The 72,089-nt window shown below is 40.1% G+C and overlaps 5 protein-coding genes across 10 annotated transcripts in view; 2 read left to right on the forward strand and 3 right to left on the reverse strand.

Annotated features, from left to right (window-relative positions):
* Positions 1–1,504: 1,504 nt before the first annotated feature.
* Positions 1,505–19,526, forward strand: kcnk6 (potassium channel, subfamily K, member 6). Its single transcript, XM_028573366.1, is given in 4 exon segments — positions 1,505–1,992; positions 7,115–7,389; positions 7,391–7,508; positions 17,881–19,526. Coding segments are annotated over 4 exon segments (945 nt in total). The 5' UTR covers positions 1,505–1,676; the 3' UTR covers positions 18,117–19,526.
* A 2,247-nt stretch (positions 19,527–21,773) lies between these two features.
* sertad3 (SERTA domain containing 3) lies at positions 21,774–27,541 on the reverse strand. 3 transcript variants are annotated; one of them, XM_028573330.1, is made up of 2 exons: positions 27,401–27,541; positions 21,774–24,767 (listed from the first exon to the last, which is right to left on the reverse strand). In XM_028573330.1, the coding sequence occupies exon 2, from the start codon at positions 24,758–24,760 to the stop codon at positions 23,705–23,707; it is 1,056 nt and encodes a 351-aa protein (XP_028429131.1). In that variant the 5' UTR covers positions 24,761–24,767; positions 27,401–27,541; the 3' UTR covers positions 21,774–23,704. The 3 variants fall into 3 exon arrangements, with proteins under 3 accessions (XP_028429131.1, XP_028429132.1, XP_028429133.1); XM_028573331.1 differs by lacking the exon at positions 27,401–27,541 and adding an exon at positions 26,425–26,677; XM_028573332.1 differs by lacking the exon at positions 27,401–27,541 and adding an exon at positions 26,004–26,029.
* A 1,061-nt stretch (positions 27,542–28,602) lies between these two features.
* Positions 28,603–33,549, reverse strand: blvrb (biliverdin reductase B). Its single transcript, XM_028573537.1, has 5 exons — positions 33,310–33,549; positions 31,618–31,779; positions 30,513–30,602; positions 30,154–30,285; positions 28,603–29,147 (listed from the first exon to the last, which is right to left on the reverse strand). The coding sequence occupies exons 1-5, from the start codon at positions 33,392–33,394 to the stop codon at positions 28,993–28,995; spliced, it is 624 nt and encodes a 207-aa protein (XP_028429338.1). The 5' UTR covers positions 33,395–33,549; the 3' UTR covers positions 28,603–28,992.
* Positions 33,550–36,699: 3,150 nt separating this feature from the next.
* Positions 36,700–72,089, forward strand: part of sptbn4b (spectrin, beta, non-erythrocytic 4b) — a 109,550-nt gene continuing 74,160 nt past the window's right edge. For 3 of the 4 annotated variants that reach the window (XM_028573908.1, XM_028573910.1, XM_028573911.1), the window contains exons 1-12: positions 36,700–36,911; positions 37,568–37,962; positions 57,687–57,844; positions 58,529–58,680; positions 59,265–59,438; positions 66,990–67,081; positions 67,226–67,306; positions 67,654–67,769; positions 67,952–68,064; positions 69,012–69,199; positions 70,399–70,516; positions 71,842–72,000. In XM_028573908.1, the coding sequence (XP_028429709.1) occupies positions 57,700–57,844; positions 58,529–58,680; positions 59,265–59,438; positions 66,990–67,081; positions 67,226–67,306; positions 67,654–67,769; positions 67,952–68,064; positions 69,012–69,199; positions 70,399–70,516; positions 71,842–72,000 (1,338 nt within the window). In that variant the 5' untranslated portion in view covers positions 36,700–36,911; positions 37,568–37,962; positions 57,687–57,699. The remainder of the gene's footprint in view (positions 36,912–37,567; positions 37,963–57,686; positions 57,845–58,528; positions 58,681–59,264; positions 59,439–66,989; positions 67,082–67,225; positions 67,307–67,653; positions 67,770–67,951; positions 68,065–69,011; positions 69,200–70,398; positions 70,517–71,841; positions 72,001–72,089) is intronic. The other variant, XM_028573909.1, reaches the window with a different exon arrangement.
* Positions 54,773–56,171, reverse strand: LOC114552926 (trichohyalin-like). The gene has a single exon (XM_028574022.1). The coding sequence runs from the start codon at positions 56,042–56,044 to the stop codon at positions 54,773–54,775; it is 1,272 nt and encodes a 423-aa protein (XP_028429823.1). The 5' UTR covers positions 56,045–56,171.

Consider the following 72,089-nt stretch of genomic DNA (forward strand, 5'->3'; position numbering starts at 1 on the left):
ATATTTTCCAAAATGTCTAAGAAAATTGCATTTAGTGTTCCTCATGTGGAAATGTGTTCCCTAAAAAATGTTCTGTGTACAGCCCCCAGGAACCTGCTCCAGCTCCGAGGATAGTGCTTTACTCAAGATGAATGGCAGGAGTATTATATTCTACATTATGATATGCATGAAACCCATCACATGCTATATTCATACCCTAGACTGTATAAAAATCCACACCAAAACAACCAGGACAGAGATCCAAACCCAGGACCTTCCTCCCACGACTCAAACCGTTGATAGTTGAAAGCCCGGCCCACACAAACATATTCATTCTGGAGCTGCCCGTACTTAATACTTTGAACTTATAAATCTTGCCATGTTCATACCAAATTTTGCAACCGCTCTGTGTTTGTGCTATTGTTTTCTTGTCAGTGGCATAAATGGACGTGGAAAATCATTTAGGACATCATGGACGTCATGGGAACTGTCCACGGACCTGCAGGGTTCTTTAAGGTCAATGTGTGGCTCAGTTATGGGAGAAACTCTGGCAGACACTGAGACTTAACTTACAAAAACACCACTGAACAATTACACGATCAAGTGAAATGATTTAGCAGGTTTTATCAACAGTTTTCATGTAGTCGGGTTCAGAATATACAGACGTGGATTTACAAGGAACACAGACAGCATGTGACTGCAGCCCACATCTTCCACTCCCTTCAGGCCCAGATACTGTGCAGAATCATGACTCAACCAGCTTGTGGCCAGCACAGAACTCGGCCAAGACACGACAGAGCCAGATGAGGACCACATCACAGAAAGGGTGTGGGCCACATCTGGATCACAAAACATGGAGGAGAAAACCTGAAAACTCCTGTAAGGGCTAAAAGCAGTAATCGTAGTATTACAACATACAGATACACAGATATATGCACTAATTTACCACACACACACCACATATCTGTTACAGTTGAACTAAACAAACATGGCAGCCGGAAGTGACACATCTCCCTTGTTGTTTTGGATGATGCTGAGGAAATAAGAGCTTAATTGAAATATAAAATACATTTTAAAGTAGATTCATATTTTGGTAAAATAACCTGATAATAACAATGGGTCTTACAAGACAAGCAAGGAGATACAGTAGGCTACGTCTCTTCCTGGTTATATCTCTGGCCCCAAAAAAAACGCAATAATAATTTAGAATTTGGGGAATATGTTAAAGAAATCTTCTTTATTGAGCGGCAGAAGAGGGTTATTTTTCATTTCAGTGGGATTGAAAATGACTTTAAAACAGGGGCAAGTTCTGTCAAAGAAGTCACAACTTTATTAAAGTTTTGCCTCGGATTTATAATTGAGAAAAGACTAGATTAAAAGTGCAATAACCCAACAATCTTGGTCGACAGAAGCTTGCGATCCCTGTAGGAGAGACTTTTCCAGGATCCAGGATCCAGGATCCACTTCCCTTCCGAGTTGAACACACCCTGCTGTGATGTCTCTTACTGTGGGAGGAGGATGCGTTGAAAAGGAGGGGTTCAAGTTCAATTAGGACAGCCCCCAAAAACACAGTTCTCACACACACAGAGAGAGCGCAAAAAGAAAGAAAGGAGAGCAGTCACACAGACAGGCAGAGAGAGGGAAGCCCCGTGTTTAGAACCGCTCCGGCTGATGTTAATCCCGGAGTGAAACAAGCCATGAATTCTGTAGGCAGGTCGTGGCTGCTGCTTACAGGCTTCGTGCTGTTCTATGTCATCTACCTGCTGTTCGGAGCCCTGATGTTCTCCAGCATCGAGCGGCCGGTGGAGGACAAGCTGCGACAAGACATGGAAGCCCTGAAGCAAGAGTTTCTGAACCAGAGCTGCGTCAACTCCACGTCGCTCGAACTCTTCCTGGTCAAAGTGCTGACGGCCAACAAGTACGGCGTCTCCGTGCTCGGAAACAGCTCCGTTACCTCCAACTGGGACCTCACATCCTCCATGTTCTTCGCCAACACTCTGGTCACCACCGTCGGTGAGTTCAGGCAAAAGTTGTTAGCGACCAAAGTTTTTTTTTTTTTTTTTTTCCTTACCCAGGACGTGACTGAAACTAACTGAAAATAACCTATACCTTTTTTTAAATTCCATGAAGATGTCCCCAGTATACACATAAAGATGACCTAACTCCATGAATTATTAACAAAACAAAAGCACCACCAGTCCCAATATGCCTATAAGGACTTATCAAATGTCTGTAGCGGAGCGCTTCCAGGACTCAAAAAGTTAGCTTGAGGTGCTCATCATAATCATCAATCATAATGTAGAAACCAAAACGGAAACTCCAAGGCTCTCTCTTTTAGAAAAATACAAAGCCTTTATTTATGGCTTGGTCATAACAAGCCTTCGTCAGGGAGTCAATCGATGCCTATAAGGACTTTATTTTTTGGAGATAAAACGCCACAAAAGTCTAATATAGGCCTTACTGGTAATAACTTTATTTTGCCACGTGTCGTTGATGTGACGGGTCAAGTTTCAGCTCTGTGAGTGACTTTCAGCTTTTAGTCAGTTAAGAGATCAAAATACAAACCTATCCTCCTAACAGAGAACCACACACAGCCCCCAGAGGTGAAATAGGTTTCCTCAGTACTTAATAAATAAACACATCATTTCCTGTTTGCTCAAATGTGGGAAACTCTTTTTAGCATACGAGTTATTTCCCTTGATCTGAGAGAATGTCCAGTTGTTTTATTCAGTTCTGTTCAGTACTATAATGCCATGTCAACACCGTGGCTAGGAATTTGCCTTAGTGCAGCTCTTAAACACACACACACACACACACACACACACACACACACACACACACACACACGCACACAAAAGTTACTGAAAATATGTAAAATAAGAGCAGCAAAAACAGTTCTCTCAACATTCAAATATACATAATGTGATTAAATGCCTAAAATGGGACTTTTATTGTGGAATTATAAGGCAGAAGGCAGATAAATGTGACGATAGTAAGTCCACTGACAGTTAGCCAGTTGCCAGAAAACTGCACAGTCTGATTCAGTTATATTTTACGTGACACTGTGGTCTGAACACCCACTGTATATAGACACCTGAGCTGAATGTTACAGGAAGTAAACAGTGCAGCTGGGTTTTCATACAGAGGTTTTTGTGGCACCAGCCAGTTCATCTACACCAGGAACTTTGTGGTGTCCCTGTACTATTCACACACTTGCACAACCACGTATTATACACCCACATCATAACCAGCTGAGACAGCGGTGTTGTTTTTCACCTTGTGAATCTGTGTGTCTGTGCTTGTGTGTGTCATTATTGCAAAATATGTTCCTGGAGACACCTAGTGTAGCGGGAACTACCACAGAAGTGGATTTGAGTACTTTGCCAGATGTTTATATGTCTGTCTGTGGAGAGATTTTCTCCACACACAAGATGCAGTGATAAAACTTTACAGGCGTGTAGTTGAGGTCAGACCGAAGGCCTAGTTCGAAGATGGGTGTGGTCCAGGCAATGGAATAGTTGATGTTTTGACAAATTGCATCAATGGCTTTATTTTTCATCTCAAAAGTCACAATGACCTGATACCCTGTGCCCTTGATTTTATGCATTTCCTGTCAGGATATTATGGGGGGGGGGGGGGGAGAGTCTGGCTAGTCCACACAGCATTCTGGGATGGGAGAAAAACGTGCTCTGGTTTATTGGCATTTCTTTAAACCAATCAGATTCGCCATGGGTGGTGCTAAACTCTGCACAGAGCTGCTGCAAAATAGTCTCTGATTGGACAGATAGTCTAGCTAGCTGTCTGGATTTACCCTGCAGAGATCTGAGGAGCAGTTAACCATAGTCCTCAGAAATCCACTGGATTTAAAATTCCAACACAAAGAAAGCGGAAGGAAATGAAAATGAAAAGAAAAATCTGTAAGAATTTTATTATTAACATAAAATTAAGGATTTTGGATTTGAAACTAAATTGAAGTCAAAGGGAAAAAAATAATATGGCCAATTCAGACCATGGTGCAAATTACATTTTATGTTTAGAGGGAAGAAAATAGGTTAGTTTTTCATGTTAGAAGAAAGTGTATTGGACTTTGTATTTGGTATCATTTTAATGGTCAGTATTCAAAACCTGAAAAGACATGGCCTGCAATTGGCTTACAGGGTTTCCCCCAGTGTATAGCAAACTTGGTGGCCCACCATGCCTAAGTTTCCCCCCACCCGGACTAAGCCACTGTTTAATTATTTGTTTTTTTATGTATGTTAAGACAATTACAGTGGGGCGGCTCGGTTAGAAACTAAGACATAGTCATTTTCAAATCTCCAGTTAGCTTTAGCACTGACTTAAAATGTGGCCCTATGGAATCTGGGTTTAGCTTTTTTAAATTCTCAATTTTGCGATTCCGTCCATGATTATGTTGTCACAGAAGTTTTCGGGCTTTACATTAATGCTGCCATCAGTCTGTGACGAAAAAAAGACACTTGCCGCCGGGCTAAACAACTTTTCTGGGGGAAACCCTAGCTTATGAAGTTTGTGAATTGACAGAAGTTTTGACAGGCACTGCCAGTGTCAACGCTACCAGGACTCACTACCGGAATACTGCAGTAAAATCATCGCTGTAACATCACACAGATATGCTCCTGGGGGCTTCATTGCAAGCTTCTGTGCTATTTAAGCAAACTAATATGAAAATAAAAACAGTCACATTCCACACTGCTGCTCACATGGCACATGCAAAGTCAAATGTATGGAGCAGAACAGAAATCTCCTTTGTTTCCAGGAGCAGTTTGTTTGCTCTGCTGTGTGGGATAAAGGAACTTCTTTCACAATACTGCATGTGTTTTTACGTATGTGACACTTCCTTAAATGTTATCTTTATATGTTTGGTTGCCAACACAAGCAGTCAGATGATCATGCAGGTTGTGAACAAACCACCAGTTCATTATCTTGACTTTTTTTTAATTTTTTTATCTGGAGGCAAAAACAGAAGTAGTCTCTCATTGCCAGACCTTCCTCCACAGAATTCCGGGATGGGAGAAAAACGTTTTTTGGTTTATTGGCATTTCTTTAAACCGATCACATTCGTCTTGGGCGGTGCTAAGCGCCGTATGGAGCCACGGTGCTTCTGCAAAATCGCCTCGGGAAGGAACTTGTTTTGCTGGAACATGTGTACGTTCAAAAGTTGTTTTTAGTAGTGCAACAGAAAACTCTGATTGGACAGATAGTCTAGCTAGCTGTCTGGATTTACCCTGCAGAGATCTGAGGAGCAGTTAACCATCCTCAGAAATCCACCGGAGTTTAAAGGAATACGCCACCGTTTGTTGAAATAGTTTTTATCCTGGTCTACCCTGGCTGTAGATAGGTGGGCCAACGCATTTTTTGTCTCATTTTTTGTCTCAGTGCAAGTAATTCGTTTTTTTTTTTTTTTTTTGTCTTTTGTTGGCTCACTTTTACTCACAACATGCTAACCGGCAACATAGGATTCCATTCACTACGCTAAGCTAACTAGCGGCGGCGCTGCCGGTGTTGCACCGGATTAAAACAATGCATGCGCAAAATGTGTTGGCCCACCTATCTACAGCTAGGGGAGACCGTGATGAGCCCTATTTCAACTAACGGGGCGTATATCCCTTTTTTAAAATGTCAACACAAAGACAGCGCAAGGTACTGGACATCCGACCTAAATTAATTTCCGTCTGTAACTGAGCAATCCCGGGAAGTGGAACGTCGTGGATATAGACTAAACCAGAAGTGAACAAACGCACAGAATGTCCTTTGTTGTTTTTATAACTCCTCATTGTATGAAATAATTGTGTGCACAACTACACAAAGAGGAACCATAGAGTTCTGCGAAATCAGATTGTGGAAGTTTACTATGAATAGATTGGAAAGTTAGTTTTAACATTTTGCCTGCTTTCATTTTTTGGTGAAACTGAGTTTGTTCACAACCTCTCTGATCATATCACGGGTGGCAGGTGAGACGCAAAACGACCACAAAGAGACATGTCTGCGTCGTTCATAGTTGTTTTGTGCCTCTTCAGTCTGGGAGTCAATGCATTTTCTTCCTTTTTTATAAAACCTTTGAAAAGCTGGTTTTATTTTTGAATATTTTAAAGCTTGCATTGTTTACATCCATGTTTGCTAGCTAGCAGTCTTCTTTTTCTCTGCCCCCATGCTCGTGCGCATGCAAGAGATGCTCCATAATTCTACTATTGGTCAAAAATCTTTTAAGCTTGGTTCATTCATTGGGTCATTGTAAAGACCTATGAGGAATTATTTTATTAACATTCTTTTAATGTTTTAATTGCCTATTGTTCATGTATTGTTTGGAAGTTTTTAACTTCTGACTGCTGTTATGTGGTGGTTGTGTTGCTGAGTATGTGAACTGCACACGCAAACTGCGTGAAATGTGTGATGAAAACTGGTGTTGTTGGGTATATGAATTATACAAGCACTGATGTTCTGCACAAAGGAAGTTCCTAACGGACTGATAAAGTAGAGTGCGGATACCCGAGCGGGACTGGACGGGCCAGGCCGGGTCCAGACAGAGGTTTAGAAATGAGGTTCGGGTCGGGCTCAGTCAGATCAGCACTCTATTATAAAGTTAATTGAAGTGAATATTTTCTCCACAGAGCTGCAAACATCGGCAAAAAAATTAATTAACTAATTAAAAAAATTAGATAATTGTGGCCAGGTTAGCTCAGTTGGTAGAGCAGGGGCACATATATAGAGGTGTATGCCTCGACGCAGAAGGTCAAGGGTTCGAGTCCGACCTGGACGATCTTCCTGCATGTCTACCCCCTCTCTCTCCACTTTCATATCTGGCTGTCCTTTTCCATTAAAGGCTGAAATGCCTATTTCATATCTGGCTGTCCTTTTCCATTAAAGGCTGAAATGCCTATTAACTGATGCTTATTAACCATGAATTACGAAAAAAGGTGTAAAAACTAGGGTTAATTAGTTGGTTCTACTGGTGGTAATGGGGAAAGAAAATGCCAAAAAGCGGCATAAATTTAAAAACGGTGTCTAAAAAAAAAGTGTTAATTTTGACCCTGGAGGACAACACAAGGGTTAAGAAGAAATATTCTAAATGTACATACAAATGCAACAACATATCTGCCCTCTTTCTTTTTATCTCCAGGGTATGGTCAATCCACTCCGCTGTCTGACACTGGGAAAGCTTTCTCCATCCTCTATGCCTTGATAGGAGTCCCTTTCACCATGCTGGTGCTCACCGCCTGCGTCCAGAGGATCATGTGTCCTCTGGTCCTCGTTCCCGTCAGGCTCCTTCAGCGGTCGGGCATGGAGCCTCGGCCGGCCACGGTTGTCCACTTCCTGTTGCTGCTGCTTGTGGTGGTGGTGTGCTTCTTCGTGGTGCCGGCGGCCGTGTTCAGCTCAGTGGAGTTGTCCTGGTCGCTTTTTGGATGGCATCTACTTCTGCTTCATCTCGCTGTGCACCATCGGACTGGGAGATTTTGTTCCGGGGACGCAGCCTGGGCAGAAGTACAGGCAGCTGTACCAGGTCACCGTCATGGGTGAGTGCCGTTGTTATTACGTCCCTCGTAGATCAGTAATGCGTTTGTCCAGTAGGGCTGCACAATTTTATCGAAATCGCAATATGGACTAGTGCAATATCCAAATTGCAGGGGGGGTATTTGTTAAAGGCAAAATATGTGTCAAACCATTCTAAAATAAAGTATTGTGGTGCTGCAGGGCCATCCTTGCCTACAAATTGTATCCTACACACTAAAAAAAAAATCTGCACATATATAAAGCGCAGAACATCCACATTTTTTTGGTCAAGGTTTTTTTTTTATTTGTTGTCACTCTTATAACCAAACCCCCCACCCCCCCAATACCAGACATAAACATAAAGACACTATACATAACCAGATGTCCGCAAGGAAAAAATAAATAGCATGAAGTTAAAGTAAAGAATACAAGATGCATACTTTTTTTTTTTTTTTTTACATTACCATGTTGTCTGCTTCCATTACCTCGACAAAAGTCAAGAAGGGCTGCCAGATATTTAAAAATTTCCCAGTAGACCCTTTGACTGTATGTCTAATTTTCTCCAACTTAAGACGGCACATGACTTCCCTTATCCAGTGGCTATGTGTCCATTCAAACAGTACCAGTCTCCTAGCCAGAACAGAACAGAAGGCCAACATGTTAATTTCCCTTTTAATAAAGAGGAGTGTTTTCCAGGGCCACACCAAACAATGCAATAAATGGGGACGGCTCTACTAACTTTCCAAATACCCCAGAGAAGGTCTCAAAGATATTAAGCCAGAACATGTAAAGTCTTGGACACGTCCACAACATGGGCAGCAGAGTGGTGGGAGCCTGCCCACATCGATCACATGTGGGGTCTATGTCAGCTTTAATCCTAGAAAGTCTGACTTTAGACCAGTGAATATCATGCATGTCTAAGGCATATGGATAATGAGAAAATTCACTCTAGATCCGTCTCCCAATTTTTTTAAGTAGAACATCCACGTTTCAGTATCAGTATCCTGATACTTGTCTTTTTACTAGTGTCTATTGTGTCTTTTTTTATGTATTTTAAACTTGTTTACAAAAACTGCAACCAGTTTTTCTGATCATACAAGTGTCCTGCATCCTTTTGTTAAGCAAACAGATATTCTGCTTCAGGTACTTTTTGTTTTTGTCACGTCTGATGTTTAACTCGTTCTAAGGTTAGTCTGAATGTTTCAACAGTCGCACAGTAACAAGCTCACACACTTCCACTTTTTTTGAGGCCGGGCCGTCTGCAGGATATTTGATAAGAAGGTGTGGTCTCATCGTGATTCGGGCCACAATGTTTGACATATCAGCACCTGTTCACTCAGCAAACAAATTAGTTTTATATATGTTTTAGTTGCGGTGCAAATTAATTGTTACTCGCCTGTGGAATTTATCATAGACGTGTTGTAAAATACTGACAGATGCCAGACGTTACTCACTTCCACTGCCTTGCTAAGTATGATACAGTACACCCTTGGAATTGAATTAGAAATTATAATAATTATAAAGTGTTGTGAAAACAAACCGTTGAGGTCTGATATCGTATGTAATACACAGTGTATATAGCTGCAGGTGAAGCGTACGATCAGTCCTGGCGTGCTCCTCTTTGGTTGGTCTGGTTACATCCAAACGTCTGTCAATTATTTTGGTCATCTAGCCTGATGCTGCATCATTCTGATAATGAATAATCAGCTGTTAAATCAGATCTACTAGGGCGGCTGTGGGCCGTCTATTGATCACAGGGTTCTTTGTTTGATCCCCGGCACCTTCTGTTGACGTGCCGCTGGCCTCGCATGTCAGTTTTGCCGCTGCTTCATGAGAACGCTTGTTAGGCCTCAGGGATGAAAGCAATGCATTTTGGTGAGCAACATCGAACGTAAACATAACTTTTACTCGTTTACAAGAAGCCTGTAACGAAACTGAACCATCTGTAACCTAAAATAAAACGGCAGATAAGCAATTCAGGTTGTTGTTGTTTTTTTCAATTGCTAAATGGAGCCACATGTGCAAAACTCTAACCACAGTCTGCACAGCAGCAGTTCATGTGGACCAAACTCTAGTTCGCATTTCATTACTGCCAATTTCAAAAGTCTACACCCTTATCCCATGGCTGTAACCACAACCTGCACAACACTGGATTTACAGCACACTGCTGTCAAAAAAGTTAACCACACATTAAAAACAGAATGGATTTCAGCCTTTTGCATTTCAAACACTGCTGATTGCAATTTCAGTTGAAAGACTAAGCCGGTGTTTTGTTTTAGACTTGTTAGTGAACACATACACACTGTATGTAAGACTTTCTCCTGAAATGGACCAAGGAAGACAGGTTGCCGGAGGGAAAAGAGTGTCAGGAAGAGTGCTGGCCCGTGGAGGAAGACCTAGAAGAAGACAAAAAGCTGTAATTCCCCATGAAAACAGGGCTACACTTACAGACCGTGTTGTGAATCATTGAATTGAATCATTAAGAGAGGCAGGGTTGAGGGTGCAACCCAATCTGCAAAGATCTACAGTTGCATCTGTAATGTAAAATTTTCCACAAACGGGTGAGAATTGCATGCTTACAGTAAATGATAACAGTAATTCTCTGCCTGGAGGTGGAAAGTGTATGATCAACACCCACTTAACCAAATGTCGCTATTCAGTGTTTCCTCTATGTATGATTCAGTAGTGGCGGCCCACCATGGCAAAATTTCTGCCACCAGGGGGTGTTGTTGTTCGGACAGACCTGCCCCCAGTGCTAAAAAAAAAATCCTAAAGGAAACCCTGCTATTGGAGGCTATGAGTGCCAGATGTGGGGATAGGAGTCCAGAGGACTGCCACAGATGGATAAGACATTCCAGAAGGTTCTTCCCCAGGTGCATGGCAAGAGAGGACATCCCATGTGATGTTGATGAAAACTCGTGGCCTGATGCTGGAGAGAGGCAGGATTAGCCCCACATTTTTTTTGTTTTGTTACTATTATGTACCTTTTTTTTAGTTTGTAACTTTTTTTTTCAGTAATATCTATTGAAGCAAACTGCTGATCTTCATTCCTTCTTGTTTACCTAAAAAAAAAAACTGGTTAAAAAAAATGTCATGTGAAAGAATTTCACTATTTTCTTTAAAGAAAACCGTAAAGATTAGTGTTTTCTAATTTCTGTATTGGTGTTTGATGCTATTGTTTTTAGTGTGTTCTGAGTGACGGTGTGTGTTGTGTGCGGATTTTAGAAGTGTTATGCTACACTAAGCCTGTTTTGAGACGTGTGAAGAGCTGTGTTGCTTAGAATGAGTTCTTGCAGGTGATGTGAACGGTTTAGCTCAGGTGACTGTTTGTAATGCAGACTGTGGTTAGAGTTTAGCAATAAAAACAAACCGTATTCAGATCAAGCCTGTAACTAAACGGAACCATCTGTAACCTAAAATAAAACTGCAGATAAGCAACTTTACCTATTGTGGTGCAATAAGTGACTTTTCTGCATGAAAATGATAAAAACCGGCTAGATATTGCAGTTTGTTTGAACCTGGCCGAGGTGGAAAAGTTGGCAGCCACCGTTTCGTCCTGTAGGAATGATTATTTATTCAGAGAGAGTTTAGCAATATAAATCGAATCTCCTAATCCTCATTTTGATAAGCATGAATTTTTACACCCACAGTGTTTCTACACTCTCAAACATCCTAACATAATTTGGTTACACTTTACTTTTAAGGTATCTACATAAGTGTTACATGACCCGGTCATGAACCTCATAAACGTTTATAAACAAGTCATAAACGTTTATGACATTACGCTTTTTTTAGTGTCATTCGGTTGTTGTCATGACAAGTTATGGTCAGGGTTAGGGTTAGAATTAGGGTTCATGTGTCATGCCACTCTTATGTAGATACCTTCAAGTAAAGTGTTACCCATGTTGTTATTTCACTTCAATGATGTCTAAGAATATTAAACCCACTGCGCTTTTGGCTATGTTAATATGAAAACTAGTGTATATCCACGACGTTCCACTTCCGGGATTGCTCCGGTGCCGCCGGAAATTCGGCCGGATGTCCCCCATTTCGGCCGGGTGTCCGTTACCTTCTGCTTTTTATGGGTTGTAATTTTAAACTCCGGTGGATTTATGAGGACTATGGTTAACTGCTCCTCAGATCTCTGCAGGGCTTAGCACCGCCCAAGACGATTGTGATTGGTTTAAAGAAAACCAAACCAGAGCATGTTTTCCTCCCATCCCGGAATGCTGTGTGGAGTAGTCAGACCCTCCTCCGCAGCGGTGTGGGGGAAGGTCTGGCAATGCACTATATGAAAACTAACAGGGCTCACGTTGAGTCTGGTGTGGTTTTGACACAGAGCAGCTAGCAGCTACATGTCTGCGGAGCTGTAGATGAGAGATGAGAGCAGGTACACCAGAAGATCTGTCGGAAGTGTGGTGGCCTGCAGAGGCACGGAGAACACGTCTCTGCTGCAGAAACAAAAGCTTTTTGTTGTTACGCAAGTAAAGCAGGCGAGATGCAATGTCCTGAAAAGGACTTAATAGGACTTCATAGCATGACATGGAAAACGTTGGCAGGGTTATGACTGGTCAGTGCAGATTATATTATGCTGATGAATAAAAAAATTTAAAGAAAAAGAAAAAAGGAAGAACTCTTTTTTTTTTTTTTTTTTTTTTTTTAATTTATTTATTTTTTAAAGTATGTCTTGAGAGAATTTAAAAAGGTTTTAAAAAGTCCTATTTCCAGGATGATTGTTTTGTCACCCTGCTCTGAAGGGAGAATCTGACCTAGGCAGTCTCCATTCTCCCCTTTGATGTGAGAAGTAGCACCTTTCAGTTCTTCTCCTTTCTTGGTAGCAGGTCAGGGGTTGAGAAGTGGGTTCCTCACAAATGAAACTGCTCTCCGAGCTATCTGTTAGCGGTCTGGAAATTTGGAGCACACTCTTCTGTGTCGCTTATTTTAAGTTTATCCGACTTTACAGAGAATTTCATGGAACAGCAGGGAAATTATCCGGAAGCATTTGTGGCTCTTTTTTTTTTTTTTTTTTTTTTTTTATGAATTTTAGAGTCCATGCAACAGCACTGGCTCTACGGGTGGCTCTGTCGGACTGTTAGTTGCTGTAAGTTGGTCGCTCCTTCACATTGGTCCAGACTGAAATATCTCAAAATATGTGAAATCAACTACTGTACGGCTGCAGCTAACGGTTATTTCCATTGTTGATTTAATCTGATAATCTGCGACTATAAAGTGTCAAAAGTAAAGTGTAAAAATAGCCAAAGTGACCAAGTTCATGTGTTCAGATGTCTGCTTTTGTTCAACTAACTGTCCAAAACTCAAGGAGATTCAGTTTCAAACGATATAGAACAAAGAAAAGCAGCTGATAATCCACACACACACACACACACACACACACACACACACACACACACACACACACACACACACACACACACACACACACACACACACACCTTCCCCCACACTCGCAGAAGAAAGAGAAAGGTCATCCTCCCCCCTCATATTGCACTTAATTTTACCCAGATTGCACATTTCCTATTAAATCATGCTGGGTCAATAACTTGTATTGCACAATGCACAACTGCACAATACCATATCGAATTAAAAAATATTGCACCAGTGCCCTACCAGATATTGCACATCCTACAACCATAATTGTGAGTACAACAAATATTACCTATTCTTAAACTCAGCACATTCAACCCCCCCCCCCCCCCACCACACACACACACACACACACACACACACACACACACACACACACACATACATACATACATACATACATACATACATACATACATACATGGAAGCTCTTATTATTCAGTAGTTGCTGATTTATCTTTTTAGTTTGACTAATGTCAGCATCCTGGCATTTGTCTTAAACATGTTGTTTAGGAGCAAGTTACAGAATACATGTGTTGTGGTATTTGAAAGAACATTGCACCTGTATTTTGATAGTTTTGGTACAAAGCCTCTTTCAGAAGTGTGTTGGCTTGACCGTATGGACAGGAAAATATAATCCTTACCGTCACATGATGGATGTTGTTTTCATAGGCGTGCTCTTGTTACTCAGCTTCTGTGCGGGTGTTTTTTTTTCTGTAATTGAATCACGGTTGGAATGACCTTCGTTTTTTTTTTTTTTTTTTTTTTTTTTTTTGTCCAAATGCAGCCATGCTGTTGTTTTTTTCCATCTGTGGTCTCAGTCAGAGAGCTCTACAGTAAATAACATCTGACACTAAATGCTCAGAACAACCTGTTGAGGTGAATGTGGTCTGCCGAAATTAAGGAAATGAGTTCTGCATTTCACATATTTTTGTGTTCAGTTTTGTTCATTCCCCCACAATACTTTGACCAACTGCTTGTTTTACTATAGAAACCGTTGTATGTGATTAACATTTGGTTTTTGTGGCCATTTGGGACATGTACATTTAGTTTGACTGAGTGTTGATAGACACTTTCTCGCCCCTGTTGACTTTAAAGCTGGTATGGGCAGTTTGGGTTTTTCCTGCGCCGTTGGGCAAAACTTCCAGAATAACCTTTCAGCATATTGCAATTCAAGTGGTCTGAGAGAAAACAGTACTTCAGCACCTCCTCTTGGCTCGGTCTTTAACCCTTGTGTTGTCTTCCCCGGATAAAAATCCCGGAAATCAACCCTTTTTTAGTCCCTTTTTCCAACACTCTATTATTTTTATTTTTTTATTTTTTTTAAGTTTCTGTTGCTTTTTTCAAAGCTTTTGTTTGTTTCTGCACTTTTTTTTTTCTTCCCCACCAGATTCACCATTAATACCAACTTATTAGTTTTGCACTTTTTTTTTTTTTTTTTTTGGCTCTCATGACCAATAAACCTCAGTTATATGAAATTATACCTATTGTTTCAATTAAAAAAAGCTGACATTATGAATTATTTTGACTAAAAGTTCAAATTAGAGGAACATATGTTGAGAGAATCCCAGATTGGTATGTTTCAAACTTTAAGTCAGAATACCGTTTTGAAACCATTTCATTTTTTCCCTCCAAATGCTATGAAATTGAATAAAACACCCAAAATTATATTGAACTTATTAATCTCGAAGAGCATTTCTATGGAACCATCGGTGTCATTTTATTTTTTTTTATTTATTTTTTTTTAGCAATCCGCTTGAAAGAAACCCAAATGTGTTCATGTTGCATGTTGTATGTTTTGTATGTTGAAAAATAAAAAATAGTTAATCACAAAAAAAAACTGGAATCTAAAACGGCTTTACAGGCCCACAATCTGGGAAAGAAAACAGGATTGTAATACGTAGAGTTTTTCGCCACACAATCACGGGATGCATTACAATGAATGAATAGCACTCGTTACTACTTTTCCAGAAAATGGTCTACCCTAGATTAGATTTTTATGGTAGAGGGACCCAGGTGGACACAGTCGAATTGCTGTCTTTTATACTGTGTGTCCTGTCCTCGCAACGGGATATCATGACTTTGCGTAAACATACACGCCACTTTCTTAAAGCCAAGTTATCTGTACGCATTCTGAGCTATCCGCGTGTATGTCTACGCCGTATACAGCGGACGGCAGTCTGCAACATCCCAGCGTAAACGTACATGCCACTTTCTAAAGCCACGTGGCGTGTTATCGCGAGGCTATGTGTTATCACGCGGGTTGGGTTTAGAGAAAGAAGAACCAGCTGGGTTTAGCAAACGCGGGATACAAACGTAATGTAAGTCAATGGAGGCAAAACGGCGTTGATAAACACGCTAAAAAGCGAGTATGCATCTTGATAACATGCCAATAATGGCATACAAATTGGCGTGTCATACATAGACCACTTCATGAGATCAGTCTGGTCCTCGGCTAATCCCTTGACCTCAGTTTGGAAGGAGCCCCAGTAGTTGACACGTGTTTCCTCATCAGGCAGTATTCTACAGTGATGATGTAGGTCGAGTCAGATTAACCCACGCAGTCCCTGCAGGTTTCTGAGGAAAAGGATTTAGGGACCGGCTGCAAGAGGTTTCCCGGAACTGCTGGGGTTTCCCCAGAATCTGAAACTGAAACTGATCATATGTAAATGTGTTCTTGTAAATACACATTCCCTGCTGTAGTAGTATATCTAAATGAGGGCCAGTGGTTTTTAACATTTTCATCATTAACATTATCATTATAATTTTACAATCCATCCTTTTGTGAGGAGGCAGTGGAGGTTTCAGATCTTATTTAGCAATGAAACTCTAAATTTCTTATTATTAAAATTATTATTATTATTATTATTATTATTTGTCTTACTTGTCGCCCTATAAAAGATTCTGATTTTGAAGTTATGCAACGCAAAGGCCCCAAAAATGTTATTGAATCTGCAACGTTCAAAACTGCTATTTTCAAGGCTTTTCCCCTGAGAGCAAAGAATTTCTGGTGTTGCTGAAGAGCAAATATTTAGAATATTTAGAGTTTGGACAGTCAAAGTCCTTTGACTCATTGTGTTCGCCCCCCCGATGCTGTTTAACATTAGAAGATTGAAAGCTGGCAGGATCAAACAGTTGACTCTAGTACAGCTATTCATTAAAAGTGTTAATAAGGAGCTATTGTTCTTATCTGTTCTTCTTTAAATCTAATTCCAGGTAGGTTTAATTAAGGTTTTTGTCGTTCAATTCCTAAATGTGGCTTCCCGAAACCTGCAGATAGGAAAGCATCTAGGAATAAAGCTGACTTTATATTTCCCCCTGGGATTTCCACTGCACCACTTACTGCACACTTCCCACAGTAAGTGTACAGTTGTGGAGCTGAGGCCTCTGTAATCCTATACCGAGTTGGCCTCCTGGCATAGTGCGAGACCATTGTCCAGGACCTGTGGTTATGTGGGGCAGTTCAGTGCTTCCATGTGACAGAAGAAACCCACATGGCTTTTCTTTTTCAAGGCAAACAACCAGAGCAGAAATAACAAATGTTGAGCAGATTTAGTTTTCACCTATGCCCACCCACTTGAGGGCACTTTTGTCCTACTTTTTGGTGAAATGGATTTACTAAAATAGTTTTCTCAGTCCACGGCCCAGTGTATGCCAGACTTTGACATTAATTCCTTGACCCTTTACTAGCCACGTTTTCCGAGTTAAAGCAGTCAGGAATGGAGCGGACTGTTGAATGCAAATGGCAGTACACTAGTAGATTTACAGTTAGATCGGATTTAGAGTTTGGCCTGATAACATGGTAGTTTCCTCTGTCTTTTCTCTATGATCGTTACAATAAAACAGCCATTTATAAAGAATAGTATTTTACATTTGTTCATAATTCTGTTTAAGTCACATGAAAAGGCACTAAGCTGAAACCTTCACATCACTGCTGGGTGTGAATGGACGGCTCTTTGTTGCACGTAAAGGAAATACCACACATTTACACTAAACTAGAGGGGCACTTTATTTTTATAACTACTCCATGAATGCAGCTAGGGCTGAACAATTAATCGAGATTTGAAAGAATGGATTCACTAATTGTGAAGACCATGATTAATCGAATGTGAATATTTAGTTGAATGTTTGGTGTTTGGTTGAACATTTTTTTTATTCCTCTATTTATTATTACATTTACTGTTTTTTTTTTCATAAGATGAATGCTGGAATAATGTTACATATCACAGACTGTTTACAGAAATGTCCAATTTTCAGTGGATTTATTTATTTATTTTGTATTACTTTATTTAACGTGGTGATCGTAGAAGGTGCAACATGTACAATATGTAAATGCTGCTGTTGAACTGAGGCATATTAGAAATGTCAGTTTACAGAAAAGTACTGAGATTTGTTATTCAAAATGTTGTTTAATTATTAGAACTATAGCTTTTGTCATAATATTCGGTTTGTCTGTTTAATGTTCCCCGCTTATTAAAAGGAAAAATGCTTATTGCAGGCGATAAATATCTATTTTCATGTTACACAATGAATATTGAACTTTAGCTAAATTGAATTGAATCGTAATCATAATATCTGGCAGAAAAATCGCAATTAGATTTTTTTTTTTTCCCAAATGGCTCAGCCCTGCATGCAGCACAAATATCCTATCTCGCATTATTATCGAAAGTGAAAAATAGAATGTATCCGCCCCATGATTTAGGTCCGCTCCAACATCGAATGCCAGATCTTATAAAACTTTCTGGTTGATGTTTAGCTATTTGAGTTTGAGGTGTGTGCCATCACATCCAGCAGCCACATTTCTCATTTTATGGGATGGATGGTGGAGCAGTCTTATTCCATATGAAGCAAACCTTCTGATGCATACCATTTTCTCAGAAACGGTAGAAAGTTAAAGTCACAACAGTCAGCTTCAGGTAAAGACTTTATTTTGCGAGAATACATTTGCACATTGTTCTGTTAAATAAATGATCTCCTGTGACATTTGTCTCTCTTCTCCCTCCCCCCTAGTCTACCTGTTCCTGGGCCTGATGATGATGTACCTCCTGCTGCGCACCTTCCACAAAATGGCCGACCTGCACGGCCTGACCACCTTCCTGCAGCTGCCACACTGTGACGAGTCGGACCTGGACGACCGGGAGCCCATCGTGGAGGATCAGGCGCCCCCGTGCCAGACAGAGAAAAGGGCCAGCAAGCACCTGAAGCCAGGATCCCAGCCCACTTACAACACCATCAACTCAGGCTGAGCTGTGGGAGAGGAGGGGGTGGGGGGGGGAGAAGAAGCAGCTCTACCTCTGGCGCTCACACTAGTGGGCTGGATCTGAATTCTTCTCTTAATTTGTTTCTTTTTTTGTAAGTCTCTTTGTTGAACGCATCCAGAGGCGTAATGAGGAATTGAGATGAGTTTAAAGATTCAGCCTTTTGTGAGAGGACCGGCAATAAGTGGTTACTACACACCGCTTTCTGCACATACGAAAGGACTACGCTACCTTGACTACAGCAACCCGCCTGGGCTAAATGATGCCATAACCGATATCGATACAGCCGCGTTTGTTTACAGCCTCGGGATAACCCGTGAAGGGCTCGATGCAAAAACTTTTGATACTCGGTTGGTTTTTAGATCACTTTTGTCTTGCGTGCATTTCTGTCATGTTGCTTTATGTGTCACCGGTCTTGGTTGCTTCTTTAGGACTGAAAAAAAAAAAAAAAAACTGTTATTTTAATTATAATTAATTGTGCCTAACACAATCGAGGAAGCACTTGCCAACTTTCAACTGAATTTTGTTTTTAATTTGGGTGCATTGTCCAGCTCTTCCGCTTTACAGTATTTGGGTGCATAGTTCAGCTCCTTCACTTTATATTTCACATATGCACAAACATCATGGCCAAACCTCCTGTAAACCGTTGACCAGACCGTCCAATCCTATTTTTAGAGACAGGCTTGACCTCCACTCACTTTTGCACCACTTGAATGCAACCACGTAAGCATGACTTAACAACTACTGCAGTGAAACGACATGTGAAACTGAAAAAAGCTTTAGATCACTTCCTCAAATAAAGGTCAAATGTCGAACTACGCTGAGCATTTAAAACACTGGGGATGTTTACTGCAACGTGTTCAGTCAGATTTCCTGTGTGAAAGTACTGACTTTTCTGCATCAGTCTAGTCAGCCTTGAAGAGTACAGAAACCATAGATCTATACATACATACATATATCTATGTACAGAAACCACAGAGCAGCACGGTTTGCCTCAGGACATGAGCTGTCCTCCTTTTATGGTGCTGCCCCCTTGTGTCTACATGTATGTTACTACATCTCCAGAGCACAGGCTGTAAAAAGCTCCAGAGCAGTAATAAATAGGTTTAAAGGGTTGGAATAGAGGGATAATGGAGGAAAAGAAAAAGAAAAAATTGGCGGTAAATAAAAAGTGATTTCATTTCCAAAATGTTATTGTTCTGTGTGATTTTTACATGTCACAAACACTTGAAATGCACTTTAGTATTTTACTATCAAAGTTGTAATTGTATAAGAGGCTAATTATATCCTGATACTGTAAAATAAGTTGTCTCTGTCCATGTTGGTTGTATATGTTTGTAGTTTAATACCAGTTCAACATTTATTTACGTTGGACAACAATAAATGAAAAATATATTATTTTTTTTTCTTCCTGTACATTAGTTTGTTCTCATAATGCATGTCATCCTCTACTTCTATGAGATAGGTTTGTACCATAAACTTGAAATGTGGGTGACCTGTGCAGTTTGAAGTGTCTGTCGAGCGGTGTGACAGACGTACCGCTATGTGTTTTAACCCTTGTGTCGTCTTACCGTCATCCGTGCAACTTTTTGTTTTTCTGGGGATTTTTTTTTTTTTAAAACATTTTGGTCCTTTTTTTTTTTTTTTTTTTTTTTTTCACCCTTTTTTCAATGTTTGTCTTTTTTTTCTGCGCTTTTATTGATGTTTTTTCCCCAAAAAATGTCATTTCTTTTCAACGTTCTTTGATTTTTTTTTTTTTTTAAAGATATACAATTGAATAAAACAATGGAAAGCTCAATGCAAGTAGTGGAGTGATCATTTATTTTACTTGTATGGAATATCCATGTTCTTTCTTTTTTCTTTGGTTGAAAGAAACACAAATTTTTGACACAAACCTTTTGAAAATGGGTCAAATTTTGACCCGAGGACAACAGGAGGGTTAAAGACATTAGGAACTTGAAACTGTCCATACGTAAAGCCCAGCAAGAAAAGGTTCCCTTGTTTTGTTAGAGGCTACGTGCTCTGAGAGCAGAATCCAACACTGGGTCAATTTCCAAGTCCCTTTATGAAATGAGGTATGTATAGTATGACGTGGATATTTGGCTCAAGTGTCTTGAGAGCATTAAAGTAGGGCTTTCAAGAATGACGGGAGAAAAAAGCTGATGAGACAAAGTGATTGCTTTCTCATTTCTAGAGTGGAGTGACTGTAGGCGAAGCTGTCTCCAAGAATCCACGCGTTACCGGTCACAAAGGTACAGTATATGTGTAGTCCTCGTCTATTAGACCTCTGGCTGGAATAAGAGTGCTAGATTAAAAGTATTTTGTTCAGATTTGTCACCAATAACTTACTGACATCCTGGATAGTCTTCGAGTGCTTAAATTTACATCTTATTTGTAAGTTTCTGAAGCAGGTGTGATCGTGAAGTCTTTAACAAGGTAGCGTGTTGGCCTGGAGGAGGAGAAACCTCTCTGGTTGGAGAGTTTCAGTCTGTTACAAATTGTAATGCTCTTGCACTTTCATAATTCTCTAAATCCACTACTGCAGCTTTTCTTCAGGGTCAGGAATGAAAATACACAAACGGCATCCGATGGTAGGGGTGTGCAAAAAACAAAAAAAAAAAAAAAGATTCCTATTCAAATCGCGATTCAAGCTCCGACTCAAAATCGATTCATAGAATTCCAAAAATGTATTTTTTTTTTTATTGTATGTCTACTGCAGTCACATGGGACAAGTAACTACATTTACATACTATTTGTTTTTTTAAAATAGAGAATCGATTTTGAATCGAATCGTGAGCCTAAAAATCAATATCGTATCGTGACATTTTCTGAATTGTGCGCCCCTATCAGATGGGAGTTAAAACCACACACACAAAATGCAAGTCTCTGCATCCATTTCCAAAACTGTCAAATACCTGCTACAACATGAACTGTATGCATTATAATGAATAAATCGTGTTGAACAAAGAAAAATGCAGCATGATTTAATTTTCACATTTTATTCAAAACATTATGGTGAAACACATTTGCCTTCTATATATATATATATATATATATATATATATATATATATATATATATATATATATATATATAAAGTCTAAATACATAGTGTCCAGGCATTCTGCCCTCAATTTCAAAACTTAACCATTAAAAATATTTGTAGAGAAAATACAAGTAAATAAAATAACTGCCATGAAGGTACATTAATATAACATTAGATAATTTTCAAATGTGGTATGAAATTAAATAATTACTCCTCGTTAACAAAATATGCCATTTAACAATAGTTTCAGACTGCAGCCCGGCTATTCACAAAGGACCTTCGCACAGAAAGCAACTTTGAGCCATAAACGGGGTAAACACCTGACAAACAGGCATCATGTGCTTTCTCAAACTACGTATCTCAGCGTTTCCCCTGTCACACATTTCAGCAGTGTTGGTTTAAATGCTGGACCAACAGAATAACTGGTTAAGTTACAGTCAAAACACCTTCCTTAAGTGTTTTTTTCTTTAAAACAATATACATTACCAGAACATGTTATAGGACTCCACTTTATTATTTATAGGCAAATCTTACCTGTAACCACTGCTTAATAAATACAGAGTAAAAGACTAACCACACACATGACTTAGGGTTGTAAACCAGACCAAACATGTGACCCCCCCCACTAAAAAACGAGCAGAACCTGACCTACTGGTGAGTGAACAACTGTTCACAGGGTGGAAGTCGGCACCGTCTGGACTCCGTCAGCCAACGTGGCCTCGCAGCGTGATGCTAATCGCCCACCACGACTGATCAATGTCATTACATCTGTACAACAGAAGCTGTTGCGTAGTGGTTGGGACTTGAGCTAAATGGGACACCTACAGTGGCTCCACGGGGTCCCATTAAAACCCATGACGATGGGTTGTATCCAATCACAGTACTGCTAAAAGGCTCTTGGAATAAAAGCATCTATTAAAAGACATGAAATACTCTTTTTGAGCCGGACTGTGCATGTAGGAATTCCGGTAACACGCCACGTGTTACTGTGCAATCGTCCGACTACTAGTTACTGAAATATAACTGATGGATACAAAGAAGAATAGCCCAGCTAACGATAATCTTCAACAATAATACACACTGAGACCTACATTTTCTTCTTTGTTTGTATCTGAATAAAAAACAGTGGATTTCTTCTGACTAGAAAGCACCTTTTCCTGTGTGCTCCTAACTGAAATCCTGACCTGATCTCTTAAGGCGCTGACACACCAACCCCATTACCCAAAATCTGACGAAAATCTTTTAAAATGAAGACCGAGTCGGCAACTGAACGGCCTATTTCTCGCTTAAAATGTTTTCGGAAAGACGTTTCGGTGAACTATTTTCCTAAAATACGAGGTCGTATTCCAAACGAGCCGCCATTATGGTCGGTTTTGAAATTCGGGAGAAGCCAGACCCACGTGACGCATTCGTCCAATCAGCTGTGAGTTTTCAATACAGACAATCTGACAATACAGATTAGCGCCGCATTACGTCTCACGCAGAACGTAGGCTCAAGTGGGCGTCGCTTCGGTGTGTTTTCCGAGGCACTTTTTTTTTTGACCAACTCGGGGAGGCGGTCCTTTTCTGCCGACGGTCGGCCGTCGGGTTGGTGTGTCAGAGCCTTGAGCACCCGATGCCACGCCGCTGCTGGAACTGATTGATAAATATGAGGTTAAAAGATTTCTTCACAGAAGTTTGACCAATAAGTATATTGGTTCAACCGTTGTCCTTCAAACACCAGCCAAACCACATTCTCTCAGAACGCAGGTTGACCGGTTACGCTGGCGTTTTAAAAAGGATTTATCTCACGAGTCGCCCAACGTTCAGTCCACTGCATGAATCAGCACCAGTACGTGACTGGCTGCTTTTTTTTTTTTTTTCTTCTTCTTCTTCTTTTCTTACTTCAGATAAACTGGGATGTTCAATGTGAACGCAGGATTACTTGAAACTGTGATGCATTTGACAAATTTTAGGGCAACACTGCCGAAGTAATTTTCTCTCCGTAGACCGTGATCACCCGTTCTTCTTCTCATTTGCTGAATAAATCCGTTTTTTCCTAAATCAGACACCTCCCTTCCCTAGTTCCAACTAGCTGAGTCACACTCGAAGCCCTAGTAAAGCCGCTTTTTCACCAGTTCATTATGCACTGACTCATTGCTTAGCCATTGTGAGGAGAAAAAAAAAAAAAAAAAAGACACAGCTTTATCTGGCTTACACGTAGTTTTACTCCCTTTCTGCTGGGAAACAAACACTTCATGTTGCACAAAAAGCTGCCACGTGCATCACAGCTACTCCACCTGCACACCCACCTATGGAGCATTTCCTGTCTTACCATTTCTACATTTCTAGAGCATTCTTACTACTTTCTAAAGCCCATAATACACTATTTCTTCTGCAATATAAAAAACAAAAACAAAGTGAATATTCAACGTGTTTTGACAACCCAGCCGTTTGCCGTGAGAATTCCGTTTTTTGTCCACTAACTTAAGTTAAGTTGTGTGTGTTAATGTTCAGGTTACTTCCTTACAGTATGAGGACGTTGAAACAATCAGGACTCAACCAGGATCTCCATCAGATGCTCCAGCTCGAGTCCTTCTCTCACAAGATTCGGACTAGAGAAGGCTGGCAAAGAAGAGGATGAGGAAGACAATGGGCAGAATGAGGAGAACGAAGGCAGGCACTTCAGATTCTGGTTGAGAGAGACAGAGAAGGGGTTTGAGGGGGGGAAGGAGGAGGAGAAAGGCTGCAGATACCGTAACAGATCGTCCCCAGCCTGGTATCCCCCTCCACTGCCTCGGAGCCCAAGCACTCCCATGTCCCTCTCCAGCAGGGACGTGTCTATATCCTGGAACAGATCCTCCACAGTGAGCTCACTGAGGAAGCTGGACCTCATCACTTCCACGCTGCTCTCCGGCACCCTCCACTCTTCCTGCTGCTCCCAGCTTCCCCCGTTACCTCGGACTGCCTGTTTCCCCCATGCCACGCCGCCATCAGAGGGCCCCGACAGGTTCTCCAGGGACCTGAGAGGTGTCCGTGGAGCTGCCTGTGGGCTCCCGTCGATGGTAGAGTCCAGTGCGGTGAGAATGGAGGAGATAGCAGCCGAAAGTGAGAAATCAGAATCCGTGGACATCGATCCCCAGTCCTCATCTTCGTCTTTTACAGACAGAGGGACATTTAACGCACTTAGGTGGCAAGTTGCAGGAGACCTACTTGTATCACAATTTGACAAGTTATTCAAAGAAACCACAGGGCAGCTGACAAGAGCCGAGTGGCTGTTAGAAAACATCACTGCAGAGGGAGGTTTTGCTGGAGCGACTCCAGTCAAAGTACTCTCCTGGAGTTCAGATGAAGAGCTACAAAGTGGTGGGGGCACCTCCACGTCTACAGAGGGCACCCTACGAGCCTCACGGCTGACCTGCCGCAGCGTGTTGGCTATCAGAACAGACCGGCGCAGGCTGGGTTCAGGTAGCTCCTGGCCACGCTGATACTTGTTCAGGGAAACGGAGAACACAAACTGGCGCTGGCTCTCCCAGGTAGGGCTGCTTGGGTCCGAAACCTCCACGTCCTCTGGTGGGTGTTTACGCTTCTGCCCCTTCATGATCATCTTTAAACTGCGGAGGAAGGGTAAAACCGTTAAATTGACTTGTATTGCTGCTAAAAAATAAATAAAATAAAAAAAACATTACTGTTAACAAGTAGATAAAAGTATTAAAACTCTCATAACATAAAAATGGAATAAGATAAAACTATTGTCTGTTCACACAGAACATTTTCTTGCATCATCTGCAGTCAACATTAAAACACAAACATAAAAACAAGCATCTGTACTGTATGTTCACCCAGCAATGTCTGACACACCTTCAATTGTGTACACACACACACACACACACACACACACACAGTAAATAAAGAATAATATTAAAATGCTGATAAGTAAGCATCCATGAAAATTCAATCTGGTACAAGTAGTTTTTTTTATCATTTTTTTTCGTTTACTTTTCCTATTCTTAGACATTAATTTGGGCTCTTCCAGCCTGTGGTTAACATTTGTTATTTTCTAATCGTATGGCCTATAATCAGTAGTAAAAAATAGACTGAGACAGTGGCTAGTCAGGGCAGCAGTAAGCATGTTAAAAACAAGGTAAACTGCTTGTGGTAGTATATGAACAGCAAGTTCTTTAAATCAGTGATTCTCAATGTGGGGTCCTGGCCCTCTGCCAGGGGGGTGCGTGAGAAAGTTTTCAGATTCATTCATTTAAATAAATGGATGGACTTTGCTTTGTGTATATTCAAATTCGGCAGAATGATGTGGAAAATAATTGTATTAAACGTTAGTTAATAGATAGCTACGTTTGGATTAACTAGCTGTTGAAAACACGAAGATGATACCTTCAAAATAAATAACTCCGTTACCTTTAAGTGATGTAAAGTAGTGCGTTTTTTTAAAACACTAGCTAGCTTACTCATCCAGTGTTAAGTTAACGTCAGCTAAATGTGGGTTTGGGGGTTGTAACGTTAGCTTCATCGTGTAGGACTGCGTTTCTGTAACGTTTAAAGACATAGTTATGGCTAATATAACGTCATTGATATGATATAACGTTAGCTAGCTAAACACGGTGGTCCGACCTATCTGGCGTAACGTTAGTTATTTTCGGTAACGTTAGCTACATTCCTTGCTAGTGTTAAGAACAGCAACATTTCACCGCCCACCGGTCGGACTAAACGGTTAGTTTGGGTGGTGTAATTTTCTTTAGTCTGTGGCCATACATGTACACTGGTCTCCAACCCAACGTTAGTGAAAGTGTTGACATATGAAAGAATCAAACATGCATTTTAAATTACTCAACGTTAACGTTGTACAGTTGTTCCACGATCGTCCCTGTTTAAACCGAATGTAACGTTCACGTTACGGAAAGTTTTATCGGAAGTTATTGTAAACAAACATTGTGATTGGATCTTTAACGTTACAAGACTCATATTTCTTTTTTTAAATGAACTTAACATTAAAAAAAATGGTACCCTGCAGTACTTCAAAGTAGCCCTAGGGTAACGTTACCCCCATCACAAACACTGGTATAGGAGGGAAACTTTTAACGTTAGACCTTCTCAGACGAGGCCATTGAATAACGTTAACTGACTTGAATTATCTTGATTAACGAGATGAAATCAAGTAACGAAGTTTAACACACTTAATAAAATGGTGTTAGCTAATCTGTACACACAGTGTAAATGCAACGTTAGCGTTAATTTATCTTTGAGCAAACAGACCTGTTGAATCACTTCCCCGTCTCTCCTTGGTCCCGTTAAGTTTAGTCGATAACGTTGCTTAAAATGTCCTTATCTTGCCTCCTCTTCGACCCCAGAAAACAATCCAACGTTTTATTCAACTCATTGGAAAATGAGTCGGCGATTAAAAACTATTTCTAACTTCAACTTTCGGTTTAAAACTTTAAACGGTACAACTTCGCCAACCGACTGACTTGGTCTTCTCCCGCCCGTGATTTAAGTTTTACCACGCAAAGGTTACAGTGGGGGCTGGATGTACCGAAAGGCATTCTGGGAAGTGAAGTTTATGGATGTCACATACACTCTAGTCTCGCTTTGCCAGACCCTCCTCCAAAGCATACATATAATCAGAATAAGGACATACAATCAGAAGAATTTGACCTTACAAAACATACTTTTAATATATATATATATATATATATATATATATATATATATAGTAAATCAATTATTAATAATATCACGATTCATATAATAAATGTAGACCTGTAAATTTACTCCCGCCCGGATTAATTACCGCCCAGACCGGAGTGTCAAGCTTGTCGTTATGTAAATTGCATAGCACTAATTCCTAAATGATTACATAACCACCAGAAGAAGGATTCCCATCCACATATTACCTTTAAACAAGTACCTGTGTGTGTGTGTGTGTGTGCGTGCGTGCGCGCACGCGCGCCTTATTTCATGTTAAAGGTATTTCATGTTTAAGTTAAAATGACTGTAAGAAAAAACTAAACTTCTCAGAGGATAAGGCTACTGAACCGATCATAATTAAAAATGTTCACATTTCGCTGACGATTTCACACATAACGACAAAGCAAAACATTGTTTAAAGTCTAGATCTTGCACATGTACAGGCCAAAAGGAAATGTCGTTTTAACTCTAATTCAAGTTCCAGTTGTCCGAATCAGTCTTATTTCAGAGAGAGTTACTGAAATAAATCAAACTTAGTCATTACCTGAGAGCAGCAGTCGCCAGGAAGGAAAACGGCCAGTAGCACTAGATACAACTTCCACTGAAGTAAACCTTTAAATGTCAACGCTTACTGTTTCAATTTCTATTCCACCACTTGTGACTCTACGCCACACGAAAAACTTTGAAAAACAGCTTTAGCTCCTCCTCGGCCCGTGCATTGGACAGCAAAGAAAAACATGTTAACACAAGTTATGACATAAAACAGCTTCCTGTACTCTGTCAAAATAAAACAAATGAGTCGGTCGCACCTTTTTTTAATCAAAGCCCTAATATAATAATATAATACAATTGGAATTGCTGTATTATTTAAGTGCTATACTAAGCAATGATGTACTGTATGTTAAAGGGGTAGCAAACTATAATGGGATACAGCCAGACAGCAGTATCTATCCTTTAAAAAAACAAACAAATGTTGGTTTTATTTTGAAGGACATAAATTGTTTCCGGGTTATGCTAACTGCCCTTGGGCCACTTGATACATTTTGTCAGAGGGAGTTGCACAACAGCTAGACGTGCCACTCATCTGACTAACTTGTTGTCCTTTTGAAAGGATATATATTCACATGATGTGAACTGTAGGAGACAGACAGAGAGAGACTAGACGATGTTTGTGCAAGTATTTTCATACCAAAACACAAAAAAACACAACAAACCACAACAAAGACTGGTGTTTAATAACAACATTGGTCCAACCCAGTTAATAGTACAACTGGTACTGTAAACCTACAAACGGTCATCCACCATAGATTTAGCCTACATCTAACTAGTTCATGAATATGTATTATACTGGTTTCTAAACCTGCATCCAATGGTATTTCATCGTTGTTCCATCTATTTATTCCAAATTTATTCCAATAGAACTGTCCTTTTCTTTCATTCTAAAATCAGTTATTTTTTGTCACAAAAGAATTTTTAAATATGTGCAGTAGGTAAGCCTTATAAAACTAACTTTCTGTCATATTTCCTGAAACTGACCCAGTATGTTCCAGTAGAACTACATGAAGCAGGTAATAAATAAAATAATCTGGCTCCACCTACAGCCTGTAGTGCGATTTGTACTCTCTTGTTGTTTTGTAAAGCGTAATTTAAATGATATAGATGATAAAATAGTATTATACAATATATTATTATTTTTGTCACTCTAGCTAAAAAAGAGCCTGCAGTGCATTCACTTGACACTTGACCTTTGGTACGACAAAGTCTTTTATTTTCAATGATAGGAAACAAAACACTCAGTACGTAAAGATGGTTAAAGACACCGCTAAAGCGCCGCAAACAGCTACAGGTAAAGCAGCAGTACATTGATTGACACTTGATGAAATTGAAATTAGTACAAAAATGTGACAAGCAAAGAAAAAGCTCATAAAGGTGAACACAGGGAAGCATTTGGGCTATATAACAACACACAAGTAGTTTAAATCTACACAGACATTAGTTCTTCATTTATCTCCAAGTCTTAGCATAAACAAGTATTTTCTCTTCAGTGTGTTTTAGTGAAAAATTAAGAATGGCCACCAGGACGGGCTTTAAAACCCCTTCACTGTCCGGAGGGCATCAGCAGTGTGTACGTCAGGATTATTTATACTCTCCCCACACTCCGACCGTCTTTCCGTCCCACTCGGAGGTGGACAGACACTTGACGAAGAAGTGTCCCAGGTCGTGTTTAGAGATGGCTCTTCCTTTTAGCATGCTCTCCGCCGCCATGTAGCTCTCTGTCAGAGGGAGGTCGTCTGGAGGGAGCGAGACCGAAACAAGAACTTCATAAAATATGAGAAAACACACTCATGCTCTCTCTAGCTGCAGCTGCAGAGCATACAGTACAATCACAAAACTCATGTAGCTCATAAAAAAAGTGCAACTTGCAATCCATTATTCCAAAAATAAATGTCAACAATGTAATGACTTTATTACTGATTAGCACTTAAGAACGCACAGCGTTATGCGATGCATTACTATGTTATTTATGCATTTATTCGTATTCGTACCTTGTCTGTGAATTGTCCTTTAATCGCTACTCTTCGTGCCTTTAATTGTCCCTCTGGGACAAATACGTTATTTAAATTGAATTGAACCAGACTGGCTGACTGCAGCACCTTTATGCAAAAGCCTTTCTGAAAAGTTTTCTTTCACTTTCGTTTGCAATAAAACTCTTAAAGCTTTAGGGCGGGCTCGGTCACGTTATGCTTGTATCATGTGGACGCGCCACCGTTTTGTTGTCATTACTTAGAATTCCTCATGGGGGCGGCAGAAACTACGCACTATAGCTTTAAAAGGTGCCCTGCCACACAAAACCGTTTTTCCTTGTATTTTTTGAAATATGTTAGGTCCGTATGGGTTTGTGTTATGTGGTGAATGTGAAAATTAACTGCTACCTTCTCTGTCAGCTTTAGCCACTGAACAAAAATACAAAAGCTGGACAGTCTGACTCATTGCTATTCGTGAACTCGCCCAGTTGCGCTGGGTAAAGGATGCTGACAGCCAGGCTCTCATTTGCTAGCTGTTAGCCAAACAGATTCAAACAGCTTAGCTTGTTGAATATTAATGAGAACTGGCAGAAATCGAGCTGAGTTTTCCTGTAGGCTTTCTATACCACGCTAGAATGGCTTGAAACAAGGTAACCGAGGCATTTGTTCCACAAAAAAATGTTACAGAGTCCATGGTAGAACTTCAGACATCACCACAAAGTAATGAAATACGTGTGGCAGGGCACCTTTAAGTTTTCTACTTCTTACTGACCAGCAATGTGAGGAGGCATGACAGCCACATAGTCCAGCCCAGATGTTTTCAGCACGTTATACATCCTGTCATGGTCTTCTGTCACATCAATCATACGGGCCGGGACTTTGGAGCGATCCCACAGCAGGAAGGCTGGGAGGGATACGGATACAGACGTCATTAGCACTCTTTAGAAGGAAAGAGTAATTCAATAAATATCAAATACACTTCTCTTAATTATCTTAATGTACTGCTCATCTGAAGCCAACAGAGGCTTAAACACAATATATTTCAATGTACTTAAAAAAAAAAAAAATCAGTCACATAACACAAACTTTGGCCACCTCATCCACTCTGTTATAACTTTTATAAAGTTGTACCTGACATGCAGCCGACCACCTTGCAGATCCCACGAGCCTTCATGGCTTCAACGATGTTCTTGGTGCCTTCAGACATCATGGTGGTCGGACCTGATGAGCACAGATCAGATAATAACTTTCAAACGGAGGTCGAAAGTAACTAAATATTCCAAAGTTGTACTTGGAGCATAGTTTCAGACACTGGTACCTTCTACTGGGTGACACTATATATTCTTTACACTGTATTTCAGAGAGCTATTCTATTACACAGTAAAGAGCATACAGTACATGAAACCATCAAATTAAAACCTCAAAATGTGTTGATTTATGTATTTGAAAGACAAACATTAAAAGACTTCTTACAAGATAATGCATGAATAATGGGTGTTCTGTTCTGTTCCTGAATTTTGAATGCAGGACTTTTTACTGTAAATTAAGCATTTTTTATAACAGTGTTGCTGCTTTTGCTTAATACCGTCCTCATGGTTTACATAATGGAAATCCTCTCCACCTTTTAATAAACAGTGTGTTTCAGATTGTAACACTGACATGATGAGGTCACATAGGGCTATATGTTGTCAAGTATTATGGCGACCTCTATTGGAGGTTTTACAGTATTACACCATTTTAAGGCGAACATGGTCAGTTATGTAATGCAACATGTACTTTACCAATGCAAGGAAAACTTCTAGAATCAAACAGTGGTGTAAATATGTGAGAAGAGTCCAAAGCAACAACAGTAAGAGAAATGCTGCAACTTTAGGACAGCAAGTTCAAAACCACATAGACAAATCCAAAGTGTGTGTGAAAAAAAAAAAAAGAATAATCCAAGACGGCAAAGCCTGGCAACAGGAAAATGTGCAAATTAAGCAATAGAACTTTTAGACGGCAAAGCCTGGCAACAGGAAATGTGCAAATTAAGCAATAGAACTTTTAGAAACAAAGCTAAGCTAAATCTTTAATTTAATTAATGCAGTGCCATTGATGCATGTCTACATCTAGGATACAACTTATTTTAGGATAGAAAACAAAAACAGAAAAATATATTTAAAAAAAAATAGTTTTGCATTTAGTTTTCTTCTCTTATAATGTTTGCTTGGTGGTGTGTCAAACTGTGGAGCCTTACTGAGGCTGTTCCTGGTGCCCAGGATGATGATAACAGCGTCCTGGCCTTCCAAGGTCTTCATCACATCCTCTTTCTTAAGCACGTCTCCCACCACCACTCTGGATACCTTGTGGTCGGCAGGCAGCTTGGTAGGGTCCCGCACCAGCACAGTCACATTGTATCCTGATGGAGGAAAAACGGAAATCAAACCAAACAGGCATGCAGCAGAAACAGGTACTCACACCATCATCACACTGATATTCCTACACATCGAATACATGTCCTAAAAAAAAAAACTACAGTTGCATTGTATCTGCAATAACAATGCTGCCTAATGTCATTTCAAGTGTTATATTTCCTAAAATTCATAGGATTTCTTTTTGCAGAATCTCATGAGATTTCCAATCAAGGCGGTGGAAAAGTGGCAGGAGAAGTGGGAGAATGACAAGTAGTGACTACTATAAAAAGGAGTAGGGATTAGTGACACATTGACAACCGACCATTTCACCTGGTTGGCAACCCTCACTGTCATACTGTGTTATAAACACAGCAAGGCTGATATTAAAATTCAGCAGGACCACGTGATTTCAACTTTTTCAAACTGGTGCTAGAATTAAAGAGTATTTTTCCAGAAGCTCCTGTAATAAATTTACCAACTGCACGAAGGGGATCCCACCCTCCCTGTACAGGCGAGATAGTGAACAGCTTCTACTATCAGTTCTCTGTGTGACACAGCAAAATGCTGACCGGTTACGTTTACCATGACACAACAGTTTTTTTTGCCCCATGTTGAGGAGGGAAAAGGGAAATGAAATTGTTGCTAAATCAAAATTAATCATGCAACATAATGTGTTTGTGTAAGTGATTTTTTTTTTTGGTGCAAGTGTATCGGTCTGTCTACAGTTTATGTTTAAATCTGCAGGGGAATTACAACCAATAGCGGAGCAAATTACAGCAGGGATTGATTGTGTAAGCCTCATTCCAATGTGAATTTATGAATAAAGAATATTCAATCAGTACTAGATTGAAGTTAACATGGGATTATGAACTTCAAAAGTGTACATTAAAGTAGCCTAGGAAAGGTGGATTTAGACAAATATCACCATTTTTTAAAACACGTTGATATGGATTCATGCTGCTAATATAATGTTTTAAGCTGCTACGTGTGTTTTCAAAGACATTTACACAGGGAAAGTTTGAGAAAAAAAAGGTATGATGTTATGACTAAGCTCAGAAATCAGCTATGTAACAACTTTACAATAAGCATCCCATCTAGTCCCATATCACGTTATTGATATTATATTGATGTGTTGCCCAGCTCTAAATCCACTGAGTTTTTTTTATGTTATTGTGAATAATTTCTGCTGAACAACTTTATGATAGATTGTTAGACTCTCACATGACATATGGATTCCCAAGAGCTCATGTTTATCCCACTTTTTGACCAATCCAGGACCGTCATATTAGGCTAGGCTACATAGACTGGAGGATAACAACTTTAACAACAACAGACTTTATAGCTAGCCTAACGTTATTTCTTTTCTCTGTGTTGCAAACTCAATTTGAATACAATCACGGAAATGTAAAGTATAGGAACCTATTGGGACACATCAAGGACTTACTGTCATTCCCCGGTACGCAGTTTGATCAGCATAATGCACCTATACATTATCCTATTCTTCTATTCTTTCAATTCTCATATTCACTCCTCACCTGCAGCCACCGCTTGCGGGAGGGTGGCCAGCCCGGTCATTCCCGTTGCTCCAAATATCGCAACGTTTTTGATGGAGTCCGACATTATTTGTAATAAGCGAGCTCCACGACACAGCGCCAACTTGTCGGTTCAGGTTCAAACTGCGTTCGGCGCAGGAGATACTTTCACTTATAAAGTCACATTTGACATGTATAGAAACCAACCATAGACACGCCTCTTTTAAGTGACAGGAAGAGAGGCGCTTCCGCACCTCAGACTCCTCCTCCCACACGGACAGTATGCAGTTAAAGGAGCCCTGCTGCTCACACACTCCTGTTACTACTAGGCCTACTCTTCAGATCTTCGACTTAAGTAAAAGTAGCTATACCACAATTTAAAATAGGCTGTTACAAGTTAAAGTCATGCATTCAAAATCTTACTTATTGACATCAGGCAAAAGTAAAAGTAGGCTACTCGTGCAGAACGGCCCTTTTCAGAATAATAGGCTATATTGGATGATATGGCTACATCACTTTAATGTTGCAGCCTGGTTGCAGCTGGTAATGGTGTGTGTCTTAAAGTGGAGTCAATGGACCTCTGCCAGGGGGTCCTGGAAGGTTTTTAGATTATCATAATACAACATTTTGTATCCCCCCTCATAGTTCAACGAATCATATTTTAACTTTCAAATCTATAATAGTTCTTAAACAACTTGTTGATGGAGTAAAGCGATAGACAGTATATAATGGACCAATAGACCCCGTTGCTCTGGACGGAGACCAGTGAAGGATATTAGAAGCACTTTTCCGGTGATGGCCAGCTTTACTGCGCAGCCTCCAACTGAGAGAATGTGACGTGAGCAACGTGTCTGAAAGTTGTAAGTCTTCTGGTAGCTGTGCCGAGAGAAATCTCAATCATTCCCAATCTTACAGATACGGAGACTGTAGGTGTATGTAAGGAGATAACATGGGCACAGGCTAATTATTGATCACTAACATGCTAGTTAACATTAGCCTAGTAATTAAACCTAAACATCTCATGTAAGTCGAAACTGCCTGCGAGCTTCTCCTGTACTATACGGTAATTCCTCTATTATGCGACAGTAAGTCACTTGGTTATGACACAATCGTTAGCTTATTTTTACAAAAACGTCTGCTACGGAGCCATAACGTGAGGTACAAGGTAATGGAGCCTTTTATACATTGTCGTGTTTCTTTGGAACTAAACAACGGACAAATAGAGTCTTTAAACGCTTCAGATGTAAAGTTATTCGCAGTCATGTGACGTAAAAAAAAAATGGCGGTCAGCGGAATGCTAACAGGAGGTGATGGCCAGTTAGCAACAAAATGGCGCCATGATGGCTCGAGTTCTGAAGCGAAGCTTACCCCCTTGAGTAAAGCACTATGTAAATGTTAAATGTTAGTTATGACACAATTTAAACATAGTGTAAATATGTTACTGTTAAACTGTTATATTTTTCTATTCTTCCTTGTTTTCTATCTGTAGTAGGAATTTTTATTCTTTTCGTTCCTTTAAAAAAAAAAAAAAAAAAAAATATATATATATATATATATATATATATATCCCTTTAAATATTTTAAGAATATTTATGTTCATTTGCAAATGTGTGGCAGCATGTAGCTGTCTTTAATTTCAATGTTAGGTGGGTTCCTATTACAAGCCCAAGTTTCTTTTATCCCACCTGTGCATTTTATTATTATTGTATACTTCTTTTTATTTTATTTTATATGCACATATAAAGAGATTCATTTTTAATCTAAAAGAATATATTACTTATGCTTAGTTACTGCAAAGAAACCCTGCTAAGATTTGGAACTGGGAACAGTTGTCTAATACAGGTATTTGTTCCGCCCTTAAATGTTAAAGGATATGAGATGATTCAGGGGTAAGACTGGCAGAGGGTTCTTGAGCAGCGAATGTTGAGAAAAGGTCAAACCAATTCTTTGACATACCCAAGTTGTGCTTGTAATATAGTACACGAGAGGCTGGCCTGCTTGTATGCTTCTTTTTTAATACATCTCCTCAAGGCTTCCAAAACAGACTCACTTTGAGAGTGAAGTCAAGTGCACTTAGTTCTTCTTCTTGTTTTTGTACGCTGGAACAGGGCTGTGAGGTCTCTGTTGTTTCTGGTGAACATTTTGTCAGATTTTCACCAAAATCTCTCACTTTATTATTATTATTTTTTCCAAATAAAGGCTATTTATCTCATTAAATCCTTCTGTGTTTGTAATATGATTTATTAAACAGTGTTGGTTCCCAGCTCATAATAGGTGATTCATATTGAAGCGAACAATAACCAACAAGAAATTGCAGTATTCCTTGATTTTAGAACAGAAGACGGAAATTAAGAAAAATGTGAATTGAAACCTAGACAAAATAACTGTAGAGGAAAATGTTGACTACATTAGTGGAACATGTTTTTTTTGTTGATCATTAGAGATCTTGGTTTAAATGTGTCTGCTACGCCTACTCCTGATTAGACATGTCATTCACAAGTCACCAATGTACAACTGTGGTTTAATATGATCAATTTCATTCAGTACCAGCACAACAATTAGTGTGTTCTGACTTCTGCACAGAATTTTTAATCAGGGACTAAACTGTCAAAGAAACTTGAAGACCTCGAAAGTTAGATCCAGAAGAAATGACTCAGCATATAACACAAAATCTGAACTCTGAAGAAATTTGTGGTTGCACATGGTACACTATTCCAAAAATTGCATCTTGATTTTTCTATCACCTTTCAAATATTGGTGGTAAGACCAATTAGCAGTCCAAATGCATCCTGCAGGGAGCCAGAGGCCAATGATGTGCCAAGTGTGTGTGTGTGTGTGTGTGTGTGTGTGTGTGTGTGTGTGTGTGTGTGTGTGTGTGTGTGTGTGTGTGATGTTTACATTTTAACTTGCAAAGTGTGCAGAGATTCTCTGTGTGATGTGCACTATAAATACACTGAAGTTGAGTTCCATCTGTATTTTTCTTGGTATTTGGGGGGTTTAGCAACTGTAGGAGGAGTTTACATTCTACAGTTATTCGTGGTGGTAATTGTACTTAGTATATTTAGATCTTAATGTTGGGGAAACTTTAATGCTTTATTTTAAGGACCAATAATTTCCTAAGAAGTGACCCCAGTATTTTTTTTAATGTAGTGATCATTGCATCAGTAATAGCACACATCTAACCACGTGCGTCTGTTGAAATTATACCGTTAGCTTGTTTCATGTGATTAACTGTTCAAGAAGACAGTGCTTTAAAACAGAAAAGGTTTAACTATTAGTTAATCATATGTATGGTTATCTAAATATTTTGATGGAAATTGCTAGATTTTGATTGGCTTGACAGCTGGACTCCGGAGCCCCGCCCACCTCTTCTTCGTGGAACAGATGCTTGAAGCTTGAAACGTTGAAAACGGTGGTTAGTTAAAAACCAAATGTCAATGTTAAAAACGGGGAAAAGTAGCTAGGATATCCGTTTAACTTTAACGAAGACCGAGTTACGGTACTTAACTAGCTAGTTAACTAGCTAACTAACTTTATTAACTAGTTAGTTAATTAAGTAATTAAGTCGGTAATCATTACATAATTTTAATAACCATGCCTATAAGGTATGTTAAACTTTTTTCATAACAACAGTAACGTTAGCTGTTGATACATCAGTTGTACCGGTAGCTAGGCTAATGTTTTAGCTAGCAGCTAACGTTGTCTCAAATGTGAAACTAAGCTAGCGTTACGTTGAGGATATTTGGTTTAACCCTTGTGTTGACTTCTGGTCAAATTGACCCGTTTTCCCGAAAAATATGGGACGTAGAAATAAACGCTGAAAATGTGTAGAAGAAAAATTTAATAATTTAAAACGTTGGAAAAAAAACGGCAAAAAGGCGTCAGAAAGGTTTTTCTCAAGTTTTCGGGAAGACAAGGGTTAATTTAGCTAAACCAGCAGTGAAATATAAGTCAGAGTGATTACGAACGAAGCTAAAATGATTGAAACAGATTTTCTTATTTTTGGTTCCTTTATTTAACGATAGGCTTTGTTTTTGTTTTTTAACATTTTAGTTTTTTCGCCGCGTCTGCTGCTGTAAAGTGACGATGTGTAAGCCACGTGTAAAACGCTTAAAACACGCCTCTTGTGGCTTTTTGCTAAAATTTGACAGAGACCCCCACCCTCCACCCCTATCACACACACTCTCTCTCTTTTCTCTCTCTCTCTCTCTCTCTCTCTCTCTCTCTCTCTCTCTGCACTAATGCTGATATTTATCTCCAGCATCACCAGCGGAGAGGAAGAGGAGGAGGAGGAAGGAGAGGTTGTGTCAGGTGGAAACGGGGACCTCTATGGATATCATCATCACCCTCCACCGGCTCGCATCCTCAGCACCAACAGCATCTCCTTGCCGGCGGTCACCGCTGCAGGCACACAGCGCCCTTTTTCTGCGCCAAGGCGTTGCATTTCCACGGTAGAGACTCCCCGGGCAGCTTCTGTAATTACCCTGACAAACCGCTTCTTCTTGTAATAAGGACTAATCGAGGGAAGACCCTGCTGGAATAAAAGCGGAGCGTCAGTTTCCTCCATTGATAACCGCTCTTCTCATCGATTCAGCCCAACGACGTCTTGGTATAAGAGGACAAAACCAATCCAAAAGACAGACGCTGAAGCTGAAGGTAAGGCCGACAGAAGGACGTCAGGATGATTCCTTTCCTCTCTGGGATGTCGTTTTATTTTGTCATTCCCTGTGTAAGAGCAAGGAGTCGAGGTGCACGGGGATTTTTTTCTTTTTTTTTTGTTGCAGGGACGCCGGCCTGCATTTGGGTGCAGGGTACTGCAGTGATCCGGCGGGGGGACGCGTTGCTCCATGTCTTTTTTTCAACTACATGTGTTACATGATGCATGCCTGGAGAAGTGTTTATGTGCCTGCCAGAGCCGGTTGTCTAATTTGAAAGGATAAATGGGACAAGAAGCAGAATAGCGGCCTAGTGTATGGGCTATGGTATGCTGTTGCAAGTTATAGCGGGTCAATTTAGGTTTCTTTATAACCGATAACTTTAAACTATATAGATGGTTACGTTGGGTTCTGTGGCATTTTGGCGAACTGTGCCCCAATGTAAATAGCAACAGAACTTCCCAAGCGATACATCTCTACATGAATAGGCCTACTATATATTCCTGCAGGAAGTTATAGTGTGTCTCTGGTTCATGGTGTGACCTGACATTACTTTGGCATTTCTGCCCCTTGTGGCATCAGTTATTCCTGATTTTTGTTGCTGTTCTTAAGGGGGTTAATTCATTCAGGTTATTTGTATGCTTTTTTTAGTGAGACCAGGCCAACAGTAGCATAGCTTGCTTTAGCAACACAAGAAGCAGATGAATTGTAGCCTGTCAAGTCTTTATGTGGTATGTTTGATCACATCTGCAGTGAAAAGTGACTACAACCTCAGTTATGCATTGAGAATATCATTGGCTATTCAATATGTTTGTTTTTTGGGGTAAACATCTAGAGTTACTGTAGGGAGCTAATACAGAGGTGTACAGGCAGGTGTAGGTTAGTTGGTTAGCTTTGGTTTGTTGGTGCAAGGTGTGTGTGTGTGTGTGTGTGTGGGGGGGGAGTTGAAGTGGGGTTAACAGGAAAGAAAAGAGTAAGACAAGCAAATGTGTTCAATGTTAAGGCAGTCACAATGAGCAAACGCTGTAGTCATTAATTTATTCCATTATTTCAATAAAGATAGCAAATAGCTAACTAGCCTTCTGGTATATAGTTAATTATTGAGCCAGTTTAATACCCTCACTCTAATATTCTTTTGGGGGTTCATAGTAGCTTATGGTACATAATGGACTAATGTGTTTTGACCTTATTGTACTCTATGGAAGTTACTATTCAGCTTCTCTTATACACCTACAGGGGGTTGCAGTGTGTCTGTGGTGCTCAGCAGTTTACTATATAGTGAATTTATTACACTTCATGGTATACACCTTGCCTACACGTATCACTAATATTTATATATTACAAAAATAACTCTCTGTTATGTTCCACATTTAGTTCACATTGACCCCTTGTCCTCAAAAGTTTTATAAATACCCTCACGTTACTACTGTACAGTACAGCTGGGGTATATTATTTAGGTCAATATTATACAAAACAAAATGGCATAGCAAAAATGATTTTTGGTATATCTCACGTTACAATATATTACCTAGCTCTATTACAGCAGTTCTCTTCCCCGTCTTGTCTGGATGATAGACAGCCTCTCTGAGACTCTGAAGCTCTGTTGTTTATCAGACATCAAGGTGACGGTTTTGATTAAGACTTGTGGGCTTGCTGGGCGTCGGCTGCTGCTCTCGCTCACAGATGTTTCACTTTGCTGAGGTGAAATGAGTGAAAGTGACTCAGTGCAGTGTGTAAAGTGCGTACTGCGTGACGTCACAATGAAGCATCCAGTGTGTGTACGGGTGAAAGAGAGCGAGAGCTTCTATCGCTGTAAGAACAATCTAGGTTTCAGATATTTTTGGAAAGTGAGGTCATTCTGGATAGAGAGGCGAAGTCCCTCCCCTTCCGGTGAACCCCATGGGACCCTATTTCATAAAAAGAAATATGTACGGTAGTGAATGGGGAAATTGAAAGTCATGGTTTGTCGTAGGTTTGTTGTAGTAACTTAGGGAACTACATATCTCGTCTAGCTAGCTAGCTTAGCTATGTTTCACTATATATGTAACTTCATCCTACTTGATGTTTTTTATCCAGCGTCTGTTTTATCGAGCATGACCCGTTGCTCGAGTGAGTAACGTAACCTCCCGGGACGATACACACAGACATCGTAGTTTCAGTGAGACGTCGTTTTTTACGACAAACTGAGACTTTCTTGACTTGCAAAATGATCTTTTAAGTTGACGAACGTCATATGTGTAATTCATGGCTCAATTCAAACCGGATCAAATCATTATTTGTGTCTTGCTGTTCACTACCGTACATATTTTTTTCAAAAATAATGTTCCATGGAGGTCCACTGGAAGGGGAGGGACTTCACCTCTATAAAGTTTGGGATAAGTCCTTAGGTTAGGTTTGGGTCAGTCATTGTTACATTTAAGGTTAGATCAGGGTCTCAGAGAGGAGCTCATGCCATCAGACAGAATACAAATGTCTGAAATTTTCCAGAAATTTGTAAATTTGAGTGTGTAATTCAGTTGGCATTTTAATGGCAGCCATGCAGGGTACAAGGCATTCAATGTACTAACAACTAAACTGTTTTTGGCTAGTGGCTACATCTAAATTAGCAAATTTTTTGCTGCTCTTTTGTTGACAGATCAGCAAGAAATAGCACATGAAGAACAAACTTCACCACTGCTCTGATAAAATACAGCAAAGCAGAAAAAACCTCATCAACATCCCTGATACAGCGTAGTAAGACCCACCCTTAAAGGTGCCGTAGGTAGGATTGTGAAGATCCAGGACTTAGCCAAAAAATGTGAACATCGACAACTTCTCAGTCCCTCCCCCCTTTCTGCTAAAGCCAAAAAACGATCTCCTAAGCCCCTCCCCCCACAAGGGAGAATGAATGTGCGTGATTGACACGCAGTTAGACACAAAAACTTCAAGCAGACAGCGTTTGCTGCAATTTAATATAGTAACGGCGAGGCGAAAGCGGTTGTGGTGCTGTTGACGTTACACTTCCTGTGAGACAAGCAGTGGTTTCTATGCCCTGGGGACTGACTGACAGGCTGTGGTTTGAAGGCAAGGCAACTTTATCTCTACAGCACCTTTCAGCAACAAGGCAATTCAAAGTGCTTTACATAAAACATTAAAGAGCAATTAAAAACAATCATGATGAAAATAAAACGAAATAATTCTTAAAAAAAGAATAATATACAAATACAAGAACACAAGTTTAATAATTATAAAATTTAATAGGTTGTAGGGATGGGTTTTGGAGGAGAGAGGGAGGGGTTTTATTTTTATTTAATTTCTGTCAGTGTAAAATATTCTGAATAAATAACAGAATGTTCTAAGTAAATATGCTAAATAGGTTTAGAATCATTTTTACAACTGAAATATCTTTTTTTGTAACAGACAGAGAGAAAGTGCTGAAAAATGTACCGATGGCTACCGGAACCGAATTTGAGGTACCAGTATCGATACTGGTATTGGTTCAGATGCGAAAGGTACCCAACCCTACCTGCTTTATGTAGTTCTACTGGAACATAGGGTCAGTTTCAGCAAATATGACAGAAAGTTGGAAAAGTATTACCTACTGCACCTTTAATAAGTACTATTCTCTTCACTGCAACCCTCAGAAACTTTCTGACTCTTTTGATAAAAGAATCCCAGATTCAAATCTAATACATATTTAAGATGTCACTTACAACACCTTCATATGCAGCTAAAACTGTGCAGGATTCACTGGTTGTGGCCTTTTGTCTAAGATTGATTTATGGGCCATGTAATAAGTAGAGATGCACCGATAGACCGGCCGGTGACCGGAATTGGCCGGTTTTCACGTGCTCGGCCGTGACCGGCGACCGGCAGGTCAGTCTGACATATGTCGATTTCATGCCGGTCAACGCTACAATTAACTGACGAGTTACAGTTCTCAAACACGCACGCACACATGTACGCGACAGCGCAGTCTCTTTTTCCTTTCTCTCAACTTTTCTGCCGTGTGTGGCACGTAATCGCTCGCGGTGTGAAGCGCGTGTCCACGTGTAGGGAAGCCGGTGAATTAACCTGCAACATGTCAGCTGTTTGGAAATTATTCAGTGTGTGTGCAGAAGATAACAAGTTTGTAATATGCAACAGCTGCAAGGAAAAAGTAGGGCGTGGAGGGACGACACCAAAAACCAAAATCACATTTTTTTGTTGGATATTGGATGTGAAAAGAAGGAAATGGTTCTAACATTGCACTTTAGATGTGTGTGAATGTCCCACACCAGGAGTCATTTATATAGTTCTATTTTATAGTGATCCATTATCTGGTCAACAAATGTTCTGTGTTCTGTGCAAAATGTTCTATTAAAGAAAAGATAGAAAATAAATATTTGCGTTTGCTGTAAAGTGGTTAGAAAAAATGAAATCAGAATCGGCTAAAATCGGTATCGGCTGGCCTAACTCAAGGAACATCGGAAATCGGAATCGGCCTAGAAAGTTGTAATCGGTGCATCTCTAGTAATACGTATTCTACAGAAATGGATTTTAGTGACATTGGTTGATAGATTGTAAACAGGTGGATTTGGAAAGGGCAAGACATTTTGTACTATGTTCGACAATACATTTAAACCTTTACAGAATATATGTATTTAACAAGCCAGTATCAGTTTAATTTATTTCTATACAATATGTAAATTCCTCGTATCAGGAACCCTAATTTGATGACTGTGTGTAACATTCAGCAGACCTTCCGAGGTGCATTTATTTGATACCTGATCATTAGATCAATCAATAGAAATGCCCGAAGCCAAACTTGACATGATGACATGTCAGCCACATAGCAAAGGTCATTATAAATGACATTGCATTGCTTGTGACGATATTGATAATGACTGCAGTGTGTGTGTGTGTGTGTGTGTGTGTGTGTGTGGTAAAAAGGGGACGTACACTGAGGGCCTGGTCCCCATTAAGCCTTTAGAGGAAACAGAGACACAGAGCTGCTGCCACTGACTGATTAACAGTGGCAGCTGTCTCTCTCTTAACTTCTCTCTCTCTTTCTTCATCTTTCTAGTGATATGCCCTCCTGTCTCTCTTGCTCCTTCGATTTCTATTGCCACCCTGATTTTCTCTATTCCCCTCCTCCCCTTCCATGTCAACCTTTCTGTTCTCTGTAACATCTCTCTTCTATAACGTCACACTCTTTTTTTTTCCTCACTCTTTAACCTCCTATCTTACTCCTTTAGTCTCTCTCTCTTTGTCTCTATCTCTCTTTATTATGCCTGCCTCTCTCTCTCTCACTCTCTCTCTATACGTCTCAAGGTCTAACCTCTAAATCAAAAGAGATGGACAGACAGATGTCTGTGGTCTACATTAGGCTGTTCTTGAAGCATTCGTCCAGCAATATGATTAGTGGAAAAAAACAAAAGCTAAGAACACTGTCACTTAAATCGTTATCATGTCTAAAGAATTCATCGTAGAGTGGGAGAAACACAAGATCTGATATAGAAATGTGGCTAAAATGTGTGTCATAATAGTACGTTTTCAACCATATTTAGGTGAATTTCCTGTTGGAGCTGGGTTCTACTTGGGTGGATCAACGGTATTGTGCCTAGCAAGTGTTTATTTTAGGTTCTTCACAATAACCAACATTTTGAATATCGCTCGCTTTATTCCTGCTAGTTATGGGAACATAGGAAAATATGACCTCTGGAGTAGGGACGTTTTGGGAGGCAGTAACCGGGCCCAAGTAACCAAAACTGGAACCAAGTTACTTGAAAAGATTCTTGCATCTCGAAAGGGACTGATGAGGGGTTCTTAAAGAGTGAATCTGGGCCCACTTAATATGTTGTGGTTGGTTGTTTGTTAGAGGTTAGTACAACATTGGAAAATACAACGACTAACTAACTAACTTAAGTCATATTTTACTGACTACTCAAATCTCACGTTTCTAAAACCTGAGATGGGCTTATGGTTTAAATTCTTTCGTTTTTATAGTTGCATCTATTTGGAAAAGCTTGACATGACATGATGGGACCTCTCAAACCTATGCAAATTCTTTAAATATTAATTAAATAAATATGAATCCAAAAGAAGCATGCTCCTTTTTTCAGCTTCACAGTCATATGAATTAACGGCCGTTAGCTGTTAGCTGCTCAGGACCAACAGTCTAAGGGCACTGAAGTCACCGAGTGGCCTCACTGCAGCGTTTGGGGGGGTTAAGTGCTTGTTTCAAGGGTGCCTGATGTTTGGCTAGCATGTACTGAAAAGATTAGTGGATCATCACTCTTTGGTAGCATGGAGGCACCATGCCAAATGCTAATAGCCAAAACACAAGTTGTGTAGGCCAGACAGATAGGATTGGAGGCTAGGACACAGGGACGAGTGGGAATAGAGGGAGAGGACGGTTGAAAAAGTGTGACGGATAATAAAAGGAGAGAGCAGGGAGGCGGGGGGTGACGCTTTCATTACACGGTTGGTGTAATGGTGATTTATTGTGGTTACCAACGGCGACAGCATAGCTGGGGAGAGAGGACAATAATAACACTGAGTGGTTTAGAGGAGAAAGCATAACGACTGATAGGTCTGCGTGCACACACACACACGCACACACTCACTCATACACACATTAAGGCTGTGCAATTAATCAACTTTTGATTTCGGCTCCTAATGATCACAAAAACAATGTAATCGAGAAAAACAATTATTTTACACATTACATTTTGCAAGTAAACTTATTTTGTCTTGTGTTCAGAATGAAAGAAAAAAAGTTCAACGGGAAAAGTATCAAGGGAAATTTCACAGTTGAAGGTGTTTTCACCGTTGATTTGTTTAGCTGTTTCACTGCTGTTTTTTAAGATTCTTTTTTGGGGGGATTTTCCGCCATTCATTTTTAACAGGACAGCTAGGTGAGAAAGGGGAGAGAGAGGGGGAAGACATGCAGGAAACAACCTCAGGCTGGACCCGAACCACGTTTCACTGTTTTTTAAGTTCAGTAAATGCAACCTCTTTTCAAAAGTCAAAGAATAATCGTGTTAAATAATATTGATTTCAATATTGACCAAATTAATTGTGATTATCATTTTTTCCATAATTGAGCTGCCCTAACAACGCTTATATACTAAGAGCTGACGCTACTTGGTAATTGATTAAATAGTAAATCGATAAAAAGATTAATCAGCAACAATTTTGATAATCATATCGTTGTCATTTATCAAGAAAAGATGCCAAACATAAATTGTGAGGATCTGCTGCTTTTCCCTTGTTCTATATTCGTGTAAATTGAACATCTTTGGGTTGGTGGAACAAAACAAGCTATTTGAAGACGTCACCTTGGCCTCTGGGAAATTGTGAATTTGTTTGAAAATTGTTTTTCATTTATATAAGCTAAACATAGTCTGGCTATCACCAGACCAAGCTCAATAAGCTTAGTCTGGGGAGTCTGCTCTGTATTTTCTACTGCACAAGAGGCGTGATCATCGGGCATAGTTCAAATGACTCTGTACGCAATTGGATAGTCCTCCAACCAATCAGAACAATGATCTGGGTGACATAGCACCATCAATGGGTTGCTGCGCTTCGGTGGCCGAATGTAAACAAGAAGCTGCTTGGTCGCTTCTCTATCGAAACAAAGATGGCCACTCTGAATATAGAACATTGTGTGTTGCTGTTCTATAAACCACGGTGAGGTTAGGGTTCAGGTCCACCAGGAGAAAAAAACAAAGTTACACTTTACTTGAAGGTATCGACATAAGAGTGACATGACACTGTCATGAACGTGTCATAAAACATTATAAACAAGTCCTAAACGTTTATGACATAACGCTTCTTTTAGTAAGTGTCATTCAGTTTTGTCATGACAAGTTATGGTTAGGGTTAGGGTTAGGGTTCATGTGTCATGACTGTGTCATGACAGTGTCATGTGTTCATGACAGTGTCATGTCACTCTTATGTAAAAAACTTCAAGTAAAGTGTTAGCAAAAGCAAAGCCTCAGATGATCTAGATTCTGTCCTGAAAGGGAGAGATGAGAAGATTATCGACTATCCTGCTCATCATCTGTTTTAGGGCTGCAAATAACAATTATTCCTGGAACTTCTGATCATTTTTTTACCAATCGAATATTCAGACTGATTTCATAAAGTGGTGTATGTATGACACGGCACTTTGTATGCCATTTTGGAGTGTCATCAAGACGCATAATCGCTTTTTAGTGTGTTTATAAATGCCGTTTGGCATCCATTGACGTACATTACGTGTGAATTGTTGCCGTAGCCCAACCGTTTATTGTTTTCCTAAGCGTGTGATGGTGTTGGTCACCGTCGTGTTTTTTGTTGTTTTTTTGTCCTTTTTGGGTAACTAAAGCCTTTCCCAATGTTTCCTAAGAACCTTTTTTACACGCGTGACTTGTTCTCGCGATGGCACGGCACGTTCTCGCAATAATACGCATGTGTATGTTTACATCCGCAGTATACAGCGTAGACATACACGTGGATAGCTCAAAATGCATACAGATAACACGCCATTTGGCTGTTGGAAAGTGGCGTGTATGTTTACGCAAAGTCATGATGCCATGTTGGAATATTTGTGTAGTATCAAAATTACAGTTGAGTGTTAGTAGATTCACTTTTGTTGATATACTTAGTGATTAATCAACTTATCTATTCAGCTCTACTCTTATTCTGCATCTTATATTTATTTTTGCAGGAAAGACCTACCGGGAGTGTTCAGAATTTATGTATATAATTTGTTTTGTTTGACACACATACACACACACACACACACACACACACACACACACACACACACACACACACACACACACACACACACATTAGCGCTAAGATTATCTTTGTTAATTTCCTTTAAATTGTCAGAGTTTAAACAATATTAATAAGGGAAAATTAATAGATCTCAGCAGATCTAACGGAAGCAGCATCAAACATCGATTTATCACTGCAACGCCGCCATAACAATAAACCACATGAACTCAAATCACATAAACCACATGAATTCAAATTCACTGAAGAGAACTTTCTTACTCTAAGTGTATTTGTGAGCAGTATAAATGGTAGGGGTGTACCGATATCGGTCCCGATATTGACAAAATAGCTGATCCAGTTTTGTTAATTTTTTCCCCTCTGTCGCACGTGTGTCGCATGCTGGAGGAGTTGAGTATACGAATAAATAAGAACTCAATACATTACATCTATGTTATTTTGTCTTAGTTAGGAAAGTAATGTTTAGTTAGGAAAGTCTGGTGGCTTTAGTCTCTTCCACATTAGTCTCTTCCACATGGTGGAAGGAAGGTATAAGGTGGAAGGTATACAGTGTATTATTAATTCAACAACGTTATTGGATCGGTATCGGGTATCGACAGATACACAAAGCCCAGGCTTCGGTATCGGGACTGAAAAAGTCGGATCGGTGCGTCCCTAATAAATGGACTGGGGTAATGAAAGCATTCAGCGGCAGATTTACTCCCATCGCTTTCATTGTTGTGTAGCTTTGTGGTTCTAGGTGTTTATTATTGATCAACTGCCCATACTGGCTGCTGTAACAGCACACAGCATTACTCAGCACTTTGCTTTTGACACTGCAGTTGGGACAGAAATGCAACTAACTCGTCACAAGGAATACAGTTTAGCCTGGAAAAACAGTTGTTTGTTGTTTCCTGTGGCTCTCGAGGCAGTTTTTAATAGTCTGAAACATTAACAGTTAAGTTGTCATCAGGTTAGTTATAGGTTTGGGCTTTAGCCTTGAAACTTTTAACAGGAAGCCTGCATTCTGAATTCAAAACCTCTTATTGCTGCTTATGTGAGACAGAATCGCCCAATCAGAATGAATTTACTTTTGATATTGTGATGTTGAGACATGCCGGTTTTACAAAGTACATCCATAATGCTCTGAATGCAGATAAAATCATTCAAAGCTCAATGTGTGGACACTTTTTTCTTGGTTTTTATCGCAACCATCTGGGATATCCTGCAGGCTTTGTTCAGTCTGGAGGCAAATCATGAAGCATCTCACTGCTGCTGTTACTTATAGAGCAGGAGAGACAGAGAGAGAGACAGAGACAGAGAGAGAGAGAGAGAGACAGAGAGAGAGAGAGAGAGAGAGAGAGAGAGAGAGAGAGATACAGAGAGAGAGAGAGAGTTTGGAAACGGGAAAATAGTGTAGTAAAGAGGCGACAAAAAAACGTGCATATTAATTTTTACGTTTGGCCCTTTTACAGTATTATAAAAGTGTGTGTGTGTGTGTGTGTGTGTGTGTGTGTGTGTGTGTGTGTGTGTGTGTGTGTGTGTGTGTGTGTGTGAGATCACCTTATTCTAATAATCAGATTCAGCTGTTGACGAATCAGTCAGCCCAAGGCAACAATATGTCTAACAATCTGTCTCTCTCACACACACACACACACACACACACACAAATACATATGAGAGCAGTCCTGCGAGCTGTGAGCTTGATTGATTGGAAGACACCAGGTGGTTGAGGTTAGGCAAGGAGAACAGAGGACATACACACGCACGCACACACACACACACACACACACACACACATACACACACACACACACACAGTATTTTGACTGACATGAAAGTGAGGCAGTAGATGTAGTCTTGTTTTTGTTTCTCCTCTGTAATCCAGTGATGGGTTATTCCAGTGTGCAGATGTTATCTTATCATGTCTTGTAATATTCATATCTTGTATAAGGTCCTACAATGCTACTACACTTTGTGTATTCTTTGTTGTCTATTCTTATACTGATGGCCTTTACTACGAGTCTCTCTTTTGACCTCGTAGCAAACCAGTAATTTCACAGTCTAGTGACAGCCGAGACAGCAATATTTTCTTTAAGGAACAACATGGTTAAAAATATCACTCTAGCTTTCTCTGATTAGCTTGTCTTGTTTTATTCTCCACATACTCACACCTCTCCGTGGCATGAGTGTCTATATTTAGCTAGAAATGCTGGTGAAGGATTTTGCCACATGGGGGATATGGATGAAAAATGTACAGGGATTTAGGGAGGTTAAACATGGGGCCAGCTCATTTGCAACATCTGATGCTACGTTTACACATGGCCGGCTATTTTCATAAATGGATATTTCAACCTCTCCGTTTTCAAAAATAAGATTGTGCACAGCTGTCAGTTTTCAGAAAAGTGTTCGTTTACACGTACCCGTGTATATATGCCGTCAAGAGCACGCCAAATCTGTAGGTGGCAGTGTAACGAGATGCTCAAGCCCACGTTAGCCAATCAGAATCCCGAAAATAGCAACAACAGCAACAAATCACTTGCTCTCTCTTCTCTTCCTCACTTCCTCCGCTGCCTAAACCTCCGTTTATCTCAGTTTACATGCAAACGTGCAAACAAAGTTCTCCAAAATCTCCGCTCTGGCTGGAGTTTTTAGAAAGAATCCTTTTCAGGATTTTTGGCGAATTCTCCGTTTTCGTGTAAACGAAGGGCACAAACAAAGGGAAATATCACCGTTTTTCAAAATAACCATGTACGTGTAAACAGGGTATGAGATTACACCCTCAGATGCCACTCATCTGAGACAAAATAGACCAAGTCATGTTGAGATAAAATCTGTTTAATAGCAGACAAGGTTTCAGTGATGTGAAGAGGAAATATAAGTCCCTCATCATCAAAGAAGAAATGCACCGACATTCAACAATCATAGAGGAGAAAAATCATTTCATTTCAGCAGTTCTACTGACAAAATGCAGCAGGGAAACCAATCAAATGATTTTAAAGGACGCAACCAGTGCATCCTTTGCAGTTCTTTGGGACCCATTAATCCATTGCAAGCTTGAATTGAATAATTACTTAAGTAGCAATGCTAAATATAAAAATAGAATTCCAGCATGGGCTGTATGGAATTTTTCTCCCCATCCCTATCCTTTACTGAATGGCACAGTGAGAATGTCCACTTTACATCGCTGCATTAGATTAATTCAGTTGACCAATTAATCAGCTCATTTTCCTGCAGGTTCCACCCTCTGCTGGGTTCTTGTGCAGTCCTCTATCTGCCTCAACACTCGATACACAGCACTGTAATGTTTGCTGTTATTGCCTCCAGGGAGAACGGCTAAGTGCATGTGCACAACTACCCCTCCTCTCCCTGTCTTGCAGGACACGCTGACATTTACTCGATATGGCTACATTGTTTTCCAGTGGTTTAGGTATATGACAACTGTGAGCTCAGACTTTTGTTACATTGGAGAAGGAGGGAAGAGGGGTGGGAAGAGGAAGAGATTTACAACATAAAGGTCAAGGTTAGAGCTGGGCAATTTTTTTATAAAAAACTCGATTTACGATTCGATTCGATTTTCCTCCCCTTCTATTTAAAACAAAATAACTGCGAACTGTAAATATATTTTAAAAATATATATTTATTGTATTTAATTAAAGTGCATCAACATAAACAAAATTGCAAAGGCAAACCCTTTCTCTAAGTGAAAAGTCACTGTGCAGTGTGCAACAAAGATTGTTAAACATCCAAATTATTTATACTGTATTTGGATTAAAAAAAATCTAAAAAATTGATTTTTTTAAAATATGAATCGATTTGACCTACCAACTCGATTTTTAAATCAAATCGATTTTTTTCCCAGCCCTAGACAAGGTACAAAATGACAGAAAAACAGCACAGCAGCCTCAATCACACTTTGTACTTGAAATCCTAATTAATCAATTAATCTCATAATTGTGAAAAGTTAGATAAGCACACAACATGCATAGAAATGTATTCCCCCAAGCAGCATTGGAAAAAACGCACCAAATGTCATATTTTGTGTCTTGTGGGCACATTTGCTCTTTACCAGACGAAGCCATTGCACCTATTATTATTATTATTATTATTATTATTATAAATATAATAATATGTGTGAAAGTGAAGCATTTATCAGAACTTACATAATATATATTTTCTCAATGTGCAAACATCTTAAATGTCTCTTTTTAGTAGTCATTCAACATAAACTTATTGTGGCCTGAAAGGTGGATTTTTAAATTTCCATCCGTCCTAAAGAACAGTGTCTGTTGTCAGCTTGAATCCATGTGTGTTACAGTGGATTCCTATACTGATGAGCTTTCACAGTGGAGAAAAAAGTATCAAAATACCCTCGGAAACTTATCAAATTGCTCCTACAGCATAATCCACCTTTCCGCGGTCCATCTTTATGTTTATGTTCCAAACTCTCACATATTAAAACATGCCTGCATGTAGCTGTATACACTGCTTTATACACAGTTTTCAGAATTTGATGCTAATAAGTATCTATCACACTTGTTTGCAAACTATAACGACCATCTGCTGTTAACATGACATACACTGACTAAACAAATAAGAGATTATAAATATGTTTTGTTTTGTTTTTTTAAAGGAGATCAGTGGAATATAAGGAAGGAAGTGTAAAATGCTTATACAGACACATAACATAGCTCCTCTTAGCTACAGTCTGGGAAAAATCTGCAAAATATCTGCCTAATAGGGAGAAAGTGTCCTCTGAAAACACAGTTCATATTTGGTAACTGCCAGGTTTTTCTTGCACCAGAGGACAAGGAGTTTAATTTTTCACCAAGTCTGCTGATTTTTATGTCTGCTCTGAATTTTCGGATACCTCAAACAGAAGTGTGCAGTGCTTGAAGCATATGGTTTATTATATTATTACACAAAGGGTCTTATCTCACCAACGGGTTCTTTCTTAAACGACAATTCCGCCGCAAAATGAACCTAGGGCTTAATAACACATGGGTACCGAGTTGACCGTTCTCTGGGATATGTTTTCACGCTAATCGAATGTGACCAGTTTTATTGCAAACCGCTAATTAGCTTATAACGCTAGTTGTTGGGGCACTGGTAAAGTAAAACACAGTACACCACTAACAAGGCTCAAAACCACACTTCCACGGGAGCATAATGAGGGTCCCTACATGTAAACCGAAGTATTGAGAACTTTGTAAGTGTACAGACAGTTTATTAAAAAGATAGTTTATAAAGACCGGTATACAGGCGGGCGCCTTCTTGAGCTATGTTACTGGTTCCTGGTTACACGGCGTCCGCATGCCCCGATGATTAGCTTTATAAGCTAATTAGCGGATTGCGATAAAACTGGTCACATTCGATTAGCATGAAAACGAGAACGGTCGACTCTGTACCCATGTGTTATTAACCCCTAGGTTCATTTTGCGCTGGAATTGTCCTTTAAGAGTTTTTCCCAAAGCTGCAGAGAGTGACTTTTGGTTAGGAACAAATTAAATAAAATGATAGACTATAGAATTAGGAGATAGCTAAATCAATATAGATTATTGACTGTATATTGTATCTGGGATCACATACCATCAGCATATGAGTTTTTAAGATTCTTACCCCAGATTTCCACTGAATGCAGAACGACTGTGGAACGGCTCCGCTGCGTATCCGCTCCGTGCTCCGCCGTCCGTCAATACCCACCAGGTCCGGATTTGTTGCGCCACGGCTGCGGCCGTGACTGACGGCTGTAGTCCCACAAACCACAAAACCAACAACAGTTAGTTTCCATCCAGAGTAGTAGAGGGGAAACATCTCTGTGCTGTGTTTTCAAGGTGTAGTGCAGAGAAATGTGATCCACCGTGAGCATGGTGTATTTTATTTTGAAAATTAACCAGATGCCGGAGTCTGAACGCATCTGTTCCGCAGTCAGTGGTAAAACACACATGACTTTAATGGAAACCTAATTACTCCGCCGCCGTTCCAGAGTTGGTGGAAATTAGGGGTTAAAGTTAGGACTGAGACACCCCACTCCACCAGTTACTGTAGGAGCTACTTTTAGCCTTAGGATGTTGTGTGAATAGGGTGCCAGATGAATATCCAGTGCATTTTGTTAAGATTGAGTAGAAATCTGTTAGATGTTAGACAGTTCCATCAACTCTTTAAAAGAATGCGACTGAAACTGAATATCAGAAATTTAAGCTAAAGTCTTTTCGTTATCATTTTGATGTTTTGAACATTTCCATTTCTTACCTTTCACCCTGAAATGTGTGATTTCTTGGTTATTTTTATCTTCTGGTTTTCAGCTGTCAGAGACAGGACAAATGAGCCAAATAATGTTTATTCTTTGTCTCCCACCATCAGAGAGATTTTATTTTAAGCTTCTCTTTTGTAAAATGCTCTGATGCCAAGGACAGGTGCTGCATCATTCATGAATGGAAAGGAGCTGTTATTTATAGACTCCGGACTAGTTTTTACTGTAAAACATGTTATTTGTGCATTTTAAACACTAATTAATTTGGAATGTTGCAGCGACCGTTGGACGATTCAGTGAACCTGTGTAACTAAACAGGGGTTAAAGGGTATCAGATGAGGTGTGTGTGAAGTCAGTCAGAGTTTAATTATGAAGCGTGAACTGCCTGTCCACACAACCTTTCTCGCTTTCCTCTGCGTGTACGAGTGTGTGTGTGTCTGTAGTGTACATACATGTGCATGTTGGTCCTCTTGGTGTGAGTGGGCCAATGAAGAGCCAGATAATTCCAGAACAATTTAGTGTTTACGTGAAACAGCATTGTAACCGTTTTAACTAAAACTATCCATACAGAATAAGCACCATTATATTGACTGATGAGAACATTATTTTTGTTATCAATTCATCTGCAGATTATTTTCTTGATTCACTGATTCATCATTTAATCTATGAAATGCTAAATGTCCAGGACTATTTCCCAAAAGTCCAAGGTGAAGTCTTCGAATGTCCAAAACCCAAAGATTAAATATTCACATTTGAAAAGCTGAAACCACAGAATTCTAAATTATCAAAATAGTTGCCAATTATTAATTTTGTCGATCAACTCATTGATTAATTAAAGGATAACATCAAAACGTTAATGTAAATTGGGCTGTAATGTAATAAAAGCATCGTCTGTCTATAAATTACAGGAACGTCTGTCTGTCTGTGGGTCTGTTATGCGCATATCTCTCGAACCGTTAGTTCCATGGATTTCAAACTTGACAGGTGTCTTGCTACAGGAACAGGTAAGTGCAGTGCCAAGTTTGCCTATCAAGTTTGCCAACTCTGGTCGGCATTGGAAACGGGGGTCTTGGTTCGCTCCCAAGTGCACTAGAGTTCGGTTCAGTTTAGGTGAGAAGGCAATCTGATCCTAATATAGGAACTGAACCAAAAAGCAATGCATTTACTAGCACTTAGACACAGTACTTATATATGATTTAAGTGATAACTTTAAAATCAATAACCTTCTCCTTACTCACTGTCTTGTCAGCTGCTTATTGTTTCACTTCTTGTAAAATATTAGAAACACTAAGGCAAAACCAGAAAAACCAAGATGTTACAAATTTGATGTTGCTCCATTATTTCTGAGACCAGGAAGTGTTGGCGAGTTTTACTCGGATATTCTGTCTAATAGACCAGCAACCATTTGATTACAGTGTTTGGTGCACTTGACAAAGTGCAGTGTGAGCGCTAAATGAACATGTGAAAAATGCAACAATGTTACAACTACAAACCAGAATCGCACCTACAGAGTCTACAGAATTAAAAGGTGTGAACCAGTGACTGTTAAAAAAAAACGTCAGAAGGTGTGAACGTGCCCTTAGACTCCAGAATCACTTGATATTGTGTTAAGGGGAAAATGAAAGATCATCTTCAGTTCAATCAAAAAGGTAAATATGTGAAATATTTGCGGTCAGGTTTTCACGGTAGATGTGTGTTTTTATTGAACCCATTTGAAAAGACAAATACACACATGAGAGATTTATTTAAAATATATATATATATTTTAAATAAATTCAATTATTATATATATATATATATATATATATATATATATATATATATATATATATTAATAATTGAAATGTGGCAGTAAAACCAGATCACTCTTTTCAATCCCTCCTTCTCTCTCTTCGCCTGCTCCTTCCTCTCTTTCTTTGCTTTTATCTCCAACCTCCTCTTTTTCCTTCTTCTGTCTTTTCAATTCTTCCTTCTCTTGCTTCCTATTTTCCTCCTTCTGTTTATTCTCTCTCTTCTCCTCCTCTTTCCTCTCCTTTTTCAGCCTCTTTTCTGCCTCCTTCTTGGCCTTCTGTTCCTCCTTTTTCATTCTGGCCTTCTCCTTGTCCGTTTTTTGAGCCAGCTCCTGCAGGCTAAGTAGATTGACCTGAAGTTCAGAGTTTTGCTCTTTTAGGAGCTTGATTTTGTTCTCCATTTGGCTCTCTTTGTTAATCCACTCCTTCTCCATCCTTCTGCTGTTCTTTTCCATCTCCTGGATGCTGTGGTAATGTACCTGAAGATCAGAGTTTTGCTCTTTTAGGAGCTCAATTTCGTTCTCCATTTGGCTCTCTTTGGTAATCCACTCCTCCATCCTTCTGCTCATCTTTTCAAACTCCTGGAGGCAGTGGGTTTGTATCTGAAGAGCAGAGATTTTCTCTTTTAAGATCTTGATTTTGTTCTCAAAGCTCTCCTCTTTTGCAGCGAGCTCACACGTCATTTGGTCTTCCAGAGTGGCGAGTTTTGTTTCAAACTCTGCCTCCCTCTGGATGATCTGCCTTTCCTTCTCCATGAGCTTGGCTTCGCTCTCCAAATACTTGACTCCTAGAGCCGTCTTTTCCTCCGTGATTTTGTTGATCAGATCATCCTTTTCCTGGACGACATGGCTCAACTTCCTATCGTTGTCCTCTGCCAGAGTTTGGAGCTTTGCGTCCTTGTCCATCAAATTCTGGTTTGGTATGGTTGATAATATACCATTGATCTTCTTTTTCTGGGTCTCTCTGTTCCTCTCGCGCTCCTGTTTCAAGAGCCCGACGACCCGGTTGAACTCACCAGTCCAGTGGAGTTTGGCTGACAGGGAGACGTCCTTCTCTGCCTTCAGACTTTCTCTGAGAGAGTGAATCTCTTCATTTTTCTGCTTCTCCTTGATTTTACTCTCCTTTTGGACATTTTTCCTTATGGTTCTCTCTGAACGTAGAGCCGTCAAGATTCTCCTCTTCTCTTCCTCCAGGCCAGCATTTTCGGAGACCAGCTGGTTGATGAGTTCTTGAGTTTCCAGTTGGTCTTTCTTTAGGTCCTCGAGCTGTACGCCGGGAGTTGGGCAGACGACTGTCGCCGGCATTGTTGCCATGATCGCTCAACAAAAGTATTTGTTGCGATAGTGGAGTATTGCAGCGTAGAGTAGTATTGCTCTATCGTTGTAGTACGGAAGTTTTGGTGTTTTGATCTCTGTCACACAAAGAGATGTGTCGTTAATGAGTTCAGACTGTTAACTGCCTGTAAGCACCCATAAACAGAACCATAGAATACCATCACAGCTTTAGAGTATGTCACACTGTGTGATGTCACTCTGCACGACAAGTTCCAGAATGGGATGACCATAGAACATATTATCGGTACACGATCCGTTCTACACATGCACAAGATAATATTGTTTTACCGAGGATACGACCTGCACGATCTGTTCCACGCTAGCCTATGGCTAGCCTCCACCGGGAAGCTAACGTTAGTTTAGCTAACAGCTAATTTGGCTAACCGCTAGCTGACAGCTAGATTCAGTCTAAAATAACGTTAAGTCAAACTTAATGGGAAAAGCAGGCTACAGCTACATTAAGACTTTACAGTAATAACAATAAAGACAAATATTGAGTGATTGTATTTTAAATGAGCACAAGTAAAGTAGAACTAATGTAACAGCTGTTATATATGTTAACGTTTATTTTCAAGTTTTATTTTGAGGGTCTTTTAAATTTATTACATGCTGTCTCAGGTAGAGATTAGCCGAATTAGCTGTTAGCTAAACTAACGTTAGCTTGGCTGTCGACCGGAAGCGTGGAACAGATCGTGCAGTGTCGTAAATCCTCGTACAACAGCACATGCGAGAACATTTTGCGCATGTGCAGAACGGATTGTGTACCAACACATACCATAGAATATGTTCCTTATCAATTCAATTCAATTAAATTAAATTCAAGGGGCTTTATTGGCATGAATGTTTCTTTTAACAATGTTGCCAAAGCATCAGACAAAACACAATAAACAGTTATATGTACATTAACACAATATTAGGATGGGTTTATATCATTATATAAATCTATTTGTATGCTTAAACAATATGAAACAAAAAGTATATTCTAATAAAAATGTAAAGACACTAAAATTTTACATCAGACATAAATATGTACAGATATTTAAAACTGGGATCTTTGTGTGTGTATTTCTATGGTGATGACACACTGTGTGATGTTAGGCTGCATCACATGACTTCTCCAGACAGAAAAACGTCAAAATAGAAGTATGTAGCCCGACGTGGCGCAACGTCGACTTCAAGGCACCTAACCCTAACCGTAACCATTGCCTAATCCTAGTGCCTTCCGGGCAGCGCTTCCTGGAAGACGACGTTGGGGGCTTAAAACACCAAACACCAAGAAAGACAGTAACACTTCCAGGGACCCACACAGGACGCTCCACGCTGCAACGCAATGCTTTAATGTGGTGTTGAGTCTTTGGTGTCATGTCAAATGAAAACACGGTGGGAATCTCTCGTACAGTCAGAGTGTTGCTTTTACACACACACACACACACACACATACACAGACAGTGAGAGTTGAATGAACAGGGAGAAATGCCATATGTGAGCCCATACAGGAAGCACACACACACCTGGAAATGGAAAATGGAAATGTCGACTGTTATATTTATATATATATATATATATATATATATATATATATACACACACACACCTGTGTTTCTGTGTCTGTGTGTTGCAGGGCGTCGGGCGCGATGGCTAATGCCTCCCCAGACCTGGACAACGCGGAAGCCCAGCGCCAGCTCAACAACAACAACCGACCAAGCAGCTCGGGATTCTGGGAAACGGAGTGTACCAGCTCCAAGCTGTTCGAGTGCTCCCGCATCAAGGCCCTGGCAGGTCAGAGCTCGCGCACATGCTTACTCAAATCCATACAATCACACACACACACACACACACACTATACTTTGTTTGGTACAGATCCTCGTAAAAATCACACTATAATCATTTACATTTTTAATTTTAATACTTTTCAATGAAAATGAGAATAATGATACAACATTTATCATTCCCTCCAATATCGTGAATCATATCGCTGTCGCAATATCAGTCAAAATAATCGCAATTAGATATTTATATATTTATTATATATCGTGGAGCACTAGTATTAATACACCTACATCATGTGCATTGTGTTGATTCTTTGCTGTTTTGAATTTTTTTTAAAAAGGTCTTCTTTTTAATTGTTTTATTATGACTTAAAGGCTTGATTTTTTTTCTAAAAAGATAAAAGAACAATATTTTAAGTTGATGGCTTGTCTTGTTTGACCCTACAAATCCTCTAACACTAGTTTTAATAGGTAAGAAGTGCTAAATTGAAAATTAATCCTGCACATCATATTTTAAAAAGTCTCATCAGGTAACGCATCTCACAGGATAAGCACGATTAGATTTAATGCTAGTGTTAGCTATGTATTTAATATTTTACTAGATATTATCCAAGATGTCTCATTCAGCAGAGAGCAATTGTTGTTCCCGTTCCCCTTTCCTTTGACCTAACGCTGATTCTCTTATTTTCCTCAGATGAGCGAGATGCGGTTCAGAAGAAGACTTTTACCAAGTGGGTTAACTCCCATCTGGCCAGAGTGTCCTGTCGCATAGCGGACCTCTACAACGACCTGAGGGATGGATACATGCTCACCAGACTGCTGGAGGTCCTCAGTGGAGAGCTGCTGGTGGGAACACACACACACACACACACAGAGCTGTAACCGGGCCTTAAAAGTTAGGCCCGACAAGGCACGAGCCCAACAGAAATCGGCCCGAGCCCGACAAGTACATTTTGATTGACAGCTTTTTAAAAGCCCGAACCTGTTTACAGCCTGACATTATTGAAATGTGCGCACGCACACACAGCTCTTTTGCCATTTGTCAAGAATGAGTCGTTTATAGTTTCTATGTACACTTATTTGGTAATGTTTTGGTCATTTCTGATTTTTTTAAACCTGCAGCGAGTGTAAACACTTGGTGTCAAGTGGAACAGATTTACTGATGAAAGCATTTCTGTGGAGCACATTTTTCTACATTAGTCAAACTGGATCTTCTGATGTACTGTAGTTGTCCATTAGCTGTCTCATTTACTTCACTGAGGAGGAGAAATGTGAAAAATGATTTGTCCCTGAACCTTTCATTCTCTTTTTTTTTTTTTTCTCGTAACATTCCCATAATTTTAGCTCTAGTCCTGTTTTTACAGTTTACAATTGATGGCAGCGTTATGTTTTTTGGCATGTATGTTTATAATCCCTGTGATTTTCCCCAGCCAAGGCCCACACGGGGTCGTATGCGGATTCACTGCCTGGAGAATGTTGACAAAGCCCTCCAGTTCCTTAAAGAGCAGAGAGTTCACCTGGAAAATGTTGGTTCCCATGACATTGTGGATGGAAACCACCGTCTCACCCTGGGCCTTATGTGGACCATCATCCTACGCTTCCAGGTAAACACAAACTCATGTAAAACACATAAGTATTGGTAAGATTATTGTATGGCATTTGATCACAGCTCAATGATGCAGTAGTTAGATTTGGGAGATGTCTCTTGCATTTGGTGGAGTCATGGCCAGGTGTCTTGACCTAAGAGCTATCAGTTTGGTGACACACACAGGGTTACTGTGCTAATGGCAAGTGTGGTTTAACAGTACGGCAAACACTCCTTGAAAAGCTACTTTGTCAGAAATACAACAGAAGAGGAGCTGGTGTATCTTTTTACAGGGCAACCAAACAAACTCACGCTGTCACTGCAATTGCAGCCGCGATCTGAGTTCATGCTGCGCACACCGCCAGGAAGTTTTTCACACAACAGCAGGACACAGTGGTACAGTTGGTTCCCTTGCTGAGGAGTCGGAGATCTGCAGCCTGTTGTCTACAGCTCTTTATCTAAAAGCTCACTGTGGTTGGTCATTGTCGTTACATGACTCCCTGCAATATTTATTACTGATCCTCACTCAAAAAATGCTGAAACTGACCATGTCGTATTTAGTTTTGTAGATTACAGTAAGTGAGTTTCTTGTGATTGCTTTACAATCAAAGCCAGTCCAATGTGAAGCAGCACCAGGCAGAAATGTTCAGTTTGCATTTGCAGTAACTTAATACAGCTCTGATTCGGCACTACAAGAGTGAAAACTGGATTACATACTACATTGTTTCCTGTGACTCTCTTGTGTGTGTGAAGACAATTTGAATCAAGTGCTTAAATAGCGGACTTCAACCATTAACTGAAAACTACAATAATGAGGTAATTATTACATTACATTTAGCTGACACTTTTATCCAAAGCGACCTTTATTCACACACTAATAGTTATGCATCGGGAGGAATTCAGGGTTCTTGCCCAAGGATACTTGGACATGTAGACCGCATGAAGATCTTAAGGATAATAACATTAAGCCTAGTAGTGACCTGATATCTGGTCGCGGCAGATGGCTGCTCCACCAAGAGCCAGGTTCTATCTGAGGTTTCTGCCTGTTAAAAGTTAGTTTTTCCTTGTGACACACCAAATGCATGCTCTTGGAGGTATCGTTGGGTTTTTGTAAATTATAGAGTGTGGTCTAGACCTACTCTATCTGTAGTCAAGTGTCTTGAGATATGATGTCCGCAGTATCACAAAGGTCTTTCTAGCTAATACTTTGTAAAAGTACACTAGAAAAAAAGGCAAAATTATTGACTGATGTTTTTAATGATTTGATTCTTCCCATAAGTGCACCGAGATGCTGGCACATGTTTCCGTGCCACTTAGTGAAGCAAAAGGATGCTGTAATCAGCAGTGGCTTTGTTTAGGATGAGCTGCCAGCGGTTCTGTTTGGGGGAGGATGTCACAACTGCCGCATCATCAGTGTGCGACAGCGACAGCAGTGTTTGGTGGATAGAGCCTGAATGTCACTCAGGGCTCAGCGGCCTAGAGGTAGCAGTCGCCTTCCAGTCTGCTCTTCAACAAGGACGCACACACACACACACACGTGCCCACACTGCACTTGCTCTCTTACATACACACACACAACACACACACACACACATACATACACACACTGGTTTCCAGGCCAAAGCAGCAGTGATACAGGAGCAATTCCTGCCATGTAAGTACAGCAGAAGCCCACAGCTCCTCTTTATTATGCTTCAGTGCTACACCGTGGCTTTGGCACAAAATGCTTGTTTAGCATTATTCAGACCCTTCTGTAACATTTACGGTGCACAGGTGCCAAGTAGCTGTCTCCTGGGACTCAGTATTGTCATGCTAGGGCTGGCGACCTACCACAAATCACATTTTACAGCACTACTAGTAGACGTAGGCCTTAGTATGTCGAGACCCTCTGACAGCCAGGCTAGTGAGGCAAAGAGGATGAATGTTCTGTGTGTGCAATATAATTGCAATATAATGTCCACTGCTAAAGCCTAGTTCATGGTGGTCATTATTCACGTGTATGTGTGCATGGCAGAGTTTGTGGTCTTTATTTTTGTAATCGTAAAATCACAGCTTGCATATCACGTGTGTAAAATGTGTTGGTTTTTTTTTTGTCCTTGCCATCTAAATTTCCCACAACAGTATTGTATCAAAGTAAGTCAAGTTTCAGTGTTTAAGCTGAATGACATGTTGTTAGGTAATTAGTTAAGTAGACTGTGTAGAAAAACACAGTTTAGAAATATGCTCCACATAATTATTTAATAGCTGTAGTACAGCGATGCTTAAGAAAGCAGAAACAGTCTTGATAGCACACTTGTTAATAAGGTATCACCTGTTAGTTGCTGGTTTTTGTTGTGTTTTGAGTCCAGCTTAGCATATGTAACTGTACAGTTTGAGCTACAGTAGTGTTAGCTGACTACAAGCTCTGCCACCATTAGCTGCGAGCTTGGCTGTCGTCTGCTCTACTGCTCTAAAGGGCCACCAGTCGATGGCCTCTTCAATTTTGCATGCGCTGAGAAAGACGAGTAGTGCGGAAGACTGGTGTTAGTGTGTGTGTGTGTGTGTGTGTGTGTGTGTGTGTGTGTGTGTGTGTGTGTGTGTGTGTGTGTGGAACAGAGAGAGTAATTATGAAAGAAGTGAGTATAGGGGGAAAGGATGGTTGGCTGATGGGAAACCACGAGCATCGGTGTTGTGCTAAATAAGCAGCGGGTGGGGCCTAACCGTGATCTTTAGTCAATGTCACGTTTCTAATGATCAAAGACAGACTATGTAGTGAGTGGGGCGCCTGGATAGCTCACGTGGTGGAGCGTGCGCCCCTATGTAAAAATGCTCAGTCCTTGTCGCAGCAGCCCCAGGTACAGCTCCGACCTGCAGCCCTTTGCTACATGTCGTTCGCCCCCTCTCTCCCCTTTCACATCTTTAGCTGTCCTGCATAATAAAAGCCTAAAATGTCCAAAAAATAATCTTAAAAAAAAGAATGATGTAGTGATTATGGCTTTACTGTTTGTAAACACACCAATCAAAGTTGGCCCTGGCTCAACGGCCAGAGAGAGAGAGAGCGCAGTGGTGGTCAAGCGAGCTAGAGAGTGAATGAAGAGAGGGAGCACCGTACAAAGCAGTAATCCGAGGAATAGAAGGCTCTTTTCTCAATTGTTTTACAGCGATTATGTTCTAAAGCACAAATAAACACACCCACACCTCCGCGGGAAGGTGCCACATTGCTGGATTATAAGTGAATGCAGAGCTTCATGCACCACTACATACTTCTTAGTGATGATTGAGAGGGATTACTTTTGGATTGAAAATAGAAATCAGGTTCTTCAGTTTTCATACAGTAAACCACACTCTTTATTGTTGTCCTTATTATTTGTCTTCTTTAGGCTACTGCCATTCCTACTGATTATTAGCATGTAAGCCTTTTCACACACCTCCTTTATTTGCCATTATTTAAACAGGCATGTAACTTGTGTAACCTAAAAAAAACATAAATTGTTTTTAGAATTCCAACCTTGCAAAAACCCTTTTAATTTAAGGGGACAAAACAGAAATGAAAACAAATTCTAAGGGACCATGTAGAGAGATTAAATATTGGGATTTGAACAGAGTAAAGCTGCTAACTGATTATGAATACATTAAATAATGACACTAGCTGCACAGCACACAAAGACATTCAAAATTAGATTTATGAATCAGATTAATTTTGGAAATGTTTTTGCAAATTAATCTGCAACTAATGTGAAGGCACTAATGTGACTTGGCTGCATATGGAACACATTACATTTTAAAATACACAGTACATTTGGGAAACAAGTTGGTTTTGTAGTTTGCTTGTGAACCAGACCTGGGATTTTTGCCATTACTCAATTGGCTGAAACTGCCTGAGCCTCGATTCCAAATCTGACGGCAGTTCATAAGGTCAATAACTTAATTTAACAACATTTAAACATTTAACATTTAAGTGCTAAGAATAATGTCAGTAGGATGGATAATTGTCCATGGTTTGTCTCTGTAGAGTATGTTATCTTTCCCTCTTGCACTTTGACTCTCCTCTTCTCCAGTTCTTTTCCGCTTTCCTCCCTTCCTCTGTGGTGAAAGTGAGAGTTTGCTTTGTCCAGTCAGCAGGTAGGGCCAAACCACTGCAGTAACTGCACACAGGCGGAAAGAGTGAGCCAGACAGAAAGAGAGGGAGAGAGAGGGAGAGAGAGGAAAGAAGGGAGAGGATTGACAGGCAAAGGAAGAGGTAATCCTAATGTATTTACAGAACCATTCACACATAATAACAGACTGTTATTATTTGCAGGGACTTCAATTAATGTTGTATATGGTTGGCTGAATGTCCTTCAGTGCGGTGTGTGTGTGTGTGTGTGTGTGTGTGTGTGTGTGTGTGTGTGTGTGTGTGTGTGTGTGTGTGTGTGTGTGCGCGTGTGCGTGTGTGTTTCCTTACCTAAAACACTGCCAGCTCACTTGCTGTTTACAGAGTCTGAATTGAGACTCATTGATGTGGCTTTACTGTAAATTTGACCAGATATATCGATTCAGATTTTTACTGAATGCACATCATAATGTAATGTTGTGACATGGTTAAGATGCTTGATGATTTTATACATTCCCCTGTGGGTTTATCTGGTACATTATTTTAACAATGTTGTTTTACCCTACTCTTGTTCTTACCCTTTTTTAGTTGGTTTACAGCAGACACACTGTACATAATAGTACGTAATAGACAAACTATAGGACTCGTGTTGAAGTGTGAATTCAACTAAAATGTTCAATTTAGAACTACTTTTCTATGTTAAACAACACTGCAATATTATTTTCTGTGTTTTCCTCACGTTTTCTCCGGCTAGGACAGCAGCTAACTGTTAGATTTTTAATCATCATTCCGTTGATTATTTGTTGGACATACTGATTAATCATTAAAATACATCTGTATCTCAAAAATAATGGCAAATACTAATAGCTCACAAGTTCCAACCTATAGTGATGCTTTAAAAACAGCTTGCTTCCAAAAAGAATATTTAGGATACAATGATATACAATATCAGTTTTTTTTTTTTCCATATTCAGATCTTTACAGTAGTTAATGCAATGTTTATATTTCCGTTATAATGTATTTGCTGCAAAAATAACATCCAATGCTAGTTTAAAATTGTGATATCCTCTCAGGATAAAGAGACAGATGATTTTAGTGTAATCACAAACCTAATCTGGTCTCTATTGGTGAGCATTTGTGTACATGTGTTCATCTTTTTGTATGTGTGTTCATGCATAGGCGTTGTGTTTGTGTGTCTGCTTTTACGTGTAGGTGTGTGTGTGTGTGTGTGTGTGTGTGTGTGTGTGTGTGTGTGTGTGTGTGTGTGGGTAGCAGCTGATTCCAGGGTGTGATGTCCCCAATTACCTTGGATCATGTCACTGTGATGTTATTGGTTGAATGGCTGTCACTGTCACCTATCATCAGGCGTTATAATGGCTCTGCACTTCTTTGCACTGAAATCCTCTGCTCTTATTGCTCTTGTCTGTTTTTACTGTTAAAGGTCCAGTGTGTAACATTTTTAGTTGTTCATTCTCAAAATTTGTGTTGCCAGTTCACAAATTTGTCCTTTTTCATGAATATTTACCTCCACCATTGATTCCAAGTGTTCCTATTGGTTTGAAATGTTACATTTCCGTTTGCATGAACTGGGGTAGACGCTCCATATTCATGCGCCATCATGAAATACGTTAGCTGGTAAGGGACATACAGGACAAACTGCTCCGCCTTTCGTGTTTTTGCTGTCACATGATAAACTCACAGGTGCTGCTAATGCTGCTAATGGATATCGTTGCTTCCCGGCCACGGCAAGTTTGAAGAAGGAAACATGGAGGACCACATGTATTCAAAATCCAACAATTTCAAACTTCTTCTTCACCCAGAAAAGAAAAAGGATATCAGAAAAACGCAGAAAGGCTACCGTAGCTGTAATACATACTTTGAACTGCGTGGTACGAGAGAGTTGATTGCAATATACGTATGATCTCAACGCTAGATGGGAGAAATTCCTACACATTGGACCTTTAAGTCTCTCTCACAGTGTGTGTGTTCCGTTGAGGTTTCAGGAATACTGTCAGGGCAATGTGGCTCTGACCTTTGCTCTTGACTGCTTCCAGAAGTCTAAGTTGCCACCTGAGTTTTTTAAATTTTTTTTAACAAGTGATTCAATTAGGGCTGGTGTTGCTCTTGTGGCTGTATCCCCCGGTTGGAGAAACCCCTGAGCCAATCAGAGCATTTGTGGGCAGGACTGAAGTGGGTGACAAACTTTGTCATGGTTAAACAAATCTTAAAGTGCTCATATTATGCTTTTTGGCTTTTTCCCTTTATATTATTGTCTTATATGTCTTTTTTGTGCATGTTATAGGTTTACAAAGTGAAAAAGCCCAAATTCCACCCCAAAGGCACTTACCATCTCCAACAGAAAACACTGTTCACCATTGCTCCAAACAGCTCTATTGTAGTCCAGCCTTTACTTCAGAGACAAACGTGCATCACTTTGTAACACACGTTATAATGCTCACCTAGCTGCTAAAGATGGAACAGAAGTGAGATGCCTCACTCTGTAGCTAAAACAGAGAGCTCAACACACAGGGTGAAAAGAGGAGCTGCAGCAATGTGCAGTACAACATAAATATGGTGTTTGTGACAAATTAAACCATGTAAACCTATTCTGGTACAACCTCTAAATACAATTATGAACCTGAAAATGGGCATAATATGAGCAATTTAAACATGGTTACTTTACTTTTAATCACGGATCTAATTACTGCTCACGATCTTTTAAGCTTCATAGTTATTATAGCCATATAATAAATACAAATGATCTGACTCTGAATTGGAGCATGACAACATGCCTCTGTCATTCAGGCTGTGCCCATAATCACTCCTTCATTCACTCATTCACTGCTCCCTACCTACATAATACTGTAGTTATGAGGTAAATAGTCAGAGGTAAATTGAGATTCTGGACACTAAACAATCAGCATTCATTGAAAGGTGTAGTGTTGCAGGACTAAAAGATAGTGTACTAAATTTTTTCCGCCATTATGGGAGGTGCATAAATTTACACTAAAAAGGTTGACACTCAAATAAAATGTCAGACACAGTTATAGTGTACTATAAAGTAAATAGCAAGTGTTTTTGGACACAGCCTCGGTTACTCTGTTTGCTAAACAACACACCAGTAGACACAGGGAATTACCTAAAATGTGAATGTGTGTTCCCAAAAAGAAAGCAGCACAGGGGGCAGCCTCTAGCTCACCCAGTAAGAGCGTTTGCCCCATCTAGGCTGAGTCCTTTGCAGCGGCGTGGGTTCGAATCCGACCTGCTACCCTTTGCTGCCTGTCACCCCGCATCTCACTCCCCCTTTCCTGTCTATTTACTGTCACTGTCTAATAAAGGAAAAAGACCCAAAAATGCATATATGCATATTTTATATATATATATATATATATATGCAGCGCATGTATCTGGTCTGTGACACAGAAGGTTTAGGGTCCATGGCACAATGTCTCTCCCAAAACAAACGCTAAACGGTTGCTTTGTTGTGTTCTTGTTCAGATTCAGGTGATCAAAATAGAGACAGAGGACAACAGAGAAACTCGCTCTGCCAAGGATGCCCTGCTGCTCTGGTGCCAGATGAAGACGGCAGGGTGAGCAGTCAAATAAATAATACAGGAAACTGTAAGCTGCAACTGTGAATTCCGTGATCATTCACGTAATTTACTTAGTGGGTATTTTAGTGTTAGTACGTTGGTGCTCCTTGGTTTACATGTAAAGATGTCTCTGTGCTCTAGGTACCCTGAGGTCAACATCCAGAACTTCACCACCTGCTGGAGAGACGGCCTCGCCTTTAACGCCCTCATACACAGACACAGGTAGTTTGAAATCTTAATGCTCCCCACTATGCTAGCATGTTTAGAATTGGGAAGCTGCAAGTTTTACATGATGACAGCAGCAAGTAGAAAACAGTGTTTGCAACGTTACTGCGTTTAAAAAAAACAAAACCGGAATTGTTTTATTTTCTCAGTTTTCCACGAATTAAAATAATAGGATTTTGATGTAAAAACATGATTAAAAACAAAATACATACAAACTTATTTACAGTAGATAAACAGACAAAGATAAAGTTTAAACTAAGTTGTGTGATGGATTTAGACTGATTTAGGATCATCAGAGTCATACAAACATGACACATTCTGTCTCATCATCTTGTGCCCTCCAGACCTGACCTGATTGAGTTCCACAAGCTGACGCGGTCCAATGCAACTCACAACCTCCAGCAAGCCTTCAACATCGCTGAGCAGCACCTGGGCCTCACCAAGCTCCTGGACCCCGAGGGTACGAATGTTTGTCTCGTTTTGTTGTCCAAATTACATACAGAAATATCCATAACCATGCCATAAGAGTGATTTTTCTTTTGCTATTTTACTCACTGAGATAAATAATAACGGTGTGCCTCCACCTAAAGTCAAGCAGTTAACTCCTCTTATCTCTGTCTCCTCCACATTCCTTCGGTGCAGATGTAAACACAGAGAACCCAGACGAAAAGTCCATCATCACTTATGTGGTCTCCTACTACCACTACTTCTCCAAGATGAAGGCTCTTATTGTGGAGGGCAAGAGGGTTGGCAAGGTAACGAATTACACACGTGCAGATACACACACACATAGACATTCTATGAAAGGTGAAGGGAAAGCGGTGTTTGCTAGCTAGTAGGGTTGCATGATATTGACAAAATGTGATATTGCGATATCGATTATGAATATTGCGATATCGATATTAATTTTGATATTTTTAAACATATGTAAAATTACAAAAGTTACGGGAAAATAGATTCACAACAATATAGTGCACACTGAGACTTATGTACGGCTCCGTTGTGCAGCTGGACCACAGGTCGGTCGTGGATGAAAAATATTCAATATATCCGACTCCAAACTCTGCCTCATATAAACACCTGCCTCATATGTTTATAAAGTTGCGGGATAGATACCAGTGAGAAATAGATGCGGGATGGGATTACTTTTGGCAACTAAAGTTTCCTGTTCAGTCTCTGTTATTTTGTCTTCTCCCTGAGCAACACTCATTTTCTTACTTTTGTGTTCTTTCTTTTGCTCCACTGACTCCCTTCGCTCTCTCTTTAGGTTCTTTCTTTTCTTTCCCTTCTCTGATTCGTTCCGTTTTGTTGTCTCTATCCATTTCTTCACTTACACTGTCCATCCATCCATCCATCTTCGTCCGCTTATCCGGTGTCGGGATATGTCACTTACACTGTCACTCTGTCAAAATATGCACACACTTCACGTGGTACGCTCTATAGGGTTTGTCACGTAGTGGACCCGTGTGCTGACGTGCACCAACATGTGCAAGTGGCACGGTAACGATATTGAGTCGATATATCATGCACCCCTACTAGACACAAGTAACAATTCATCAAAATTTGCGGGGGCTCACGAAAAGGGAGAAATGTAAAAACATTCTTTCTATCACTGTGTATCTCTATCTTCCAGTGTCTGCTTTTTTCTTAACTCTGTATCCCATTCGCTCTCTCTTTATCTTCCTCCGTCTGTCTGACTCAGGTACTAGACAACTGTATTGAGGCAGAGAAGATCATCAACCGCTATGAGGCTCTGGCGTCAGACCTGCTGGACTGGATAGAAAAGACCATCGCGGTGATTAGCAACCAGAAGTTTGCCAACTCGCTGACCGGAGTTCAGCAGCAGCTGCAGGCCTTCACAACCTACTGCACAATAGAGAAGCCCATCAAGTACGTTTTGTGGATTTTTAAAATGGCATCTTGAAATACCATTACCAGTCATTTATTACACAGCACACACAAACATAAGTAGCCTACTCATGCATGCCCTATACTGAAGAGCATTAACACACTGCTCGTGAATACTACTGGCAACTTTTGGTTGATGTGCTCTATTCTGACCACTGATTGTGGTTCAAGATGATGATGATTGTAGCTACAAACTAATTCAATGAATCCGTAAGTCGATGCATAGAAGTGTATCAACTACAACATTAACGGATTTCCCGCTTCTGAAATTTGTGAATTTGTGTCTTTTCTTGATTAATCAATTAATGGGAAAAAAAAATAATCATTATTTGCAGCCCTTATGTTATGTTGTTTAATCATTCAACAACAGTACAAATTGGTTAAAAACTGGCCTTTATGGCGGCATGATCAGAAAAATGTGTGAAAACATAATTCAAAATAGAGAACTGTGTACTTTTTCAACTGAAGCTGAAACATGTAAAACTTTAATTACTGTATGACTTCCATCTGATCAGCAGATATCTTTTTTTTTTATCATCGTTAGTCATTTTTCCAAAAATGCCCCAAATTGACTGGTTCCAGCCTGTCCAATGTGAGGATTTGCTGCTTTGCTTTGATGTATGATAATAAACTGAATATCTTAAGGTTTTGGATTGTTGGTCAGATACAACAAGCAGGCATCACCTTAAGCTCTGGGTAATTATAATGGGCATTATTGTACTGACAATTTATAGACAAAAGAATTGATTCATCCAGAGAACAATAAGCAGATAAATCAAGAATTCCAGCCATAGATGACATGCTTCTCAGAATAGGTTAGTTACCACGAAATTGACAATGCATGTTTTCAGAATATGTCACCATATATTGGTTTGAAGCTGTATTAAACACCCAGCTGTTCATACAGTAGATTCCCTCAGAGTGATGAATGGCCATGACACCGGGCAGCAGGGTAGCGGAGCGAGAACAGTCGTCAGACCTCCCTGTGAGCAGGTTGTCATGCTGTTAACGTGTCCTTGAGCAAGACACTGAAACCCTGACCAACTTTGGTGGCTGAGTTTTTTTTTTTTTTAACAAAGTTGCTACTTTCAGCGTGTCCTACACAGGAGGGGACTATTGAGAGAGAAGAGGCCATGTTGTGAAACAGTAACACAAACTGAAGTTTTCTGTTTCTCGCTCAGGTTTCAGGAGAAGGGGAATCTCGAGGTCCTTCTGTTCACCATCCAAAGCAAGCTTAGAGCCAACAACCAGAAACCCTATGTGCCTCATGATGGGAAGCTCATCTCAGACATCAACAAGGTCATACATCCACCTGCTGCCATTGGTTTTCTTTTATACACAGTACAGTATTTTACAGTATTTTCACCTTTTCACTAAACAAAGTGGCAACTGCAACTGCATCAGCGAGTTAGGGACCGTTCGGTATTTATGGAATGGACCACCGGAGGAAAATAGGGGAGGGTCATGTGTTTTTATTCTTTGTTGATGGGATGGTCAACACATTTTTTTTAGTCTACAGGGGAGGGTCTCCCAACTTTTGTATTCATGAGAAGAGCAACATTTCAAAGTGGGTTGTTTGGTGCATATTTATCCATTTAGCTCCATGTAGCTCTCTCAGTCTCGGCCCCTATCGCTAGCAGATGGGTCCCTCCCTATTTAGTCAGCCAGACCTGTAGCTTTCAGACCCTGGGATTTCCCAAACTGAATAAATCCTGTACTGTTTAGTTCAAAAACATTCCAAAACACTGTACGAAAACATAGCTGACCAGACGCAAGCTTTTATTTTGAAAAGCCGTAACTCACGCCGCAGATAGCACCAGCCGGCAGCTGGGAAGGCATGAGACAGGAGGTATATCCTTTCGGTCCCAATTATTATTTGTGAAATTGTGCAAACAATTTGAGAAGGAAGGAGTGGTAGCATGCTAGCTCCCAAATTTAAGCTCGTCTGAGAAATGGAGTTTTGGATAATGTTCAGCTTCGGCAGCAACCAGTGTTGAATTACCCAGTGTGCTTTGCTGAATGGTCTCAATGTTTTATTGTTTTATTTCATGTGAATACTAGTTTACTACATGAGTAACTTAGTATTTGAAGTAACGCAGGAAGTGTGCATTTAGTTTCCTTGCTTATTGTGTTTCCACAACGTTAGTGAGTAAATCTACTGAAATGGCCACCACTCCATAACAGAGGAGTGTGATGCGTCAGATGAGAATGCAGCCGTTTAGCCATCTTTTTTGTACCTGTAAAAAAAATATGGAAATCTGCACAGCTTTGCCAAGTGCAAATCAGTACAATAAATTGATGGCGAGGGTCATCCTTTTTCCCCCAATCATGTTGGAGGGTCATCCAAAATGTATTGCTGATGAAGGGAGGGTCATGTCTATTTTGACTAAAGGTCCCAAAGCTCCTCCGGTGGCCCCTTAAATAAATAACGAATAACTCTTATTGATCGATTAAAACCATCGCCAGCACTCTTTAACAGTTAGAGGAAAACCTGCACCTTCTTCAAAGGTTTTCACTTCACATTGACGGGTTTAATTTAAGTTTTTGGTTTCATTACTTTGTTTTCTCAATTAGATCACCACTATTAAACTGTTTATTTTATTTATTTTTCATTTTCTGTCCAGGCCTGGGAGAGGCTGGAGAAGGCTGAACATGAGAGGGGTGTGGCTCTGCGCAAGGAGCTGATTCGTCAGGAGAAGTTAGAGCTGCTGGCTCAGTGCTTTGACCACAAAACCACCATGAGACAAGCCTGGCTCAATGAGAACCAGAGGCTTGTATCGCAGGTAGGGACCTTATGCAGCTGGGTTATAAACATGCTTCTTCTAGTTGTAGTCCCCTTTGTAACATGCAAAATAATATGTTTTATGCAAAC

Source organism: Perca flavescens, chromosome 3 (genome assembly GCF_004354835.1).
Source record: "Perca flavescens isolate YP-PL-M2 chromosome 3, PFLA_1.0, whole genome shotgun sequence".
Lineage (NCBI taxonomy): Eukaryota > Metazoa > Chordata > Actinopteri > Perciformes > Percidae > Perca > Perca flavescens.

Coding starts and splice junctions, on each gene's coding strand:
- LOC114552926 (XM_028574022.1), bottom strand. CDS start 56,044: ATGGCAACAATGCCGGCGACAGTCGTCTGCCCAACTCCCGGCGTACAG.
- sertad3 (XM_028573330.1), bottom strand. CDS start 24,760: ATGATCATGAAGGGGCAGAAGCGTAAACACCCACCAGAGGACGTGGAG.
- blvrb (XM_028573537.1), bottom strand. CDS start 33,394: ATGTCGGACTCCATCAAAAACGTTGCGATATTTGGAGCAACGGGAATG. Junction 30,603..31,617: donor GGGCACCAGGAACAGCCTCA/GTAAGGCTCCAC, acceptor TGTGCTCATCAG/GTCCGACCACCATGATGTCT. Junction 29,148..30,153: donor CATGCCTCCTCACATTGCTG/GTCAGTAAGAAG, acceptor CGCTCCCTCCAG/ACGACCTCCCTCTGACAGAG.